A 72,089-nucleotide genomic window follows, 5' to 3' on the forward strand; every position below is an offset into this window, starting at 1 on the left:
CCCTCAGTCCCCCAGCCACCCAGGGCTGGCCTGAGGCTCAGGTAACCAGGTCTGGACGAGGCTTGCACTGCCAGAAGTGGCAGCAGCAGAGGTGTGATTGGGGTGTCACCTTCCCCTGATCACCAGGTCGCCTCCAGCCCCTGAGGGCTTCTGGACTGTGAGAGGGGGCAGGCTGGGCTGAGGAACACCCTCTCCAGTGTATGAATTTTCATGCACCAGGCCTCTAGTAAAATAAGTAAATATATTTTTGCACTCTTATTTCAAATAACTTTTCTTTAGAAGGAGAGAGGACATCAACTCCTGGGACGCTAAGATAAAAGTTGTGTTTTTGTGTTAGAACTTTCTTTCTCTTTTGCTCTTTCTTTCTTTTCCTTCTTCCTTCCTTCCTTCCTTCCTCCCTCTCTCCCTCTCTCCCTTCCTTCCTTTCTTCCTTCCTTCCTTCCTTCCTTCCTAGCTCTTTCTCTTTTCTATAAGGCAAGGTGCAGGGGCTGAGTGGGCTGTGCCCTGGAGGTGAACTGAGGACTCTGATTAGAGATGGTTTTGGAGGAAACTCATCAGCTGACTTCAACAGGAACATCTGTGAGTTCATATTGGCCAAGTCCCTCGAGAGCTTTTCACTGCTGAACACGCTACTTCCCAACTGTTCAAGATAGTGGCTCAGAGCTGTGTACATATTTTGAGATACATTCTGCTGATTGGATTATTTTTAAAGCCTATTTCTTATCTAAAGTATTTCCTTTAATTGCTTCTTTTTGGCCTGATGCTAGGTCTCAGTTAGGTTATTCAAAGTCTACAAATCACAGAATAATACTCTCAGAAATTGGGAATAGCCACCTTATCACTTTCCAGATGTGGAAACTGATGTCCCTTTGGATAAAGAATTGCTCAATTCATACAGATATCTCATACTTTCTTCCTTCCCTTCTTCTTCCCTCTCTCATCCCTTTTCTTCCTTCCTTATTTACTGAATAACTCCCAGATGCCATGCACTTTTTTTCAGTGTTAGCGATACAAAGAGACGGCACATGACACAGCCTGCTGAACTCTTAGTCTAGTGCAGCAGCAGTGATGTAAGATGATTATTACTCTAGGCATGATAAGTAATTGGGTTGAGGGGCACACAGTATTCTAAGAGAACCCAGAACAAGCCAACTAAATTAGACTCGGAGAGTCAGAGAAATTGACTTGAGTGGAGTCTCAAAAGATGTGTTGGATATGAGTAGGCTGTGAAGGGAGTGAAGTGTGAGATCAGAGATGAGGGAAATGATCTTCCAGACAGAAGGAAGAGTACAGTGTAATAGCATCAGATGTACACTTCATTTTCCCGAATTCATTTATGGAGAGAGATAAAGAGGAAGGAAGGGAAGAAGGGAGGGAAAGAGAGAATTAGGGGAAAATAAAATAAAATTTAACATGAAGGGTGACTTCTCTTACTATCCCAGTCCATGCTTCTGTGCTGTGCTTCTCTCCCAGCCCAAGGGAGTTATTAGTGAGTCTTACACTCTTGAAGAAAGAGGGACAACCTCACAGCCATGAACACCTCTCACAGGCCTGTGTTTGCATTTTACAAATCCAGAACTGGTTTGATTATAGGTGATTTTATATACTTAGTGTAGAACTGAAACTCCTATAAGATGCTCTTCCATGTATAAAGGCATTCTTTCCTTGTACTTATCCATAAGTGTTTTTTGTTAAGGAGCACTGGTTGCCTGGATTGGTTTTAAGAAATGCAATCTTTTCTGTTGATTCAAAGAAGATAAATTTTATGGCTCCCATGCACCATCTTCTCTGATCTCTTTTATTGGTAGTGTTGTTGAAAGAGCTGTGAAGTCAATAAACAAAGTTAACTAAGTGCACGACTTTTACTTTCCTAGTGCCCATGGGAGCCCAGAGCTGGTGAGATCCTGAGATACAATCTCCCCATAGGTCATGCCTAGGGGCTGCCATTATCTCTAAGCAGCACACACTCCAGAGCATCTTATTAATGATATTTAATTACATTCAAATTAATGATGTTTTTCATCTAATCCTGGACTGATTTCACAGCTGGCAGATAAGCTGGGGTGACTTTGGCTGTTTTGTCTCTCCATCTCAGCAGCAAGTGCCCCCTGTATCTCTGTTGACTCTGCTTTTTGCAGGTGCCCATTTTCTCCACCTGCACTTCCTTCTCTGACTACCACCCCCACCCCTTTTCAGTATTTATCAGCTACTTCAAGCCACAGAAATACTTCATTTCTTTTAAAAAATATATTATTAATGATTTTAGAGAGGAAGGGACAAGGAGCAAGAGATAGAAACATTAATGATGAGAGAGAATCATTGATCAGCTGCCTCCTGCACATTACCTACTGGGGATCTAGCAGCAACCCTGGCATGTGCCCTGCCCGGGAACTGAACCATGACTTTTTGGTTTACAGGTCGATGCTCTACCACTGAGCCATGCTGGCTGGGCAAAAATTAGGGTTTCTGATTATATAAACAATGCAGTTTTTTTTTTTCCTATGACACATCTTCATTTGCATATATCCTGGTCATAACTTCATTAGGTCTTAAAACACAGAGATTGTCAAATGAGTGCTATTTGGTTACTCAAACAATACAATAGTTTTGCAGACTCTAATCACATCATCGTATACTTGAATGCACTGGGTTTTGCTGATTAAAATCTTTACAGAAGTGGAATGGAGTATTCAATTCTCAGGTTCAGGAATTGTTATTATTTCTCAATGAAAACAATGGGGATTGTAGATAGAATGTACCAAACTTGAACTATATTATTAATGGTTTCTGTTTTGTTTGAGCAAAAACAGAAGTTTTAAAAAGTGAGTGTGGGGATTAAGCATTTCTGTTGTGAACTATAATACAATAGCATCGAGGATGAAATATGTTTAAAAAATGAGTATATGGCATGCTAATGAAAGTGAACTAAATTTTGAAAATTCTGACATTGTTTTAAGAATTAAAGAAAAAATTGGAAACATACTCTGTTTGGATTTTTTGTTCTTGAGAAATGGTAAAAATTAGTCTTGAAGAATGCTTCATTGTATTGATAACCCAAGTATTGATTTATTATGGCAGAAAACAAGAAGTATTACATCAAATAATTTCTCTATTTATTTTTCTACTTGTCTCAAACTCTTCCTTAAATCTCTTCTCTCCCCCTCAAAAAACACCAAATATAATATCAAAATAATAATAATAACAACTAAAATAAAATAGCTCATTGCATCCATTCAAGTAAGTTTCAGCATATTAGAGAATTGAAAATTCTCCAATTATCTCTGCATCTGATCTTAGGATACATATCCTTTTCTTCTTCTATACTTTCTTGGCTTGTTTATTCATTTAATTCATCCATTCACTTAACAAATATTTTTAGATACCTCCCAGAAACCAGATATTATGGTGGCACTGGGAAAACAATGATTGACCAAACCTAGTGTCTATTCATACAGGTACTACAACCCAGTAGAGGAGGCTGACATTAACCAATACACCATACCAATAGAAATATAAAATTAAAATCATGGCAAACATTAAGAGGGGCAGGTGAATGGTTCCAGGAGAGCCTATAGAAATGAGGTTTGATTTAACCTGAAGGACCAGGTAAAGCTTTTTTGTAGAAGCTGTTATGGAGCTGCAATATGAAGAAACAATAGTTATTTTTGGGCCAAGAGAAGATGTTGAAGGTGAGTGTTTTCCAAATGGAAGATGCTATATGAGCATTGACTCAGGTGAGAGGGGAAATAGTGAGATAACATCTCTCAGCCTCACTCTTTCAGACAAGAGTCTGGGAGTCTTTGACTATTTCTCCTTTCCTTTGTGGGTGATGATGCCATTTATAGTTCTGATTCCTGAAGGTGAAATTTCTCTCCCTGAGTGCCTGATCCTCAAAGGAGAAGAGCAGGATTTTCCTGCTGCCAACCCTCTTGTTCTCCTTGTCAGCATTTATGAAGGAGTGGCATGATAACATGGTCCTACCTGGAACTGACCCATCAGAAGGTGTGTGAGGGGTCTAGGTGTCCATTTGTAATTTTTCTGGTTGATAGGAAGATGAGTGGGCAGAGTCCTAGGATTAGACTCAAAATATTGGGCTTTGCAGGGAGAGTCATGTAACTTCTCGGGGTCCCAGTTTTCCTCATCTACTGGGTAGTTATGAGGATTAAATGAAACAGCAGTGCCAGAGAACATAGTACATTATTTAAATATGTAAGGAACCATTTTATTGTTATTACTCATTCAGAAGTTCTCAGCAAGTTTAGCACACTCTTCAAATAGAATCTCAGAAAGGCTATTTTAATCATATTTTCAAAGTATTTTTAAAAATAGTATAATGATATACTGTCTCCTCAAAAGGACAGTAGTACTAGGGTTGGCTGGGGTGCATCACACTGCTGTTTCCTAGTGAAAAGGATCGCCTGAGCAGTTCTGCTTGGTTCTATTTCAAGTCTTACTTCAACTCACTCTCCACATGTGGACACAGCCGGTGTTTGCCAACACAGCATTGGATCACTTTCTGAGATGACTCAGATCTTCAAAGAACTTCAATTGAAATACCAGATAAGTGAAGCAAAGGGTCAACTATGCTTTAAAACAGACTTTATCAGAATGTGTCTCCTCTGCATCTGACACAAACTAACATGTTTGAAGGCCTTCTGGGCCTCACTGTTTCTATTACTGAGGGGATAAAAAAAAAAGGAATGTATAAAATTCATTGTAGCCCATCCAGTGTAGCTCAGTGGTAGAGCATCAGCCCAGGAACCAAGATTTGACCAGTTCAATTTCAGGTCAGGGCACATACCCGGGTTGTGTGACCCATACACAATAGGGGTGCATGCTGATCTATGATGTTCCTCTCATGGATGTTTTTATCTCTCTATCCTTCTTTCTAAAAATCAATAAAAACATAAAAAAATAAAATTCATTCTAGCTTTAATACTCCATGCAAAATACCTATAATCACCATCAAGAAGCATTAGAATCCAACAAACCTGGATTCTTTTTTATTTTTTTAAATTTTGTTTTATTGCTTAAAATATTACAAAGAGTAGTACATATGTCTCCTTTTTTCCCCCCCAAAATCAGAAAGCCACTATAAAATACTATAAAACACAGTGAAGTCTTCAGCTGATGCTCTGAACAGGGAAAGTTCAGAGTGAGGGTTGATATTTCACATTAAGCATGTTGTTTAACAACTTTTCACAAATGGAGCCTGACTTTCAAGAAATGAAATGAAAATGGCAGAGAATATCAATCTGTAGATCCACAATCTATTAAGGAACTGCAGCTCTTTTGAGGGATGCCATCTCAATGGTGACACTGGTAAGTCCAGATTGTCCAACACACTGTAAATCAATTTTTTTTTTTTGGGGGGGTCAGGTCCCCATACGTCTCTGGGCTTAAGAGAGTCAAAGTCTATGCTTAAAGTGGAGAGGGAGAAAAGGACATAAAAATAAATTTTAGTTCTCCCACACTACAAGGTATTTGTGCCAAGATGGCTAATGTGTGTCAACGTCAAGAGATCCTTCCTTCCAGAATCCAAGAGGAAGTTTCTCAAAACTAGAAAGGAAAGGTGTTTTTCCCCCAATGTCAGTCCAGCTTTGGAGACATTCTATTAGTACTATATGTCTGTTCCCCCAAAAATAACAATGATGTGTTCTGTGTGCTAAAAACATAGCTTAAAAAAAAGTGAAACAAAATTCTGCATTCTTATAAAACTTGATAAAAATAGTATTTCAAACTGTATAGTCACCAGATATACACAGCTATAAAAAATGCACACACTTCACTTGGCATCTCCAGCACATTCAGCTTTCTGTGCCTGGTCTGTTTTGGCATCTCCATCTTCTGCAGGGTTATTCTCATCCTTGCCAGCATCAACTTTCCCCTTTTTCCCTTTCGGTACTTTCTCTCCCTTCTTCCCAGAATCCTTTTTAGTCTTGGGCTCTGGCTTTGGAGGAGCAGGTTTAGCTGATAACCTGGTGGATCTTCTCTGTGGTTCGTCCTTTACCTTGGCCTTATCTCCTTTAGCATCCCCTTTAGCCTTTCTCTTAGGCCTGATATCGATGGTGGCGGGGCTTCTGGGTAGGATGCGGGGATGCAGCAGCACGGGCTTTGCTTGGTCCTCAGTCTGGGGGTTGTTCTCGCCTCCTCACACTCCATAGAATTTTCCATCAAGCAAGGAAGGGTGAGTAGGAATTACTTCTACTGACTCATTAGTACTATTTTAAGATTTATGGGAGGTCATTGATAGCAAATTTATTTGATAAGTCTTGCTTATTATCCAGTGTTAATCAACTTAAACATTAAGGGTTTTTAAGATTCATGTAAACAACCTTTTCAAATAAAAAGTGCTTTCCTAAAACAAACAAAAAATATTTAGTAAGAGAGCAGCATTGTTTTATATTTTTAAAAAAATGCTTTGTTGAGGCATGATTAATGTACAAAAAAGTGTACATATGTAATGTATATACCTTGAGTTTGGAGATAACTATATAATCATAAAATCATCATCATGATCTAGGTCATAGATCTGTTTATTACCTACAAATGTTTATTTCACCCTCTTATTTATTATTGTTACTAATATTTTGGGATAAGAACACAATGTAAGATTTCTATTTTTTGTAATACAATACAGCATATAATACAGTATTGTTAACTGCTGTATTATAGGCCATAGAGTAGATCTCGAGGACTTATTTGCACAATGGAAACTTTGTACCCTTCAATTAATACCTTCCCATAATCTCTAACCCCAGCCTCTGCCAGTCACAATTTCACTCTAATTTTCTGCAATCACCAGACCTGAAATTTTATCGTGGTTCTGTTACTCATTGTCTGTGTGGCTTTAAGGAAGTAACCTAGACTCTCTAGTTCTAGTCCCTCTTTTGTAAACAAAGGTATTTCCATGAAGATAAATTGGCATAAATCTGAGATAGATTTACAAAAATATCTTGTGCATATCTTTGTGTACTAAATAAATGTTTGTGTCCTTCCTTTTTGATTTCTTTAGTACTTAAGTCTGTATAAGTCTATTTGGTCTCATGAGCTTTTGTGCTTCAAATAGGCCTCCTCTACCTGAGCCCTTCCTGAGCAGAATGAAGAATCTCCATATTCTGCACTGTTGAAAGCCAACAGCCCTTCATAACATAGGGAACACTTGAATGTCCTCAACACTAGGAAAGTGAAAGAAATTTCCATTACTTGCAATTATTTCACTCGTAACAATTAGGTATTAATCTTAAGACTCATGATATTGAAATATAAGGAAGAAAAATCATAAGAAGGTGAAGGGAAAATCAGTGTGAGCTATTAAAAAGTTCCCTATTCATTTCTGAAATAAATTTAGTGTGCTTGTTTTCAAAAGAATTGCCACTTCGGGGGAGAGAGGAGAGAATCTATTAAAGGGGAAAAAAGTTTCTAAAGAAGTAGAGAGGTTCTTTTTATTTTCTTAAACTAATTTTCACTGCCAAGTATTGGCTCTTGGAAAATACGGTTAGCCAGCTATAAAGTCGTAACAGCAAATAATAAAAGCAATGAAATGTACAATTAAGGATCACACACCCCAGACAGCTTCTAGTTCATTAGTCATCCTCTTATCTCACCCCAGAAGGTTTCTCAATCTGTTTTTTACTCCAAGACTCAACTCCAGTGAAAGCGACGATAAGGTTCACTCTTTTTTATAGTGCTTCCTTGCACAAAGCGATGCTCTCTTAAAGATGAAGTTTAATGCTCCCTCATGAATTGCTTGTTCTTTTTAGACTTCTTTTCTGCTTGGTCAAGTTCTCTTTTTCTCAGTTGATGTTGTAAACTAGATCAGAAGTCATAGGGATTTTTATGGGATTCATGAGTAGAGGGAGTTCAAACCAAATTGTGTAAAATTTGGGAGAAGGGATTATTCTAGAATTTTTAAGTATTCTATATATCCAGAGCTGAATTCAGAGAGCCAGGGAAGCAAGAACCACATGTAGATGTACACATTCAAATTAAGAGGAAATGTGTACTCCTCTCAAAGTGGTGGTGGGCGATATAATCAAGTCCACTATAATTCCCTGGTCTTGGAATAATTACAGGATGTGAACAAAATGTGGGAATTACTCATCTATTCAGATTGGTGATGCAGGGAATGTGGGGCAATGGGAGGAAGGTCATATTTATTGTGAATCCTAGAGTGATGAGAAGTCACCCTTCTCTTCAAAGCATTCATTGTGAGCCAGAATGGTGGGGCCATGGATTCCATATGCCCAGGAGTAAGATACTTAGCAAAAATCTCAGGGACCTTCAGGACTTCTAACCTTTTTTTGATGCTATAGGATGACCATGTGGCCTTAACCAGTCACTTAGTTTATCCAGCTATAAATTAAGTGGGATTAGTGGTTAAATACTTTAAATTTCCTTCCGTAAGGGATCCATAAAAGCTTGGTGACAAGAGATGGAAATAGAAGATAACGGACTCTGGCCTATTGACCTTCACTGGTGGAGCCCCCTTCTTCTTGCCCTTTGGTTACCTTCCCAAGTCACTGTCCAGCATTGTGATGTTCTCTAACAAGCCTCCTCAAGTCATTCTTCCTCATTGCTGATTTGAGTTGTTAAGATTGTTCTCCTTAAATGTAAATTAGGAATGGCCTACTCCAAACCAATATTCCCATTTGATTCATTCTGTTTAGGGGACTTCCCTTTGTGTTTTCAAAGACACCTGTGCTCACCTTAGTATTAAAAGAAATGTAACTGTGCATTATAATGTGTTAGTTGTCTAGCCAGCTTTTAGAAGAGAGAAGGAAGTCTTAATAATCCCTTCAGCCTGACATTCAGCAAGAGATAAGAACATAGTAAATGTTTAATAAATGTTTGCTGGATGAATGAATAAAGGAATCAATGAGTGAATGAGCTCACATTTTGCTAACAGTCTGATTGTTATAAGTCTTCAGTTGTACCCAGATTATGATATTATTGAGTGCACCAGAAAGGTTAAGCCGCAATTGTAACTATGATCTCTATTTCAACTGCAAATAAGCACTGATTTTGTAGAAAAGTTTAGTATCATAAAAATCTTCTCCTGAGATTGATTTGTTCCCCAAATATACATCTGTGTCAAAATGCTGCAAAGTTCAGCAGAAAAGGAAGCAGAAATGATTCAAGGTGGGCTCAGAGAAGGTACCAAAGCAATGTCTCTCAGGATGATGAGGATTTTTAAGATCCAATGATCTTTTCAGTTTTTGGTAAAGTTGGATGAATTGATGCTTAAATGGAAGGGTAAATTTTACTGCTTTCAGTAAGATCCTTTCTCCTTGGTAATTCTCACTGTCTTTTCTCCACTGCAAACCCTTTTTAATTTGTACTATATTTTAATACTATGGTCATATGTTCATTGACCTACAGAAAAATTTATTCTGGTTAAAACAAATAGTGTTAACATTAGGGAAAACAGTAATGGGTATATTTGAGAACCAGGCTAAGTGCTTTCAGTTTTGGTATCCCATTTAAGTTCTATATTCTCATAAAGAAGACACTATTATCATTTTTTTAAAGATTAGAAAGTTAGAGGGTAAATAACTTGCCCAAGGTTTTGTAGTTAATGTCAGAGTTAGCACTCTTATCAAGGTCCCACTAACTTCAAACTCCATTCTTTAAATTATTTCATGCTGTTTCCCATGATAATAAACTCATGACAGTTGGAATTGATTTAGTCTAATAATCAGGAAATCCATGAAATAAAAAGTTTACAATGGTGAACACATCAAAAAATCAATTACTTGTCCGGATTTTTGGCTTATGACAATCTTGTGGGGCACTATAATATGTCTTCAGATATTAGGTTTTTCCATAAAAATTAGGGATTTTAGAAATTTTGGGATTCATTTTTTCAGATAATATTTTTGAGCATCTACCATGTGCTTGCTTTTGGGAGTTTGAAGAATAGCAGGAAAAAAATAAAATATTTGCTTTCAGGAAACTGAGAACATAATTGTAGATAACACAGACAAAATCTATGTCCTCATGAAACCATCTTTCCCCATATTGTATCAATTACAATTCAAGTGGAAGCAAATTATCCCATCTTATCTGAATAGTTGCTTCTCTCCTCCATTTCACTGCTTCTGTGTACTTCACCAGCTTTCAACACCCATTGGGACCCCATGTAAACATTCCTTTGAAAAAGAATGAAATTTTCAGAATGGAAGATAAAGTGCAATGGTTTAAAATACTTTTTGGAACCCACACTTTTTCTGAGTGGACAATATTGAAGTAATACAGTTTCTGCTTTAGTAAAATGGTAATGAAACTTTATGTTCAATTATTATATGAGAATTAGAGAATTGTTAATGATAATTGTGTCTCAAAAGTTTGTGAATTATTTAGTGAACTCAATATATGTTTCATTAACTCACTCAAATTACATAGTATGAACAATGCCTCCTGGAAGTCAAATCATCATGTGCACAGCCTAAGCCCCTGTGGACATGGTAGATCAGTAACCAACCATGACAAGTCATGACCTGCTTCATTTAGAAAACATATTTTTATTTTTTGTTTGTTTGTTGTTGTTTTTTTTTCAAAGAGAATATTAGCCACTGACACATCATGCATTTATGAGCTAATAGCTTCTCCTCCTTCATATGCTTCTAGGTGTTGGTAGATGAGTTATTCCCGGAATAGTGAATTTTTAAATCTTTGAATCTAAGAATGACCCCATTTATCAAGCAGTCCCACGTGGTTTATAGGATACTTGGACAACTTTGAATAGTTATTGGCGACGAAGGCATATTTTAAGTATATAGCCCATTACCTGCAACCTTTGGGATTCATAGGGTATAAGATTTGTGGCTTGGTGTGTGGTGCGTGATGTTGAACTTGCCTGAAATGTAGAAATAGCTCATTTTTTTTTCAGGTGTGAATTCAAGTCAGCTGTCATGGAAGGTAAATGTGCAGGGAGATTGAGGTACTTATGACAGTGATTTACTTTAACTGTGCCCACAACAACAAAGGATCTTACACAAATTCAGATACTGACTCTGTAGGTCTGAAGAGAGGCCCAAGATTTGATTTTTTTTTTTCAGGTTGCTGATATGATGCTGATCCTTAGAACTCATGTTCAGTGGTAAGGAATAGCTAATAAATGAACCTGCTGGACTACCCATGAATCACAGCTTTTGGTTTTTTTTTCTTTTTTGTTGCACACACAGTAATTTTAATTAAGGTTTTAAAGAAACAACTTAAAATGTATAGTTATAATTGAATGTGTTTTGTGAAGAAAATGTATGCAATAGTGAGGTTCGCAGTTTGAGATTAAGAAACTCTCACTTGATATATAACCCTCATCAATATCAGGGGTTTATTGTATACATTTGGGGAACTTCTTTATGAATATCATCTTATTTGGACCTTGCCACCAATGTGGGTCAGACCAGCCCATTTCTAGCACATTTTTTGCAGATAATTCAAGTAAGAAACAGTAGTAAGCAACACCTATAGGATCACACAAAGCACTGTGATAAAGCAGGAGCTGAACCTATGGGTCTCTGTTCTTATTCTGGTAGCAGATCCACTTAACAAAATGGTTTTCATTTTATTCTTCTAAAATCCTGGAGATTTGTCGCTTTGCTTTACATAGCATATGTTTAAACTAAAATTATTATGGATGCTCATAATGTACTTACTTATTATTAATGTCATTATCACCCAAAACAAGCAATGCCAATACTTCTGACAAGCACTTATTATGTTTAAGGAATATTTTTGTGTATGTGTGTTTGCACTAGATATGCAAAGGAACATAGGAGTCAAGTTCTGCCACTCCACTACCATGCAAATGATTTTAATAACTACAGAAGAGATTGGAAATATCAAATTATAAATATAAAATTAAATGAGTTAAGGTTGTTTTGTTAGTGCTAAGTACCTAATAAATACTCAAATAATGTTACTATCATACAAGTGTCTTAACACATGTTATAGAATATTGAAGCATCTAGTAGTCAAGGAAAGTGTGAAAGAAGAGGCAAGATTTTTAATGGCTCTTGGGAAGGAATGAAATCACAGTGGTTAAGAGCCAAGATCTGGAGTCTGGCTGCCTGGATTTGAATTACAACCCAACCACTCATACTATATAAATTTGGGTTAAATAACTTCTGAGAATTAACGCTTAGTCTTAGTTTCCTCGCCAGTAAATTGGTGAGAAAATAATAAGCTCTACATTGGAGGGTGTTGAGAAAATTAAATAAGATACTCAAAATACTTAGTTATTGCCTGTGCATGGTAAATACTCTGTAGTCAGAGCTAACTTTATTGAGAATTTACTTCATTCTAAACACTACTTACATGTGTCAACTCATTTCATTTTCACAGCAACCCTATGTATGAAGTGGTGCATTATTACTCACATTTTAAAGCTACAGTGGATACTGCAGTTCAGTGAGATTAAATGTCTAATTTTTGGAATTGTGAGAGCTATGATTGAAACCCAGGTATCTGGCCCCAAACATGGGTTCATTACTAAACTATATCGACTGTATAGTATGTTTGCATCAGTTCTACTACTGTTGTTCCTACTATTTTTGGTTGATATTTTTTGTTCTTTTTATTATATGCCAGTAAAATTTTATCAAGGTCGACAAAAGTGAGATGAAGAGAGGTGAGTACTAGTGTGAGTAAAGAGAGAATGGCCTGATAGGAGCCTCTGGGCCAGTTTGACGGAGGTGAAGGGCTTGTGGAAACTAGGTTGGAGAGGGAGGTTGTCACCAGACCAAAGAAGATCTTTAATAGCATACTCATATGATAGGGCTTTGTTCTGAGGAAATTGGGGTGTTTTGAATGTTTCTTGGTAAGGGAATGATTAAATTGCATTACTGTTTACAATAAATTAAAGTGGGGGAGAGGGGAGAAGCAAGGAGACCAGTTGGACATATACGTGGATTTTAGTGAATTCACTCATTTATTCATTCATTGATCACCACTTATGTGCCCCACCTACTTTAAGGCACATGAGTAGTACAGCCAAAAAGGTGTGAACTATGCCCAGGACAACAGATACAATCACAGACCCACAAACACACACTTGGTACACTGAAAAACACACACATAAAATGTCGCTATAAAGTAATGAGGCTAATTGCACAAGGTTATTGTGGAATCTATCTTATTGTGTTATAGCCTTGGCTCATGTATAAGAAATATATCAGAAAATAAAAGACAGGAAATTATTCACACTCTTTAGAAGTTCTTCTATGTGACTCACTTAGTGAATATGTGATGGAAGGAAGTTTTATAGTGAGGAAATTTCTATCAGTCACAGCTTTTATAACTGCCTATTGATGATATACACAGCTCCATAATGGCAGTGCTAAAATTGGCTTTTACTTCTCTAAACCATCATTGTATTGAGCCATGTAACCAGAAAATCACAATGTGGTGATCTTTCTCTACACTAATCCTTCCATGAGCGCTTAATGACTTGTCTGTTCATCTCGGAGATAATAAACCTTGCATTGACGCAATAGCTGTATGGTGACTTTGCATAAATCATTATTTGTAAAAGTGAAAGAAAACCTATAGAGAGGAGCCCAGGACTGGGATTGCTCAACTTTCAAGAATTAGCTCTGATAATTGCCGTGAGTGCATTAAGAATGCACTGAACAAGTAGATGCAGGCCAAAAAGTAAATATTATCTCAAACTGATCAATATAACAACTTCCGCCAGAGGAAAGGTGATTATTAAATATCCTAGCAAGGTTTGAGCAAAACAACATTGTCATGAAATGCCTGCTAGGAAAGCAAAGGGGATACAAGCGAAGCATTGAGAGTGACTGTTCCATAGCTAAAAATCAAGGTGACGTGTTGTAAGAAAGTGCATGTGCAAAAGAGTTATGTTATTCATATAGTACAACTTACAATTTTCAAGCTAGTTATTTACAATAATTTAAAAATATGATTTTAATTCATATAGAGTCTCAAGGCAGGAAGCCTAATGGTTTCCCAAACAAGATTTTCACTGTCCTGTTTTCTAGCCCTTCTCCCTCTACACCCTAGTCACTGCTGAATCACTCCATTTCTTAGCATCCTACCAACTAAGCTAAGAGAACACAAATATTTTCTTGAAGCATATATAGATAGAATTTCCCCCGAACACAGATTTACAAGAAAACAAGACAGAAAATTGAAGAGTGATAGGATGTAGTACTATATTTAGGCCAGTTGCCTTATTTCTATTAGACTTATTCTAATTTATCTTAGGCTCTTGTCCCAGGGGCTGATTTTGTTTTTCAAATAGCAGACAGTCTTACAGGCAGGTAGCTCAGCTAGCAGAAAATACCCTCAGATGAATCAATACAAAGCCAGGACAGAAAATGCTAACCCCGGAAACAGAAGAGTAAGCACCGCACTGCAGAGCTAGAAGCTGATAGAGTATCATGCTGATGGACTAGCAAATGGTTCAGAGCCTGCACAGGAGGATTTTTTTTTCACCCCCCTCATTTTATTATTTCTACTCTTTACACCCTTTTCTGCTTCCTCCTTTATGCCTCCTCCCCCCAATTTCTCTTCCTCTCTCCCTTCCTTTTTTCTCTCTTTATCTTTCCTTTTAATCCTCCTACCTGGATTGTTGCAATTGTCTTCTAACTGGTTTCCCTGATTCTTTTTTTTTTTTTTTTTTCGCCCTTTGGTCTGTGCTCAGCACTGCAGCCATTTTAGGACACAGGTCAGTTCATACCACTCCTCCATAGAACACCCTGCCTCGCTCACCATTTCATCCACGTCTGCGCTAAAGCCTGCACTGAAGTTGTAAGGTCCTACACGATCAAACCCTTTGTTCAGTTGCCAAGCTCGTCTCTTCCTTCTCACTTCCACACATGGCAGCCCACTCCCACTTGGAGATTTTTAAAAAGTATATTTTTATTGACTACTGAGAGGAAGGAAGAGGGATAGAGAGATAGAGACATCAATGATGAGAGAGAATCATTGATCGGCTGCCTCCTGCACGCCTCCTACTGTGGGAGATCGAACCTGCAACCCAGGCATGTGCCCTTGACTGGATTCAAACCAGGGACCTTTCAGTCCACAGACCAAGGCTCTATCCACTGAGCCAAACCAGCTAGAGCCCCACTTAGAGATTTTTTAAAAAATACATTATTGGTTCTTCCCTTAATATCAGAATGACTGACTCGCTCACCTTCAAATCTTTGCTTAAGTCTCACCTTATCAATAACTACTGACCACCCTGTTTAAAATAAAAATCAACTCTCCTGCCCCTCCCTCAACCCTGGCATTCTTGATTTTCTTTACCCTATTCTTTTTAGCATAGTACCTAATTTACTTATTTATTATGATTATTGTTTATTGTCATTCTTCTCCCACTAGAATATAAGCTCAATTAAAATGGGATCTTTGTTTCTGCAAAGATTTATTCCCTGAGCCTAGACTAGTGCCTGAGAAAAGCATAAGTGTTTGCTGAGTAAGTGAAGGTAGCCTATTTTCAAGGAGAGAGACAAGGTGATAAAATGCAGTGCAATTGATAAATGTGATGATAGAGAGCTGTAGTTATTTTAAAAACAAAAATCAAAAATGTCCTTTTTTGTTAGCATGCACATGGAGACAAACCTGAAGAGATGTTCAGTAAATGGTAACACTAATGCGGGAGTTGGTAATTGTTTGTAAGTTCAACAAGCAGGTTAGATTATCAAGAAAATGGATACCATTCACAATAGAAAGGATAGCATATGATGTGTGAGAAAACAAGCCATATATTGTCTATATATATTACAAAGGAGACTGCAAACAATTTGCATGGGTATATTACAGGAAACCTACAGGGTACAGTCAGCATTGAGGTTGTATGGGTGGAAAGAGGTTAAATTCATCTCAAAGACAATAGGAAATCATTGAAGAGCTCTAAGTAGAGGAAGAATGATCGTATTTGAATTTTTAAATATAATATATATTATAGCATTCAGTAGATAGGAGAAAGGTACTGAGGCTAAGAAGCTATCTATAGGCAATGGAATCAGAGAGCTGAAGGGTGACATCTGAGAAACATTTGAAAGGAGACCCTAGCATAGTTGAGTGACTGATGGCATATGATATGAAATGAACAAGGATCAGTCTAAGATAATTCTGAAATTTTTAGTCTGAGTTACCTGTTGGATTGTGATGCTATTAGCTTTAAATAGAAAAGGAAGATATAAGCAGATTTGAGGAAATGTTTTTTAAAGAAATGTTGAGTTTGTGGTGCTAGAGAACTTCCAAGAGGAGTTATGAGCTAATAAAAATAAATGAATTAACTGGTGGAACTTTAGAAGTCTGGGAGGATAACAATGGAGATTTGAACAGGGTTTGTTAATGACAGTTAAATCACTATGATTAGTGTCCTGGTCCCCACAGAATCTGCAAAGTGATAAGAGAGGTTGGTGCTCTGGGGACAGTTACTGTTTAATATTCCCTGTAAATGGGATATTGAATGAATAATCAATGATTTAGGAAGATAAGATGAAAGCCAGGAAAGGAGGGAATGGCTACATGATTAGACACATGGAGAGGCCATGGGAGACAAGGAATGTTGAGCCCAAGTGTTTGCCCAACTTACTAAAAAAAATTCAGGGGAGCTATGGGGGTGGAAGCCAAACTATAGTGTATTGAGAAGTCTAAGGGATATTCAGAGATGATAATTATAGGTGGTCTTCAAGAAACAATCTGTGAAAGGAAGCATAGGAATAAAGCAGTGATTTAATTTGGACATAGGATAGAGGATAGCTGTTCCTGACCTTGCACAAAGGGGCCCATTCTGTGGGGGGAATAGTAGGAGTTAGGATACAGATAATAGGTAGAGGAATAAGTCCCCACCCCCCAAAAAAGAAGGCATGTTCTCTGAAGTTTAGAGGAAAGGATGGTGGTGTTTATAATTAAATACGTAGGAAAATTAGAGTTTTACGGAATCAATACGTAACTTTCTCCTGCCTTGTTCCCTGAGTTCAGAACCAAATGAAGAATAACACTGAGGCAGAGAGGTGAAACTCAACATGAAAGCTTTATAAATGATGCACGGATTGGAGAATGAGGTATGAGGTAGGGGCACAAGGATTTGGTAATACTCTATCTCTGAATTAGACAGCCATGCAGGGACTGGGCATCTGGATGCCTCCAAAACTCCCCACACAAAATGTGAACCTTTCTGCAGACAGATGGATCTTGAAGAGAGAAAGGGGTTGAGATGGGCATGCCCAGTCCTTCCTGCCATACTAGCCAATCAGTTAATTCAGAAAACATGAGGCCAGTGATCTAGGGAGTCTCCTTTCCACAGACAATTTTGTGAGGTTGAGGGAATTCCCATTTCTATTTATTATTTGAAGCGGAAAGTGAAGTCCTTCTGTGTCTGAGGAAGGTGAGAAAATGGCTAGGAGGGCTGGGGAAGCATAGTGATGTCCACTGTGAGAAATATGAGTGATGCAGGTATATAAGGATCTGTTGAGGGAACCTGAAGTCCAGCTGAGGACAGGGAGTATATAGTTGCAATGGCCCTTTTCCAGAAAGCCTGGCAGATATTGTGTAGGAAATAAATGTTTTAATTTATACTGAACTGAGTTCTTTCATGGGAGTTGAAGTGGTAGCAAAAGAATGCTATATAATAAAAGGATAATATGCAAATATACCAAATGGCAGAACAACCAATCAAAGCGTAATATGCTAATGATATGCTAAGTTTGCTCAACTGCTCGCTATGATGTGCACTAACCACTAGGGGGCAGATGCTCTAACCAGTAGGTTAGCTTGCTGCTGGGGTCTGGCCTGATCAAGACTGACAGAGGTGAGCTGTATATGCCCTGGAGCCCTCCCACAGTCCCTCCCTGGCCCCATCATGCACTGGTGGGGTCCCTTAGCCTGGCCTGCGCCCTCTCGCAATCCAGGACCTCTCAGGGGATGTCGGAGAGCTGGTTTCAGCCTGATACCACAGGCCACTCCCCTTGGGAGGGCACCAGATGTAGGGCTAATGGCTGGGGAGCGCTGCTGCAGCAGCATAAGCCTCTCCCGATCTGGACTGATGGGGCGCAAGCCCGCGACAGGCACAATGGGGCCGGGATGAGCAGAAGCAGCAGGTAGGAGCTGCAGGCAGCATTGGACTGTTGGTTTCGGTCAGATCCCTGCAGGCTCCCCAGAGGGACCCCAACCATGCATGAATTCGTGCACCAGGCCTCTAGTGGTTGAAATAATACATTATGATGTCTAGACTTGTCTTTCAGTTCTCAATTGCTACAAAACAAATAACCACTAAACTTAATGGCTTAAAATAATTATAATTTTCCCAGCCAGCATGGCTCAGTGGTTGAGCATTGACCTATGAACCAGGAGGTCATGGTTTTATTCCCAGTCAGGGCACATGCCTGGGTTGCAGGCTTGATCTCCAGTGTGGGGCATGCAGAATGATGATTCTCTCTCATGATTGATGTTTTTATCTCTCTCTCCTTCTCCCTTCTTCTCTGAAACCAATACAAATATATATATATATATATATATATATATATATATATATATATATATATATATATATATAAATTTATTGTTTTTCTGCCAATAATTCAGGAAGGCCCACCTGAAAAGTTCTTCTATTCAAATGGCATCATGTAGGTCACTCATTTGGCTGCATTCAGCTGGACCTAGGCAGGTCTGGAAGGTCCAAGATTAATCCATGCACATGTCTACCACCCCAACTAGTCTCTCTTTCTCTCACTGCCTCTTCTATTTCCTCCCTCCATCTCTTTCTCCCTCTCTACTTTGTGCCTCATTATTTAATAGTCTAGCTAGCTCCTCAGTAGCATGGAGGTTGGCTTCCCTGGAGAGCACTGAGGCGGGAGCTGCCAGGGCTCTTCAAAGTAAGGTCTGAAATGAGCACGTCACATCTGCACATTCCATTAATTACAAGGCCAGCCCAGATTCAAAGAGAATGATTGAAATGTATCCCCACCCCTTTCTTAGAAGATCAGCTGCATATGTAGAGAGGAGAGCAATTTATCACAGCCTCCTTAGAAGACTGTCTACCAAAATGGGAGTAGGGGAAGAAAACAAATGCAGCCAGGTTCCACAAGTACAAAGAAAAAACCTGGGATGCCACTTGTTCATAGAGGAGGTTAATCATCAGAGTTTACCTTGGCAGTGAAGTTCTTCTTTCCACAGAGGAAACTGGAGTATTTTTTCTATAAGGCAGAATATCTTTTACAGTGTCATGGATTTTCTAGCAAAAATTTGAGGGCTTAGGGAAAAAAGTAATGTGTTTGAAATTTCATTTTGATGTTCAGACTCAGCTCACTCTGAGCAGTAAAAGTAGTTTGGACATGGAAGTGTCACACTAGATTAGGCTCTACTTGGCCTTTTGGGAGATGGTGAAAGTAAGGTTTGCCATGAAAACATGTAAGAATTAGAATCTCACAGGTAAGGTTGCTCTCCCAGAAATACATGAAGTTGGTATAGTAGATGCAGAATATCCTCTTCTTTCCGGGGCTTGCAACCTTTATGGCTGCACTCAACTCCCTTTTGAACCCAGGAGTATTGATTATGGAGGGCTTGTCATGCATGCCATGCTATTGTTCTAGGAACTTTTGGCTCTCCTTTGATTTTCTGACCAGAGTGTATTATTCCACTTTGACCCTCCATGTAATTCCTCTGTCTGTCCCTTAAGGTTTTAGATTCTGCACTGGATATGAGTCTCCATCTCCACCTCCATTCTAGTTCAGAGGAACTTTTTTTTTCATATCTTTTTATTTTAGACCAATTAAATTTTCATCTTTGGGCCTATGAAAAATTGAACTACACATTCGTGGGACTTCCCTTCACCACTTACCTGAGATTATGCCAAGGTCTGGGGGTTATTACAAAGTACCAATGTACTGGTTCTGCTGAAAAGTACATGGTCCCAGCCTCCATGGTCCACTGTGCATTTAAGGAATTTTTAGTAAGATTGTGAGCCCTGATCCTTAGCATCTAGCTTTCCTGGGACACTATGTGGTCATTCACCAAATTTTCATCCCATCATCTAGTATTATAAGTAAGCAGCAGACAGGGAAGCTAGCATGCAGCTGTGTTTCCTACCAACTCTCTCCCAACTCTTTTCTAAGAAAATCTCTTCTAGTTGTTGGGTATCCCTTCTTATCCTACTATTGTTTTTAAAATATTTTTATTAATTTTTAGAAAGAGAGGAAAGGGGAGGAGAGAGAGAGAGAGAGAGAGAGAGAGAGAGAGAGAGAGAGAGACATCAATGTGAGAGTGGAACATTGATTGGCTGCGTCCTGCATGGCCCCTACTGGGGATCGAGTCCTCAGCCTGGGTATGTGTTCTGGGAACTGAACTGGCAACTTTTTGTTTCATGGGACAACACCCAACCAACTGAGCCACACTGGCCAGGGCAAGCTCTACTATTCTTAATGAGCTTAACTTTTTGACTATAAAAGCCAGGTGTCTTGTCACAACTCTTTCTTGGTTTGAGACTGTTGCCTGCTTCAATAAGGGCAAAGGATATGGAAGAGATGGAGAGAGAAATTTTAATTAATAATGCAATAGTCTTCCTGCCACATTTCCCCATCACTCCCAATTAGGGATAATTTCTCCATGTGTCTCTACCTCCCAAAAGGACCACTAGTCCATTAAACAGTCCCATGGAAGTGACTAAGATCATTCAAAAGACTGAGAGAAGACCTTTGGGCTCCTATAATCCTCATCGCTGGTATATGTGTTCATTTCAATAGTGGCCTTCTCTAGAAAATGCCTCATTCTGTTAGTCATTTAAGGAAATTACTCCAATGACATATTTTAATAAAGAAAGAATCGGAGAAAGAATAGGCAGATGAGGGTGGGCAGGGCAGGGTAGGGTTATCTGACTATTATACTTAACTATTGGATAATTCAATATGTTGTAGAATGGGGTTTGTTGATGTGCCCACTTTGGCTCAAATAACAAAAATACTAATATTTAAATATAACTTTACAATATATTAAGCACTTATCTATACACAATTTTAATGGAACAGGGATTCCAAGCTCATTGCTATTCAAAGTAATTTAGTCACCTTTTCTTCCCACTATTACAGAAATCCTATTGAAAAACATAATAGACATAAATTGTTACTTGTCCTTGAACAATACAGACAGTGGAGCTCACTACTGCATGAGGCCGAGTAATTTAAATGTAAAGCTCTAGTTATTCAGAATAATTTTAAAAATATATTTTTATTGATTTCATAGAGGAAGGGAGAGGGTGACAGAGATAGAAACATCAATGATGAGAGAGAATCATTGATTGGCTGCCCCTTGCACACATGCCCCCTACTGGGGACTAAGCCTGCAATCCCAGGCATGTGCCTGACCTAAAATCAAACTTAGGTCGATGCTCAACCACTGAGCTACACCAGCCAGGCAAGAATTTCTGTTTTTAACCGAGCCAATAACTATATCATGCTAAATTCCATTCATTGACTTCAGTGTGGTGCTTAGAAAAAGAGCCAGTCTTTGGATTTAAGCACACATTTATCAAAACTGCAACTTAGCTACTTACTGTGTGTGATTTGGGTCAAATGGCATGGACTTCTGAGTATCCACTGGCTTACCTGTAAATTGCTGATAATCTACTGACCACACAAGATTGTTTTGAGTAATAAAAGAATGGTAAACTATGAACTTTATAGGTAATAGCTCACTTAATCCTCACCCAACAGAGGGTACTTCATGATGCACATGACCAATGGCTCCATGTAATGTACCAGTTTCCCATGAAGGCTCCAAACCACTGCTTGCAATGTGTGTTCGCTTCATGCAGACTTCTCCCCTTTCATGCACTCTTCCCAACCTACTAAAACCATGCAACCAGGTGATCTCATGCTTTACAACTGAGCAACAATCAGGGGTCAATACCCACTGAGTAAGGACCTACCTAATGTTGGTGTAGAGCTCATGTATCAGTTTTGCAGACATTTCCCTGGCTTGGGGGGGTTTCTCTTTATTTCTGAGTTCTGTTAAGATCCGTGTTATTGATTTTATTGATATTTGCCTCAACAGCCTGTTTCTCTTCCTACATCTGGCATCACCATGCATGGCGCCCCATCTTCCCAGTTATTTGTGTCAGAAATAGGGGATCATCTTTGCCTTCGTCCTTAGCCTAAATGCCACATTCCATCAATCTCTAAATTCTATTAACCCACCAGCAAATCATATCTTAGATCTGTCCCCTTCTCTCCATCACCCCTGCCACCTGGTCCAGACTTGAACCAACACTTCCTGGAGTGATTCCAATAGCTTCCCAAATGAATGATGTCAAGTCAACTAAAAAACTTATACAATGAAATTATAACCCAGCCTCTATTTAAGGAAACGGAAGTCTCTGCAATTAATATTTTTACTAATATTTCTACCCCACTGCCCCCTCCTCTTTTTCTTTTTCCTTTTGATTTTAAGCGGTAAGTTTTAAGTTACCTAGGAAATTGACTTATGTAGAACCCGTATTTCCTAAGTGTGCTGAACACAAAAGGGGAAAAATGCAGTGTTTTTATTCAGATTGATGTTTGCAAAAGTTTGTTCCCATGTGTAGATTGTGACATGAGGAGCTTCTCCTTTTTGTTCCAGATGCTTTGAAAAGCCAAGCAAAAGTTCCTTCAAGCCCAGCAGATAATTGTCACAGTGATGCCTATTTGATGACTCCATATTTATTTTAAGAGGAGCTGCATCCCTTTGGGCCTGCCAGGATGAGTTAGCTATGAAATGCATTCCTAAATAGCTAAATGATTCAGTGCAGGATCCCATCTACGGAATTGACTTTGCCATGCGGCTGCGTGTTTCTCTGTTGGAAAGTCTAGCTATTTCGGTTCTGTGCTTTATTTTATAATTCAATATAATTGCGTCTGAATAGGTAATGGAGAGAAACTTTTCCTGCTTCACAAAAGCTATGATACAGCCAAGATGCCATTAAAACTTCACCCAGGTCGTTGAAAAATTCCTCTGATGAGACCTCAGTTATATGGGGTCGATGCATCCAAAAACATTCAGAATTGCACACTGTGATTTGGAAATAGCAGCTATATGCTCTTGAACCGAGAACCCCCCAAGAGGCTACTTACCTCCTTTGCATCAATAAAGTACAACAGTTTCTTATCAGAGGCTGACTTTTGCTTACAGCTAGAAATATGGCTAAACCCAGTTTCTAACCACTTAGCGACTTTGAATAATTCCCAAATTATACTCCCCCCCCTTCAAGGGGAATATGCTTTCACTTAAGTGTTTAATGTTTGGAAAATAATAATTCACACACTTGCACACCTTAGCAGTCTGTTTTCATCAGAGAGAGAGAAAGAGTGACACAGATTGTGCTTTAGCCCTGACCTCCCACTTTCATGGCAAGTGCTCAGGAAATGGGCTTCTTTTTACAGAATAAAGACTTAATCAGCACCTAACCCCATAGTGGCTCAACTGAGCACTTTGCTCAGCAAACAATTGAGGATAAACATGTTGAGAGGACTGGTGATGTAAGGTTGTTTGCTTGCAGCTAAGGACCAGAATACCAACTTAGTTGCCAGACAATTCTCTAGGTGAACTTCATTTGATTTCTACCAAAGAACCCAAAGGTTACAAGTGGACTATGTATGCTACCTATGGCTTGTGTTCTGGGGAGCACGTGATAATGCAGAGAGAAAAAATAACCCTTTCTATTGACAGAATGAGTGATTTGGGTGTGATGAGGGATGCAGCCTGCTGCCAAGGTCAGCTCTGGAGAGAATGAGATCCAGTTTCTAGGTATCCACATGTATATGACCCTGCTTTCTCTCTCATGCTTCTAAAAGTTGGCACACATCTCCTATGTTGTGTACCAACTTTGGGAGAATTGAGAAAATAGTCATTTGAATATTTTTCCCCCTGGAATACTGTGGTTTAGATAAGGTGCCCCATCCACATCATCAAAGAGTGGATTAGGTACCTTTATCCAAAAAGGCCATAAAAGTTTCTGTCCTTTTCCCCCCCGAAGTTCTCCTGCATATTAAATGAGTGTGTATGGCCTTCAGTCTCCCTTGGGAACAGTGAGACCTTTGACCTACCCCTAATTATCTTTCTCCTTAAAAGAGTCAATATCAAGGTAGAAAGGATAAAGGAATAAGGGACCATGGAGAGGGGCATGGCACCAGCAAACAAAGCTTTGCATTTAGTTTTAGTTTTTGAGTGGTGTAGCAGAAGCTTGTGGTTCAGCCAAACAAATGTCCAATGTTTTCATCCACACAACACTTTCTATCAACTGGGGACATCATCATTACTGACATCACCTATTCACTTTCAAAGAACCCTTGATTCAGCCATAGTCACTTTGCTTTCTTCTAGGCCCACAGGGTTTGTACTTGGTCGCCAACTTGGTCTTGCCTCCGCAGCATATTGATGCTTTTAAGGAGTTATTTCCACTGATTTTTCTCTTCTCTTGGGTAAATAACTTTATACATTTTTAATGATTTGTTTAAAATATTGGATTTTCTTCACGATTTTATACATTATCTTCCCAAAATGTTCTAATTTGCCTTAAATTGTGGTACTTAGAATTGGATGAGTACAGTAGGTGTGTTATGACTAGCACAGAGAAAATATCACCATCTCATTTGTTCAAGATATGTATCTATTAATGCAGTTTAAGATCCCATTAGCTCTTTTAGGGGTTGCTCCATCTCATCATAGATACTCATTAAGCCTATTGCCAACTGAAACAAGTATTTTTATCTATGTTCTGCTAAGCCAAGTTGTCCCTGGGCTCTACTGTATAGTTGTTTGTTGGAAGATCCCATAATAACTACTTTTTTCCTGTTAAATTTTAACGTACCAGATTTAATAAAATGCTGCTGTCTGTCAAAACTTTTTACATTTTGGTTTCATCACCAATGAATTTTTTATCTTCCCCCAGTTTCTTGTCACTGTCATATTTGATGAGTCTGTCTTGCTAGTTATTATCCAAGGTAGTGGATTTAAAACATACATGAACAGGAGTAAACTGTTAGGCAAAATCCTAAATTATAAAAGATGCATTTGTCAGTGTAATTTTATTTTGCAAGTTAAATAATTTGTATTTATACATTATGAAGTCCTTCATATTAGCTAAATGAGGCAATCATTGTTAAATACAAAATTTCACGTAAGTATTTACAGATGATAGCTGAAATCAGATCAATCTCATCATCTAATGTACTTGAATATTTTTGTTTACAATGCACACAATTGAAAATATTGTGAGTGAAACAGAAGTAGCTGCAATAGCTGGCTTATTTGGTTGGTTTTAAGTTCATTTTCCTTACAATCTCAAAATACCTGTTGGGTAAAACGAACCATATATTTGAAAGAAGTAGAGTAGATTTTTTTTGTTTGTTTTAAAACCAAAGCATGGATAATATTTAACAATTGTTCTCATTCATTTATTCAACAAATATTTCTTGAGACTCTACTTCATGACCAGCACTATTTTCAATGCTGAGATTACAGTAACATATAACATAAAGAAGTAATTGGCTTTTGAATTCTGTATTTTAATAAGATGAGACAGAAAAAAAACATCTGTGTCCATATTCATATAAATGAATATATTTCATTGTGTATACTAAAATTATACATCCCTGCACTTGAATAGGTCTGGAGAAAAATACTCAATGTGCTGATTCTTCTCACTTTATATTACTTTCCACTAACTTGAAGAGGATTCATTGCTGTCTGGTTTTTATACTACACTTCTTTTGCCCACTCACTCTTCTACTTTCCTAGAGGACTATTTGATACCTTATTTTCTCTTCTCAATCCCTAACACAGTTTTGCTATCCTTACTTTCAGCCAATAAGCATGTTTCCTACCCCACTGAGAAATAGAAGCTAACAGAAGAGAATATTGGTAGGTCACCTCCTGACATCTGTTTTCAGTACTACCTGTCTATTTCTATAGGTGAAGCAGCCATGCTCCCATCTAATGCCCTGGATGTCATCCTTCTTGCCTATTCAAAGGACTTACTTCAACAATTCTCCATCATTTCTCCTACGTTTGCTTTCTATGTATGGGATCAATTTCTCCCATCAATTCTCCTCCTAAGATCACTTCCCCCAACAACTACTGTTTCATTTCTTTACTCTTCCTTAAAACAGAATTCCTCAAAAGTATGGTTTATAATCATAATCTCTATTTCTTCCCCTTAAATTTTTTTCTTATTCTTATATCTTTTTTCTATCTACTTCATTTTTTTAGAGAATTTTTAGGTTTAAAATTGAGAGGTGGCCCTTGACCAAATCAGGTGGGTATCTATCTGGTTTAAAGTCTGGGTCAGCCCATTAGCTACATGGATTTTATCCAGTTAAGGGTAGATTTCACTTAAAGGCTTATAGGGTGACACAGTACTGGGAGGCACTTGTTCTTAGAGTCAGATACTTGTTTTGAGTCTTTATTTCACTTAATTGTTGTGTTATTTTTCATTCACCAAATATATATTGAGCACCTACTATGCGTCAGGTCTATTCTGTGTATTTCACATGCATTAGCTCATTGCATCTGAATCTTTAAAATTGGGGGAAATTAAGACTCAGAGATGTTAAAAACAAATAAATAAACAAACAAACAAACAAACCAAAGAAAGAAAGAAAGAAACAAACAAACAACCTTGCCCAAAATTACAAAATGTTTAAGTGGCACAGGTGAGTTTTATTCTCTGGCAGTCTGGCCAGATATAAAAATCATGACGTCTCATGCACACATTAACTCAATAACTGATTGATTCATTTAGTATTTATCAGCTAACTATTGAGTGCTTATAATGTTTCAGACATTATGTTAATAGCTGGGATATAGGAGTGAACAGAGCTGATAGACAAGCACTAACATAAGCAATGTGTATATAATTATACTTGGACTTTCTTCGTCACAGGAGAAATTTAAGCATCAAATGACCAATGAATTTGAAAATATTTTCGTAACCAGAGTTCTCTACAATCAAGAGTTTATTATAATTATTATTATTTACTTAAGGGTCATATAATTAAATAATAAATTAAAATATTTTCTTATTACAATTTGACATTTCTTCTATCATTGTTCTTTGCTCTTGTTCTTTACCTTTTATCCAAGAAGGGTAAAAAACAAATTACAAGGTGATGTACTTCAACTAAGCTCAAATTATGGGAATTTGAATTTCTAAAGTGTACTTTGAAAAGTAATTTAACCAGTAGCTCTCTTAGTTCATTTAAAATACCATTCAACATCCAAAGTATTGTATTTGCACAGCCATTTTCAAGAATGTATATATTTGCTCAAACTCTTGGGTTGCTAACACTGAAGCCATTATACAAAGAGGAAACAACAGACAAAAATCACATTCTCACACCCTCAAATGTCAGGCAGCTCTGTGATTCCTTGATTGCTACCACATTAAAAATAAAAATAAAAGAAGTTGGGGTGCAAGATATGCATCCTAGTTAGTTGTGCAATAACAAGTCTGGAGACAGATGACAAAGCTTATTCGCTATAGACCTTTGATGACTCACTGAACTTCTTTTTTAAAATATATTTTTTTTTATTAATTTCAGAGCGGAAGGAAGAGGGAGAGAGAGACAGAAACATCAACGATGAGAGAGAATCATTGATTGGCTGCCTCCTGCACGCTCCCACTGGGGATCGAGCCTGCAACCTGGGAATGTGCCCTTGACCGGAATTGAACCTGGGGCCCTTTAGTTTGCAGGTTGTTGCTCTATCTACTGAACCAAACCAGCTAGGGATCACTGAATGTCTTGATGGGTTGGTTTCCTTATCTGTAAAATGGGGATAATCATAGTAAACTATTCCTCAGGGTTCTTGTTAGAGTCAAGTGAGTCAATATAAGTAAATTGCTTATAGCTGCACCTCATACCTAGCAAGTTGTTATTTTTATTTCTGCTAAAAAAATAAACCTTAAATCTTAAAAATGAAAAGAAAAATTAGATTTTGAGAACCTGGCTGTAGTCAATTCTTCTCTGAATTTTGATTTCTGAATGTCATTTCTCTTGTTGGAAAAAAAAGAGAGGAAAATAGCATAGCTATGTGATTATCTAAAGCTGAAAAGCCACACACAAGTTAGGTATCAGCCATGAGTGCAATTCCCCATTTTGAAGAGAAGCTTAAAATGTAAGTCAGTGTCTGGACACATTTATTAAAGTGTCCTTGGCATATTTCCATGTACATCCTATTATTTCTGCAAATTCCTTCATAATATTGCACTTTTCATCATGATGAACACAACCTCTCTTATCTCAGAAGTGGAGTTTTCCAACTTTTGGACTGAGGAAGCTCATTTTTTACAAGTTTCTTATGGAAGTGGTGCTGAGACAACACTGTAGTATTTTAACCGGTTGCTCTGACAAAAAGCTTCCATTGACAGGTAGTGTAACACCCATTGTTAATTTTAATCAAAGAGAGTCTAATAGCTTAATGAAATCATTGGTGTTAGATGTTCTCAGAGGTAGTAAATTGCTGACCATGTTATAGGAGTTCATTTTTCACATGTTAGAGTAATTATCTTGTATAACTCAGCAAATATATATATATATATATATATATATATATATATATATATATATATATATAGTTTTGTGTTGGAAGGATCCTCAGTTTCTAGTTCATATGCTTTATGTGGCTACTGTGCAGGTAAGGGAAATACCATATTTTAAATTCTCCATTCATATAAATCTTTGCAAAATTCTATATTCATACTATTTCTTCCAGTCTTCTAACTGGAGGGAACAACATATATTTTTGTTTCCTGACATTTAGCTAAATCCTAAGAATTCTTGAGCAAATCACTTTTCATTTCAATTATTAGTTATATAGAATTATTGGTTATTGATTGGTCACTGTATCAACTCTCTTTCTTTTTGGAATTTTTCAAACCACCCCTAGGACAGCTTCTATAACTCTAAAATGTAAACTGTTCATCAATGAGCAGAAATCATATATTAGTCCAATTACAAGAGATTTTCAATTTCTACATAGGAACTAAAGACTATAAGATGTATTATTAATTTTTAAACATAACTGAAACTAGTTTTTATAAACATCATACATAATTTTTGGTTATAGGAAATGATAGCAGTTGATTAAATTAATAACTATTTCTTAAAATATACTATTTAACCTTCCTTAATAGACCACTATGTATAAGTCTCTCAGTTAATTAATAGTGCATTTTTAAGTGTCAACTATATGTAAGGGAATGTTCTTTTTTCATTTGGGTTATTAATTTCTTTCCAATAATGTAATTTTTTGTAACCAGGAAAATGTAATTTAGTATTTTATTTATCTTTTTATAAAAACTACATGTTTATAAAATACCTGATGATTACATGTTATTTATTCCTCTGTCACTTCTTACTTCAGACTTTAGCAAATTAAAATAGCTAAAATGTATTATCATGTCTGTAGTTCTAGAATTTAGCAATGGCTGACTGGTGGTCTTGGCTCAGGGTTTAACAAGGTTGCAGTAAAAACCATCCTGGGTTCTAGTCATCTGAAGGCTTGACTGGGATGCGAGAATTGGCTTCCAAACTGGCTCACTCACATAACTGGCAAGCTGACCCTGGCTGCTGGTGGTAGATCTGACTTCCTCTCTTTTCCTCTTCATATGAGACACTGGCAGACATCTTTAAATATCTTCTCCCAGAGGGAGAAATCCAAGAGACGAAGATAGCAGCTTTAATGCCTTTTATGACTTAGCCTTGGAAATGACACCGTCATTTCTGCTATTGGTCATAGCCAGTCCTGCTGCAATGTGGGAAGAAACTTTTAAGGGTACAAGTACCAGAAAGCAGGGATCCTTGGGAGCTCCCTTGAAGGCTTGCTACCACACTGAGTTTTCTCAAAGACTCAGATGTCAGATATCAACAATTTCACACTATGGATATACATTACCATAAAGCATTAATTCAGGGGAAACATCAGAAAAACTGATTATTATTTTTATTGTGATATACTAGTAATGGACATACAACAATGTATAAGTTTAAAGTGTAAAGAGTGTTGATTTGATACATTTATGCATTGCAATATTTTTACCACTGTAGCATTAGCTATTACCTCTATCGGGTCACATAATTATCATTTCTTTTCCATGGTGAGAACACTCTGATGGTTTCACAATACTCTGTCACTGAGTATGCTAGCTGTGAAAGGAAATTCCACACGGATAGGCTTAAACAGAGGGTGAATTGTTAGATTACATGAAGGGTGAGACTATGGTAGACTTAAACTAGATATGAAACAATGTCATCAAGGGCCTACTGTTGTTTTGGTTTTGGTTGTGCCCTCATCCTAAAATGCCCTCCTTGCATAGGCGTCGAATGGCTGTCATGTGCTCCTGACCATTTCATTTTTATCCATGTTTATTCGCTGACAACAGCTTTCTGATTGGATCCCACTATGGCAAAGAGAATGGGAATATTCTGAATGAGTAGGTCATTTAACGACAACCCTAAGATAGGAAAAATGTAGGGAAGAACAATATTGTCCTGTACAGAGAAAAATATTCATTTACTTGTTTATTATAATTAGTATCTCTGACTTTATCTAACCAGTTACAAATAATCTACCAAAATGGAAATAATTTATACTGTCCTTTCTAAAAAAACAAACCAAGTTTCTCAAATTCTGATGTCTTTCCTAAATACCTGCAGCAGTATGGCAGTATATATTGTTCTGTGTTACCACTTTATTAAAATTTAGGGATAGCTTTAAATTTGCAATGCTAATACTGCACTTTAAAAGAATGCCATCACTTAATAGGTTTTCAATTATTTGAGGTTACATATTTAGGCAGGGATGATTTTGGTCACTTCCTGATAAATACAAAAGTTAAGTTTACACATAGAGAGAGTCAAGATTTGGGTCATAATTATCATTAATTCACTTGCCTTTCTCCTTCAATAGAGTGTAAGTTCCTTGAAATCCTATGCTATGTTTCTCCTTTCTCTTTAACAGTATCTGCTGTGTGCCTGGAACACAGTAGAAGACCAGTAAACAATTGCTGAGTAGATGGGTGAAATTCATTATTGTCATTAATACTAATATAACACACAATCAATGAGTAGTACTGTAGTCAACAGACAGTGTCCATCTCCCTAGCAAATGCAACCTGCATCACTTTCCAGTGTTTTAATTTGCCAGGACTTATTTGAGTCTCTGTCAACACCTGCAAGATTGCTCTGTCCTAATTCCCATGTGTTAGAATAAAATACACCTGAGTTCAAATCTGTACTTTGCTATGTAAAAGTTGTATGACCTTCAGCAGATTTGATAACCACTCTCACTTGCTGTTTTCTCTACAACAGAATAAGTATGGTTTTTACTGCAAAGGAGTGTCAAAGGGTTAATGAGATAATGCACATAAATCCCTGAGAATGGTTCCTCATTCATGTACTCCATGACTACCAGCTATTATTGTTAGTCACATGTGGAGATTTGCCACCATCTTACAAAAAAGACAAGTGGATTTCACAGTCAAGGTTCAAAGTTGTTTGAAAATCTGGGTTGTATAAGGAAACTTCTTGACATTATCCAGTTTTCACTATGGAATATGACAACTATAGAGCAGAGGGGTGGTATTTAATATAGAATATTAATAAAGAACAAACACTTTGAAATATGTTTTTTATTTATTTCAGAGAGAGGAAGGGAGAAGGAGAGATGGAAACATCAATGATGAGAGAGAATCATTGATCGGCTGCACACTTTACAGATTAGAAAACTGAGCCATTGAGAAGCAATCTTCTCTTAACTTTGAATCTGGGGCTTATGCCACTATTTTTCCCTAACACTAATTTGGCACACCCTCAAATATATGTGCCAAACTGAATTTTAACTGGTGTCTATTGCAAGAGTGGTCCCTACATTTATTGTAACATTGAAAGAAATGAGTGTAATAGGAATTTTGAATGGGGAAAAACAATCTGGAGGCTTTCTAATTGGTAGATAAAGGAATGTTCAGAAACAAGCTTTCTATTTTGGCAAATCTAAATCATACTAGTAGGTGGAATCATTACATTGATGTCCAAGCACACCAAACCCATTTGGGTTATAAAGGAGGCTAATTAGCCTTGTTCATTAAGCATGAAAAATCTGCACTGAACTTCCTTTGCTTAAAAACTGTAAAGAACACTGTATTGATAATATAACGGAGTACTATACTAGACCATCTACACTAATAAAAGAGAAAGATGCAAATTGACTGTACCTCTGTGACGCCCACCAGCCAACCAGGAGTGAGTATGCAAATTAACCCACCAAAGATAGTGGGTTAATTTGCATACGCAAGCGCTGAGCGGCTGGGGGCAGGGCAGGACACAGGCGTTCTGCACTGCCCCAGCCACTCAGGGCCTCTGGGCAGCATGGGAAGGTGGAAAGGTGGCCCTGGACCAGAGCAAAGGCGGTGCCAGCAGCCAAGGGAAGGAGGGCTCATTCTTGCACGAATCTGTGTGCATCGGGCCTCTAGTTACATCATAATCAGTTTTTAGTATAATAAACCAAAAATGAGCAAGAAACTGGAAGAACACATAAATCATTGGGTTGGAGGCTCTAGACAACAGGAAGCACAAAATGTAATCTCCCGAAAGGGAAATTTGCAAGAGGAGCCCCATGATTTCCCTGGTTCTCTGCCTTGGACAAACCTCCAGCTGTGGTACAAGGAGCTATAATTCAAGAGAAGAATAATTGTTCCTGCTGAGCTGAAGAAGCTAAGATTTGAGTATGGGGCTCCTGAAGAAGTAGGAATCTGCAAGACAGGGTACTGGAGATAAAGAATTCTTTGGGATGTTAATTCTGTGGGACAGGCATTACCCATGAGTCCCCAACTTTCCCCTGGGTGCACAAACACAGAAAGAAATACCTAGGTTTATCAGAAAGCAGATGCTATGAGTTTAATAGAACAGGGATACAAAAGTTTGAATAATGCTTAGGGGCAGTGGAATTCTGAGGAAGCTAGAGTAGAAAAATCTCACTAACACTTTAGGAATCTAGTTAAGATACCAGAGAGCAGGGCCCTTAGGACTTACTTTCCCTCAGGAGAAAAGTCCACACCTTTGAGTTAGATCTACTCTGGATCAGCCTTACCCAAGCCAAAGTCAAACCCTGATAAGATCTTTCGAAGTGGGAGTTTGGAGGTAGAGTTTACAATATTAAAGAACCTGGAGAAATGTTTTAGATGCAGAGAGTCATTTAAAGATGACCACCCATGATTGAAATTCCCATGAAAATAAAAATAAACACCACTCAGGGGAAATGAAGAGAATCTAGAATCTACAATATTATTCATAATATCCAGTACATAATAACACACACACACACACACACACACACACACACACACACACTCCACATGAAAAGAAATAGGAAAATGCAAAACAAATTCAAGTAAATAGAAAACAAGTAAACAACTGTTAGCAATAAGTCCAAAGTGCACTACTATGAGAATTAGCAGACGAGCTGTAAAGCAACTAATAGGAGTATGAAATATGTTGAAACATTAATAAAAACATGATCTAAATGCATGAATAGATAAGAAATCTCAGCAGAGAGTAGAAACTATACCAAATAAAAATTCAAGAATGGAAAAATATAATAACTAATTGGATTTTGGTGGTGAATTGGAATATAGGGTGTTTGGAGTTGGGTAGACAACTAGGGATGGGGGTAAAAACTTGTGGTCAGATTATGATAAGGAATTTGACTTGTAAGTGGCAAAAATAAAACTGGCTTTGTCCAAAGTAAATTGTAAAAGAAACTCATCTGCAGTAATGAGATTGCTAATAATATTAGAGAACATTTTTTCAAAAGGACTTAGTTTTGGAAGCAAGACTAGGAAATACACAGTCCTCTTGTGTCCAAAGGTATCCAATTGGCCTGGCTCAATGTGCATGTCTGTGGATGTTGATAGATAATTTGCAGATCGTGTTGTCAACACAACATTAAATCTGCTCAGAGCAGCTCATAAACAACACTTTGATTAATTCTTTCAGTCCGTGTCTTCTGGACAGAATTTACAGGCTCTGCCTATTTGGATGAAAAATAGAGAGAGACAAGCTGTCAGTATATGGAAAAGAAAATGGGAAAATTTTCTTTTCCTTTTTTTTGTTGAATTTAAGAAATGTTTTTTAATCAGGATTTTAAATATTTGGTTTCACAAGGGAAGGATTTCTTTGTGGAATGCAACAGTGTCAAAGTGGACGAAGTCAGGACAGACAGAGGCAGATTGGCAGTGGAATACTGTAGAGAGGGAAGAGTCAGTCAAGCCCAAGGCAGGAGAGGACTCTGAATTAGCCAATTAGTTCCAGAAACCTGTTGGACAATTACAACTCAGAGAGCTGACCATCTGCATACCCTATGGAATACTGAAAAATTGTGTTGTGTAGAATTTTCTTCAACAAGCACATTTAAAAAAATGGATTAGAATAAAAATAGGCTTTCTGTAACATAAAATACATTGTAAGTATGCATTATTATTGAGTAATTCTGTGTGTGTGTGTGTGTGTGTGTGTGTGTGTGTGTCTGTGTACATGAGAAAGAGAGAGTGAGAGAAAGAGACTATTCTTTTCTCTTTTATTATTACTTGCCAGCTCCCCCCATCCCCCGAATCTATTTAGTTGAGTAGTTTCTATTAACTTTGGCTTTGAAATAATTTTCCATTAGAGCATGCCTTTTAATCAGCACCTCTCTACTTTTGTTGATTTATCCTAATCAAGATGGGTGAATAGAGTTCTAAAACACTGTTTATGGAATACTCATGTCACTTTGAAACATGGTGATCATCCAGCAACTTAGGCATGAAAACCTTGAAATGAGTGCCATTTGGAATAAGATCCTTTCATAGCAATTATGACACAAGATGTACAGACAGTCTGCAGCTGATAGGGAAATAAGATCCAAGAAAATACCTATCTAATAATTTCAGGACTACTAGAAATACAAATAATCCATCCATACAGTTTCTCCTTGAATTTGTCCCCTTTTATGCCTGTCTCCTCCCAAAGGGCTAGATATGATTTTTAAGAGCTGCATTTCAGAACACACACATTTTCAGTGATCATGCCAAATGTTTCTTTTGTTGTTCACATCTGCATCTTTCGATATGACGAGGAGTCAACAAGAAAGGAGATTTTGTTTTGTTCCTTTGACAAGTAAACTTCACTTTGGGACACAATTGGGAAAATGCAACCGTTACATTCATGCCAGAAAACCAAAGCTGAATTGAATTTTCCATTAGTGACAGTTTATGTTGTAATGCATATGTGAGGCCCTTGGAAATAGTAACCCAGATTCAGAAATTAGGAATGATATTGACCTTGACATCTGTCCTCATTACCTTGTTCCCAGCTCACACAATTAGCTTAGTTGAGAATGTCATTGTAACCCTGTGTTTTAGATCTATTTCCAGTAAGGAACTCCTTTAGATCATTGCACTGTGAAAACTATGATATTAAGGACACAAAGGTATACGTGCATCTAATTGCAGTAATTGTGTTGAGAAAGAATTTACATAAATCTCCCATAGGGGCTTCATTCTGTTTGATGGCCTTCGTGTACTCGCTTAAACCTGAAATGATTTCAAAGCATTGTTCTACAAAAGATTATCAGCAATTATTGGCTGTGGAAAGAGAAAGGGTGAAAGAGAATCTGAGAGGTGCGCATGGTGAAATAAACTTCAGGCTTTTTAATTTAAGGATGGCAGAGGCAGGCTAGAGCCCTGTGGTTTTGGAACTCTGTTTCCTGTGCTGCTGCTCCCACCCCCTGGACCACAATTTGTTGGGAGCCTTATTGTTGTACGAGCAATATGCTGACAGAGTCCAAATGCAACACAGTCCCCTCCTGAAAAATGAGGAACTCACATATGCATACAAAGAGGAAAATACCTAGTGATTTTCAATCTTCTGAAAATAGCAATAGTCTATTGGGTTTATTTTATGATTACAAAAGCCTAATAATCTATGATAGCTGAAAGCAAATGTGATTTATTAGCGTCTCTCCCAGACAGAAGATAAACCCATAATGTGCAGGAAAAACTTTTTTTTAAAAAGGAATGTGCTCAAAAGAAAATAGTCAACAGCTTGCTTACTCTGTAGCTCTAGAAAGTGATGATTTGAGGCTCTGAAATATCAGAGTTGATGAATGGTAGAAGCAAAATGATAACTGTTGTTCTATGGTGAGATAAACTTTCACCTCCGTGAAGGAAATATAGATTGCTGAGACTGATTGCAAGCAATCACACTGGGTATTCTTCTTCCCTAACTGAGCAATGTTTGAATTTGTGCCTTTCCGACAAATGCATTAATAACATTTAGCCATGAGGTATTTGTGGGAGAAATTGGAAATTGTTTTGAATTTGTTGGTTTGGTGAAGCAATAATATATTGAGCCATAAGGGAGGGGGCAAAAAAAATCCTGTTGGTATATGATTTCTATTGGTATATGTAAATATATTAATGCACCCTGAGCTGTGTTTTTCTTATAAACTTTCTACACAAAGAAGAGGGTTAATAGCCATAGAGATTTAAAAACCTGCATGACCATGTTGTGAAATATGGATTGAACATGTAACTCATTGGAGGCCCCAGTGAGTTATGGACCTCATTTACTGCATATTACAGACATTTTTCCCTCCATGTTCCTTTTCAACAAGGCATATGCTTTAAATTAGTTTCATCTTGGGTTTTCTGGGCTATTTCATGGACTGCTTTCTGCAACCAGGTGTAATACTCTTGTTCTTTCAATTCTACAGTCAGATGCTATTAATGCAGCCCTTTAATTACCATGTGAAGCAATGCCTCAGGACCCCAGTCTGTAAGAGCCACAGTGGAGTAAGTGTTTGGAACTAGAATTCACACTCAGTTGATGACTTCCAGAGGTTGTCACTTCCTTCTGGATGAAGGTGAATGGGTAAAGGTCAGTGTTAGTTGGGGGTGGAGGTTAGCGGCTGTTGGGGATGAAAACATTCAGACACACCTTCCCTTGAGTCAGAGAAGGAGACTCTGGTAGGTAACAATATTCTGAAGGGTTAAAAATATTAAAGAACCCATTTCCCATAACTTAGCTCATAAATCATATTTTCAGGTACTTTACATGATTTATGAGAGGCTGGCTGTCTGCATGATCTGTAAGTTGCATTAGGATGGCAATTGGTACTTCCAAAACAGAGCCTTATAAGAATCCAAACCACAGAGAAGGCAAATCTCAGCAGACAAGTCACCTGATAGCTGGGGTAAAAGGAAGCCTTTATACTTTGTTCTCTATTTATGAAATTCAAGATGTAAAATCAGAATAATAAGTGGTAAAAACACTGGGCTGAAAGTATAACACTTGGGTTTTTATTCTTTTCTCATTATTGTAACTTTAATTAAGTCATTTATTTTCTCAGTTGTTTCTCAATAAAATAAAGGATTCAGGGCCTTGCTATCCCTGAGTATATATTCTGAATCGCATATATGTAAATTACATATTCCTATTATGTATATACTAGTGGCCTGGTGCATGAAATTTGTGCACGGGGAGGCGGGTGTTCCTCAGCCCAGCCTGCAACCTTTCCAATCTGGGACCTCTCAAAGGATATCCTACTGTCGGTTTACAGGGATCAGGCCTAAACCGGCAGTCAGACATCCCTCTCGCAATCCGGGACTGCTGGCTCCTAATCACTCATCTGCCTGCCTGCCTGATTGCCCCTAACCACTCTGCCTGCTGGCCTGCTTGCCCCCAAATACCCCCCCCACCAGCCTGATAACCCCCAACTGCCCCCCTGCTGGCCTGCTCACTCCAAACTGCCCCCTGCTGTCCTGATCACCTCCAACTGACCCCCACTGATGGCCTGCTTGCCCCCAACTGGCCTCCCTGCTGATCTGCTTACCCCCAACAGCCCTGCCCCTCACCAGCCTGATCACCCACAACTGCCCTCCCCTCTTGGCCTCTAACCGCCTCTACCTCGGCCTTGCCACCATGGCTTTGTCCAGAAGAATGCCTGAAGGTCTCCTGGAAGGTCTCCCAGTCTAATTAGCATATTACCCTTTTATTAGTATAGATATGCATATCTTGTTTCTTATCTATGTACACAGCACATATTATGTAATATGTACATGTATGCATGTATATGTGTATATATACATATATATATCAACTCTAAATATACAGTGTATGTTTGTATATATGTGTGTATGTATATACATATATATCTCAAATCTAACTACCTATGATGGCATTTCCTTAAAAAATTTGAAAGGAAAAGCAGTAAATGCATGCATCCTTATATATAGAAACCTACATAAGATATATGTATATAAAATAATTTATACATATTACACATATTAAGCTGTTATTTTAAAAATAATAAATGCTGAGTTCTAAAAATGTTACATTTATAAATATTTTTATAATTTTTAATCAAACACTCTTTTCAAAATTATAATTGTGTAAAAGTGCTATGTTGTTTTCCTTAAGAAATAAAAACTTAGAAAATTGCTCTTGACATGGGTAAATGAAAGACCAAAGGAGAAGTTTATAAAGGGTGTGTTATTTTATATAAGATTAAATTCCATTTTGAGGGTGAATTAAAATTCATAGTTTTGTTATTAGACGTTTTAGCCTAATGCAACTCATCCATATTTGGGTTTTATAGTGGAGGACTGTTACATATTTTTGAAGCTTTTTTAACGGGAGTAAATTAATTATATATTTATCCCTGTAAAAGGCACTCTAACCCATGAGATTATCTGGAATTTGTGTTTTCCATTACACACCATCCATGAGTAAGATTCAACAGGTTACTGATAAGCCAATAAGTAGAATGTGTAGGAGCTCAGAATTATTTACACATGAATTGGTTGAAAATTATGAAGCCTAAACATTTTATTATTAGTAGGAATTTAAATACAAGCTGTTCCCTAATAGTTAATTGTCCTTTACATCAAGAAAGCTGATGACCTCTGGTGTCTGCTCACTAGCTAGAGCCATTGTCTCTATCTCAATCTCTTAATCAGCTATTTTAGATCAATACTTCTTCAGATTTGGTCATTTGGGCTTGCCTTAGTAAGTTCTGGCTGTTGTTACAGAAAACCATAGACTGAGTGGCTTAAACATAAATTTGTGTTCAAGGCACTGGCCAGTTAAGTTCCTGGTTTGCAGAGGGTTCTCACATAGAGGAGGGAGAGTGAGAGAGAAAGAGAGAAAGAAAGAAAAAAAAGAGGGAGGAGGAGAAGGAAGAGGAGAAGGAGGAGGTTTGACTTCTGGTAAGGGCACATGCCCAGGTTGCAGGGCTTGATCCCCTGTATGGGGCCATGTGGGCAGCAGCGGATCAATGCCTTGCTCTGGCATAGATGTTTCTGTCTCTCTCTCCGTCTCATTTCCTCTCTCACTAGAATTCAATAAAAAAAGGAGAGGAGGAGGAGGAGGAGGAGGAGAAAACTCAGCTCTCTCTTGTTTCTTCTTATAAGGGCACTAATCTCACTCATGAGGACTCTACTCTCATGGCCAATTTCCTCTCAGAGGCCCAACTCCATAGAGTCATCACCCTTACCAGAAGTTTCACTTTCTGTGGTTTCAATACCCATGGTCAACCACAGTCTAAAAATATTAAATAAAAATTCCAGAATTAAACAGTGTACTTATGCTGTATACGTTAACCACCTAGTGGTCAGTAAATAGCCATCTCAGTTATCAGATTGGTTACCAGAGAGAGACCACATTCAGGTAACTTTTATTACAGAATATTGTAATAATTGTTCTACTTTATTATTAGTTGTTAATTTCTCACTGAGGTTAATTTATAAATTAAACTTTATCATAGGTAGGTCTGTATAAGAAAAAACATAGTATTTATAGGATGCAGTAAGACCTGTAGTTTCAGACATTCACTTGGGAGTCTTACAACATATCCCCTGCAGGTTAGGGGGGAACCACTGTACCATCATATTGGAGATTAGGGTTTTAATCTCTAAATTTTGGGGAGGACACAAACATTCTGTCCATAACAGGTGGTTGCCACTTTTTCTGCAGAAATCAACTATGCTGTGACAATTAGTTTGCTATGGTTTCCCTACTGCTCTCAGTTCCAGTCCTCTTCAGTCAAGAGTTTTCAATGTGATTTTAGACTGAGTATCTTGTTGGCCAGTATATTAAAATACATATTAATCTTATTCTCGGCTTTGGCTCAAGCATGTTCGCCATCACTTTCTTCCATTAGAGTCCTGGACAGCACATTTGAGAGCCAAATTTGAGTTGTCACCTGAAACCAGGAGCTTTTATATATGCACATATATTATTGTTTTCATAAGTAGAATAGTATTTTTGGAGCTAATAAAATAGTAGAATTTAGTGAATTCATTTAATATAAGTTTTTACACTGTGCCTACTGTATTCCAAATAAGAAATATAATAAATCAAAGGCTGACGGAATACATAGGAAAAAGAGATGTTATAATCCCCCCAGGTCCTCCAGGTCTTTAGTATTTTTGAAATGCTAATCCATTGATGGGCTGCATTTGTGTGTGTGTGTATATGTGTGTGTGTGTGTAAAGTGTCTAAAAATATAACTCTCAATAGCCAATTTTATCTTTATCTGAGTAGCAGAGGAAGATGAGAAGGGTAAGAAACAGTACTATAGTTTCCCGTCTTATTTTTAAGTCCTTTATCCATTTTGGTTTATTTTTGTGTATGGTATAAGTTGGTGGTCTAGTTTCATTTTTTTTGCATATATCTCTCCAATTTTCTCAACACCACTTATTGAAGAGACTGTCTTGACTCCATTGCATGCTCTGGCTTCCTTTGTCAAATATTAATTGAGCATAATGGCTTGGGTTGATTTCTGGGTTCTCTGTTCTGTTCCATTGGTCTATATGTCTGTTCTTGTGCCAGTACCAGTCAGTTTTGAGAACAGTGGCCTTGTAATATAGCTTGATATTTGGTATCATGAGCCCTCCAACTTTGTTCTTCTTTCTCAGGATTGCTGCAGCTATTCAGGGTCTTTTTTTAATTTCAGATGAATTTTTGGAGAGTTTGTTATAGGTCTGTGAAATATGCTGCTGGTATTTTAATGGGGAGTGCATTGAATCTATAGGTTGCTTTGAGTGGTATGGACATTTTAATGATGTTGATGCTACCAATCCATGAACACAGTATAGTCTTCCATTTGTTTATGTCTTCCTCTATCTCCCTTTTCAATGTCCTGTAATTTTCTGAGTACAAGTCTTTTACCTCCTTAGTTAAATTTATTCTTAGATATCTTAATTATTTTTTTTGCAATGGTAAATGAGATTGTTTTTGTTTTGTTTCTCTTTCTGTGAGTTCACTATTGGTGCATCAAAAAAAAGCCATAATTTTGTATCCTGCTACATTGCCATATTCATTTATTAAGTTTAGTATTTTTTGGATGGAATCTTTAGGGTTTCCTATGTATAATACCATGTCATCTGCGAATATTAACAGTTTTACTTCTTTTCCAATTTGTACACCTTTTATTTCTTCTTCTTGTCTGATTGTTATGGCTAACACTTCCAGTACTATGTCAACCAGGAGTGGTGAGAGTGTGCATCCCTGTCTTGTTCCTGTTCTTAGGGGAAATGGTTTTAGTTTTTGCCCATTGAGTATGATGTTGGCTGTAGGTTTGTCATAGGCTTTTATTATGTTGAGGAACGATCCCTCTATTTCCACTTTGCTGAGGGTTTTTATCAAGAAAGGATGTTGGATTTTTGTCACATGCTTTTTCTGCATCAATTGATATGATTATGTGATTTTTATCTCTCAACATAAACTGATGAACAAAAATAGATCCAGAGATAGAGAAGCATCGAACAGGCCATCAAACCTCAGAGGGAAGGCAGGGGAGGGTGAAGCAAGGGTGGTTAAATGATCAACCAAAGGACTTGTATGCATGCATATGAGCATAAGGAATGGACACAGGCACGAGGTGGGTGAGGGCATGTTCAGGGAGGTGAGAGGGGCTGGGGATAGATCAATTGGGGGGTGAGGGGAAAGGAGACATATGTAATATTTTAAACAATAAAGAATTTAAAAAAAGAAAAAAAACAGTACTATATTTGCTTCTAAATCAGGATACTTTTATTTTAAAAAAGAATTAATTTGCATGTATAATGTTTAATTTAACAACATATATTAAGAATATAACGAAATTTCATAGGTTTTTTGATCAGATAAATGATCTGCATACATTATGATTCATTTCCTATTTCTGTTATGTGCTTATTAATTTTTAGTTAAATAGCAGTGTTCTTTATGAACCCTGTGTTTAAACAATTCTAATTTGGAAATCAATCAAAAATGTATCAACATACATAACTGAATGTTCATAGTAGTCGTAAATGTCTTGTCAGCTACCAGGGTTTAGCTGAGTGCAGTGTCTGGACATGATGCATTTATCTGATTTCCACTCTAGTCCCCATCTGCTCAAATGAAACTTACACTGTAAAGTTCCCTGAATCTGTTGTTTTCATGACAGAAGTAGAATGGGATTTGTGCTTTTTTGCCTTTAATTTTAAAAAATGGGTATAAATATGATTTTTAGCAGGTGCTTTGATGCCTTACTTGTATTCTCCTGGCCCTTGACATTTGAATTAGTTACAGTTCTCCAGAGAATCAGAAAGTATTTATGAGAGAGATCAATTGATTTGAAGAAATTGGCTCATGCAGTTATAAGACTGGCATCTGAAATCCATAGGAAAGCCTGGAAATTCAGGTAGCAATTGATAATTCATTGCTGAGGCAGAATTTCTTATTCTGTTGGAAACTTCATTTTCTGCTCTTAAGGCCATCAACTAGTTGGGTGAGGCCCAACCCACATATTCAAGAGTAATCTACTTTACTTATAGTCAACTGCTTATAGATGTTAACCACATTTACCAATCACCCTCCCAGAAACACTTAATGTTTGCTGAAATACTGGGTCCTATAGTGAAGTGGACATCTAAGACCAAGCATCCCACCATTTCAATACACAATGTCCAACTATGAGAGAGTACACGTATTTTCTAAAGGCTTCCTCTGTTGCCTGCTGACTGTGCATGTGGCTAGAGTTCTGGAGAATTAATATCCCCAAGCATCCTCCCCAACCCCTCTCAAATAAATTATTTCTACTTGAAACTCATCAGTGTCTGTTATTGGCATAAGCAAAACTAACATTATCATTTAATTGATGTGAACATCCTGGAATAGTTTCTTGAAACCTAGGGAGGTACACTACTCACTATCTAGAAAAAAACAGATCTACATTAATGATTCTTTTTTTTGCAACATGAATAACTCATTTTCATGTAACAGATATTCAGTATCTTTAAACAATACATAGGTATATATTTTGTATTATTGGGTAAGAAAATACAAATGCACATCTAGGTTTGAGAATATTTTGCAATACGTTTATTTTCTTTCCCAATAAAGAAGCTCTATTAAGTCACCAATGTTATTTTATTCACTACTTCTATATCCAGAGGCTAGAACAGGGATTGGTACATAAGAAGCATTCAATAAATATTTCTCAAATAATGAACAATGTAAATGACAAGAGGTCTTTATTTTTGTCTTAGCTCCAGTAAATTTTAAGTATGACTGCACAGACATATCTGAGAAATATTTTAAAAATAAAAAATTCTGGATACCATCCCCAAAGATAGTGAATCAGAAAATGTAGGGCAGGGCCCAAGAATCTGGCTGTACACACACATACACATGCATATGTGGGCATGTGTGTAATAGATGTTGAGATTTTGTAACAAAAATTATTTATTGTCTTGGCATTTCAAATATACTAATATTTCTGCATAACTGCTTCTTAAAAATGAATTGCTGATCAAGACGGACTGCATTTTATACATTTCAATATAAGATACTATCAAAATTTGTTCCCCAAATTCCATAATCTCAGTCATGAAAATATTTGTTCTCAACTCTCTAAACAACATTAGATATTCTCAATTAAGTTCTGTTTTTACCAGTTGATAGATGAATATATACTTTTATTGTCCTACAATTTTTTTTTTCCCTAATCTAGTGTTAGTTTACTTTCTTAGTTTTTTGATCATCTATATTTCCGGGTCTATAAAGTTTTTATTAAAATGTTTTTCTCATTTTTCTATTGGATTATTTGGCTTCACTTATTTTAAAGCCTTATTCTATTTTATTAAAATAAATACTTTGTTACATATGTTGCTCTTATTTTTTGTGCATGTTTTATTTTGAATCTTTATAATTATCTTCAATCATGCAAATATTTTAAAGAATTAAAATTTATGTCTCTCCCCTATTTTCTAGAACTTGTTTTTCATTTTAAGATTTTCCTATTACAAAATCATAAGCATATTCTCTTACATTTTTGCCTAATTTCTTTCACTTTATAATTTTTTTTAGGCTTTTATTCCTTATAGTATTTATTTATAAAAACAATGTTAAGTAGAATATAATTTATTTATTTTCTTGGAATTAACTAGCTAATGACTTCCACATTATTAAGTTGTTTATACTATGCCCACTGAACTTAAAATACATTGTTTTAATACATAGCACATTCATATATGTATATGGGTCTGTTTTCAGACAACTTATAATTTTTCCTTGATCTGTATCTCTGTCCTCACACCAATATCATAGTGTTTTAATTTCCATTGATGTGTAATATAGCTTATCGACTGATATTGCAAGGCCTCATCATTATTCTACCTTTTAAAAAATTTCCCAGCTCCTCTTGCATATTTTCTGTCCTGGAAATAGTTTGAATCACATGATCAAGTTCTAAGAAAAAAATCTTGTTAGGATTTTGATAGGTATTAAATGAAAATTCTAGTTTAATGTAGGGGAAATTAATATCTTTACAATATTATATCTTCCATTCCAGCAACTTGACATATCTGCATTTATTCATATGTTTTTTATGGTCTACCTAGTACTTGAACATGTAGTGACAATTGAATCTAATTTGGCTTTTGATTTATGAGAATAAAAAGTATTTACAGCCTCAGTCTGCTATTTGCAACTGCTGGCAAAAATCAACCTGGAGCATTTACATCCCATCAAGTAGGAATAAAAAGCATAAATTAAAAAAAATAAATGAGTTGTTTCTTTAAAATGCAGTTTTCAAGGACTCCAAATTATAAGTCACCAAAAAGTGTTTTGTTTTATGTTTTGATGGTATGTAGCATAGTTAAATTTTAATCTACTTTTTAATACCCATTAGTTCTCCAAACAGAAAACAATATATATCATTTTTGAATTTATTTGTTGACAATTCATGCTTTTTATTACATAATTAATTCAAAATAAATGAAACAGTATGCATCACTTGTTAAATGGAAAAAGTAAAAATTTGTCTTTATATAGTATGAATACTATTAAAAATTATATTAGCATCTTTCTAATATGGTATTTAATAATATATGACTCAAAAACTTCTTTTATCTTAAGTCACTTATCACAACCACAGAAAATAAAAAATACAACATAAGAGAGGAGGCTCTGGAGGGTATATAAGTGATAGGAATAGGTGTTTTTAAAGACAAGATCAGATATTTTTCTAGAAATTTGCTTCCTAGTTCCTAATTCCAGTTTAGGACCCAGTGCCCTCTATTTCTGCTTCTCTCTCTCTCTCTCTCTCTCTCTCTCTCTCTCTCTCTCTCTCTCTCTCTCTCTCTCTCTCTCTCTTAACCGTTAATGTTAAAAGTATTACATATGTCCTCCTACTCCCCCTCCCCCTCCCCCTGACCCCATTGACCTCTTCTAGCCTGCCTCCACCCATGTCTCAGGACGCCACCATCCTATTGTCTGAGTCCATGGGTTATTCATATATGCATACAAACTCATTGGTTTCTCTCTTCCTACCTACCCACCCACCCTCCCCCACATTCCCTCTGAGATTCCACAGTCTATTCCATGCTCCTATGTCTCTGGATCTATTTTGTTCATCAGTTTATTTTGTTCATTAAATTTCACATATGAGTGAAATCATGTGATACTTGTCTTTCTCTGACTGGTTTATTTATTCAAGGTTTCCACCTATGACCCAATGACCAGATTCTCAGAAACTGTAGAATGTGCTGGGAAGGAGTTAAGTAGCCTGGCAATCAAGTAAATGCTATATTTTGTTCAGAGCTTAAAGCTATCACCCTAACTTTGGCTGCTTTGCATTCCTATCTAGTGACTTAATTTGAGTAACAGTATTAATATTTTATCAGGAAATCAGCATTTTCTTTTAAATATGTACTTTTAAAGCTTTATTGTACCAGAATGTGTGTTTTATGATCCCTCAAGGCTTCTATTTTAGATTGGAATACTGTTCGCATTCTTTCACAAAAGTCAATTGGTCAATGGAAGTCAAAATACAGAACTTTCTTTCAGAGCTATCCAGTGTCACTGTCATTGTTTGGAGAGTCCCAAAATTGATCCCCAGCTATAACTTCCTGAAAAAAAAAAACACCCTTCATCACAAAACCTTCCAGATTACTTGCAGTAGATCACAAAGAAGTCTTGCCTTGAGCCCTCTCAGTTTCACACAAACATTTTAGTATGGAGCCTTAAAGCTTATAGCTTGTATTTCATAAGAATTTTAGATTTTTTTTCAAAGAAAATTCTGTAAATGCCTTCAGGATGATAGGCTGAAAATAATAATTTGATACATTATTTTCTTCTTTCTGTTCCCCACATTCATGCCCTATGCTTTAAAGCCCAAGAAGAATGTGGCAGATCAGAAAAAGTAGAAACTATAAGACTTCCTGACTCTTGCTTCCAAAAGACTAAATGCATTAAAAACAACAACAACAAAAAACAAACAAACAAAAAACAGCCCTAGCAGGTTTGGCTCAGTGACTAGAGCATCAGCCTGCAGACTGAACTGTCCCAGGTTCAATTCTGGTCAAGGGCATGTATCACAGTTGTAGGCTCAATCCCCAGACCAGATTGGGGTATGTGCAGGAGGCAACTAATAGATGTGCCTCTCTCACATTGATGTTTCTCTCTCACTCTCTCTCCCCCTCCCTTCCATTTTCTCTAAAATTCAATGGGAAAAATATTCTCAGGTGAGGATTCACAAAAAAAAAACACAACAAAAAAAAAAACACAAAAAACGCCAGCAATACAAAACAAAACAAGCAAAAACCAAAGATGGGTTAAGATGGAGTAAGGTGGGTGCTTCCTAAGAAACAAGAGAGAGAGAGTCTACTGACTTCCTTCTAGAAAATAACTTCCAGAGGCTGTGGGGAGGGAGAAGTGTGTGGGTCCCTGAGCACTACCCTGAGAACAGGGCCTACACTGTGAGGCACTCAGTTGATATTTCAGGCCTAAAGCTCCTACTCTTTCCAAATGCTGGAGGCTCAAAAGTGGCAGGGGAGTATCTTAGTGACAAACCTAAAAAGACCACATGAGCAGGGCCAATTTGCATTTCAAACAAAACCACAGTGGGCCAGATTCTTGACACTTTCATTGACCCCAGGATTTTGGCATGACACTGGGAGAGCCCTCAAGAAAAACTAGGGCTATTGGCACAAGAATAAGGGAATTAAAAGAAATGAGTTATATTTTTTTAGCATGTATACTTTTCTAAATTCTGGTGAATCCAGTAGATTCTTTCTCACTTGTGAATACTAAATCTAAAAGTTCTCAGACAAGTCTAAAATTTTGAATCTTTCTTCCCCCAAACTGACCTTTTTACTCCAACTGTTACTATAACTGCTTATGTGTTTGTATCAGAGGAGGTTAAAGATGACCTTTATCCCAGGATATCTAGTAGTGTGGTACAAGGATGTAATAATCTGTCTCTTGGGCTGCCAGTAATGGAAATCAAGTTGAACCACATTACATAATAAGAGGGTCTCTATAAAGATGAAGGGGCTATTTTGGAAAATTTGAAGGCATGAATGTAGCTGGGACTTGGAATGGATCTGGAAACAGAAATGGGGCAGGCATTAGAAACTGTCTGTTAGCTTCTTTTGCTTGTCTACCTTGCCCCTACCTTCCCCTCTACTCTCCTATTCATTCTTTCCCTCCTCTCCCCTCTCCTCTCTCTTTTTGCTTTCCCATTTCCAGAATCTTGAATTAAACTTCCTTTAGTTGACTAAAGAATTTCAAGCTCTAAATTGTTAAGAGATTTGATGGGATAGGAGGCCTTTCTGAGAGTCTAGCATTTATGAGTGCTGATGCTGTTCTTCTCATTGCAATCCTGCTTTCTTCATTCAAACAGACCCCTAACCATCCAGCTGTTGGTCTTTCCTGACAGATTTGGCTGTATGTATTTATTCTAAAGCCTTCATGTAAGGCTCCCTTTTTGAGTATTGAATATTACATAGCAATCAAACATTTGTAGCAGAGCATTTACCCATGAGAAACACATAAAAGTTCACATGAAGAAAACATATAAAGTAATCAAGTTGATAGATTATGCCCATAGAACACAATCTTCTCTTTATTTCCCTTCATCTTCTGAATTTCTTTTTATCTAGTACATAATGGCATGCTTTAACTTTATTTTTTCTTCTTTCTTCTTCAAAACTTCCCCCTCCCCCCATATATTTTCCCTGGTTGCTTTCTTAAAAATTATGATTTTGTACTTCCAATCTCACTTTACAAAATTCCTGCAATCTATTATTCCAACATGGCAAGGGAAGGATGTTTGATGTGAATTACTCTCTACCATGTAACCTTCTACCTCTGCCTCCCAGACACTTTCAATGATACATGGGAGGCTAATAGAGCCTTATTTGTTTTAAAAAGAGCTTTTAAAATCTTATTCATTTACCCCAAATTTTATCCCCTTAACAATTTTAAATGTATCTTGAGTTTTCCACTTTCAACCGATTTGCATTTTTCTTGGTTGTGTGCTGGTGAACAGCTGCTGTTTTCTCCCAGAAGGGGTTGGGGATGGTTTCCATGGAGATGGTGATGACTCTGATCAGATGTGGACACCTCCAATGTTCCCACTGCATTTGTAATTTCCAGCATCCGTTCCATGTGGAGTTCCTAAGTAGTTTCATTTCCTTTGGCAATAAACTTCTTGGAATTCTGACTCCAGAATTCTTTAATTGGCCCTGCTTTGTGGCCACCAATTTATTGCACTGACATTAAGATGTATTTATTTGTCATTGAGTCCTTACATGGGTATGTGCTGCAGAAAACAATTAAAACAACCACAGTGCCTATTATAAATAGAACACCTTGCCATAGTATGTAAGTCAAGTGGGCATAAAACAAATGACCATTGATTAATTTTTTGTCAATATAAAGAAAACTTTTAATTCCATTATGTTGCTGCCAGAATAAAAAAGAGAGTAAAGTAGAATTAGTTTGGGAATACTATTAGCAAATTCATTACTTACAATCTGTTTTAGTCATACTGTAAGACTTACAAAATGCTGATTTTAGAGATTATCTTGCCTAGCTTAATCATGAAAAATAATGCAAGGCAAGACAAGGTGGCATTATAGGAAAAGGATTACTATTGGGAGGCCATACTTGTTGAAGCGTTGGTTATTTACAGTGTGGAAATGTAGAAGTGAAGATTAAAGAAAGTTAAGAGCTATATTATAATCATTCATTTATTTATTAAACCAATATTTACTGAGGAAGTACTATGTACCAGACACTGTTAGGCACTACATATAAAATTATGAGCAAAATGTAATTTCTTCTTTAAAAATACTTTCTTCTTTGTGAAACTTAGAGTCTAATAAAGGCTTTAAAATAAACTCATAAAAACTCATAAATATATATAACAGTGAGCAGTATAATATCTCTGAAGAAAAGTGCAGGGTGAGATGCACTTTCCTTTACCAGGAAGGCAGGATCTAGACTAAAGTTTGTGTGGCACAAAGAAATCTAGAGGTGAGTGGGAGCTAACTGGACAAGGGTCAGTGTGGTGTTTTAGTAGAATTAGCATTTCAACCAGTGCTTAGTAACTGCTAATATTTGGTGTTCACTTAGGGTACTAGAAGCATGCATGTAAGAACTTTGCCATGAGCCAGGTTCTGTTATTACCTCCACATATAAACAAATGGAATGCAAAGAAGTGCAAGATAAGAGGTAAGGCCAAGATTTGAACTCAAGCAGTCAGAAACCAGAACACACATACCTGATCACTACTCTGTTCCCTCGTATGTAGTGAGCAATGATGGTAACAGAGTTTATTGTTCAAGCAATGTATTGATATTTTTTATGAACATAGATATGAGATCGGGGCCCAACCAAAAAAATCTTATATGTTATTTGCTATGTAGGTATAAAGTGACCTAAGAGTGTTTATGCTGGTAGACAATGCGTGTATCTTAGAACTTAGAAGGATGTAAGGGGCTGGCACTAGTAGGCTGTGCAAAGTGCTGCTCTCCTATCATTATTTCCAAATGGCTTAAGGGCTCTCCTTTTGCCATTCCTTAAATAATTGATATAGGTAGGATGATATATGTTAACTATGCTCCTGTATATGTAGAATATGCAAAAAGAAATATGTTTTTTTGTCACTAGGGAAATATTTTTTAAGTCATCAAAAGCCAGAAAACACTGATTTTGTTTTCCCTAGGAGTGAGGTTGGTAGAATGGGATGTTGCAATTTAAATTTGGGCTCACCCAGGCTCAGGTCAATCCAGGTTGGGAGGAGGGGAACCCTAGTTTGATAATGATTATATTTATACCACATGGATGGATGAGGCAGCAAGGGAAATGGATTTTGGTTGTAAAACTATGAAGTTACTAATAAATAATTTTAAAAAATTAATAGAAAGAAGATATTTAAATGTAATACCTTGAGCATATAATCTTATCTAAATGTAATACCTTGAGTATATAATGTTATTGCCTATGACCTATCAATTGAGCTTTTGGCTTAAAAGGCAAACACACACACACACACACACACACACACACACACACACACACACACTCCCCAGAAGCTGGGTTTATCTAGGCACATGGAAGTAGAATATTCAAGTAGGAAAACTCAAGTCCTCCCATCCTTTTCCTGTTCCCATAGTTGTTTTAGACCCTTATGTCTGAAGTGTCTGGATGTTTGCCTGCACTCTCCACTCATTTGGCTCAAGAATAGACATAGCCTAATGTCACTATTGGCCTCTTTTGGATACACTAATAGTTTAATTGTATTTTAAATTGGTTTTTAATGTCCAGGGTCTCCCCAAGTGAATTTTTAAAATCTAGAAAATAAATACAGGTCTACATTATAGCAGTGAAGGGTCCCCCTTTATAACACTGCTGTGTCACAGGGCTGTTAAGAAGTCTCACCACTTAATGGTTGTAAAGTGCTTTAAGAACATTAACTACAGGGTTCAAACTGAAAGAAGCAAATAGTGACACCTATTTTTAACACATTATCTCCTTTTGAATGTTTTAATTATTTAACTCAAAATGCTTTTATATATAAAAATATTGAAAAAATAATTAAAATTGATGTCTGATAAGCTGCTAACAGTGTACTTTATATTTTGTACAATATAGAATGTTTTTACATTATAAAGATTTTAAAATCCACTTTGAGCCTCACCATAAAGTCAAGATTCATGATATTAATTTATTGGTCATTGAGAAATCAAAGTTCAGAATAGAAGAATGAGTTTTACAAAGGTTGCAGCTACAAAGTTGAAGGTCATATCTCTTTATACTCTACCACAAAACAAAGTGATATATATGTGTGTATATATATATATATATATATATATATATATATATATATATTTGAAAATTTTGTAATGTATCAACTCTTTACAAGGATCAACCTGACTACCATCAAGAATGATCTGGAAATAAACCATCAAATATCCAGCTAATGTTCCAAGTCAGGGAGAACCAGGCCTTTTAGAAAACAATACCAAACTAACTACTTATATAATTTGGTGAAGCTGTGTTTTATGGGTTGTGAGTGACAGAAATCCAATGGAAACTAGTTTAAGCAGAACGATTAACTTGCATACCTGAAAAGTTCAAAGAATGGGATTGTCTTTGGTCTCAGTTGGATCCAGGGGTCAGAGGGTCCTATTAGACTCTCTGATCCTCTTCTCTTGGTGTGGGTGTCCCTATAGTTGGTTTTATTCTCATGCTGTTTTTGTTTGGCAGCCAAAGTAACTACTGTCAGATATAAGGCTATCATTATATTCTCAGTTTGACATCCCAGAAGAAGGTAACATTTTTTAGAGGACTTTAAAAGAGAATGTTTGAATCATGTGATTGGCTGTTAACCAATCATGGTGGTCAGAGAGCTAGAGCTCTCTAATTGGGGAAATTTGGGACATGTAACAACCCTAGGGGCAGGATATTGTGGGGTCACTCCCACATGGTCGGAATAAGATTACCAAGATTGACTCAATCAAAGTTGCTCTGTTTTATTGGTTGAAACTCTTTGGATTTTCTTTTAAAAAAAATTCCATGTCTACAAAAAGCTTGTAAACTACCAAATTCGTATAATATTGATTAAAATTAACAAAGATTTAATCCTTCTGGCTATGTGGTATAATTGAAGATATTTAGAATGTGGAGTTGGAAGACCTGGACTTGATTTCTGGCTTTTCCATTTACTAACATTTTTCTTTTGTGCAGAAGCATGAGCCTCAGATTCTTTACCTGACGAATGACCAAAAAATAAAATCTGCTAGAACCCAATTATACCATATATGTAGAAGTATTTTATAAAGGTTAGTTACTGTTGTTCCAGTTGTTATTTATTTTATTTCTTTAAACTGCATATCAACCCAAGTCCTAGAATAGGTGGAAATAGCATACCCAAAAATGAGTTACTAAAGATAATTCTGTTATTAGACTATTTATAAAGATATGTGCAGGGCTAAGGGAACCTATGAGAGTCAGAGAAACACCCTGGGACTAGTAAAAATAGGAAACCATTACCTCCCTCACACTTGAATTGGCAAATAGAAGGAAGAGTTACCAGAACACAATGAGAATTAGAGCTATATGAAGGGCTGCTAGATAAAATCTGTGGTTTTATGTAGAGAAACATAGCCATTAATAAACCACAACTCAACAAGAAGAGATAAAAGGATAAAGAGCCTAACCTCTCTCTCTGTTTCATGCCAATTCCCTGGTGGTGTTTCCTGTTGGCTAAAATCAACTGGAGTCTAGAGGGCAAGAGATCCTGGTGACACAGTCCTCAGGGATCAGAGAGGGTCTGGAGGAAGAAATGAAGAATAATTGGTGTAACTTCCCTTTCACCTTAATTGGCTTTATGTTATTTAAGAAAAAACAATTTCTATAGGATTGCATGCAATTTATTTTCTATTTCATTAGAATTTGCTCTTTGCTAAAAACATTCAAATATGGGTTAATAAAAAATATTGCTTACTTTAAAACTTGTCTTATTTCATGATCTATAGATATGAAGTTAAAGACTACCCTGACATCCTTCAATGTCATATGAAATCCCATCTTAGGTGCTTAGGCACATCTCCCCTTTTGCTTGTAAGAGCAATCAGGTGAGGGTATGTAATGTTCTTTAGGGATATTTTCAGTTGCACTTTAAATTGAGCATTTTAAATAAGACTGTAATTTAGGTTTAATGAAAGAGTTATATATTAATTATATATCAACTGATTATTATGAACATCTATTGGGGCATAACAGCATTTTTTATGAAGATGAATATCTCTTAAACAATCAAAGCTTAGTAAATATGTTACTAATAATTAGTGTTAAACTAACATTCAATAGAAAGAATACATCTAAAGGTGCTACTTTGAGTATAATGTCGCTATTACCGATTAAATATCAATAGGTTATTGAAAAAATGGTTATTGAGTTTCAACTCATAGATCTTAATAAACTGCTAGTTGCACCTACATAAACCTCCATAAGTCAGCTGGTATTTAATTAGCAGAAGTATTTATAGTATAGCATTTACATTAGCATATTTATAATCAAATAAATAATATAATAACTTTTTTATTAAATCTAAGTTAAATCCTTGTCAGAGGCTTTTAGAGAGCTGTAAAACTACATCAGCTATGTGGTCTTTAAATATTTAATTCATTACATAATTTTTAAACTTTACTAATATTTTAAAAAATACATCAATATACTATATGTATTCTAGAAATGTTATGAAACTGCACATAATCTGTCTAGGATTAAAAATATTTTAGCTAAACTGGACAAGATAATTCTCTAAGCCTTTTATTTTGGTCCATTATAACTAGGCACAGAAATGAGTGGGATATGCGTGAAATATCCCATTAATAAAAGCCTATGTGGTCATCATGCCCTCATGCCATGACACCCTACACTGCAACGAGTAACACCAGGAGGCTTCATGTGCAGTGTGTGTGCGTGGGTGAGCAGGGGCTTGACACTGTGTGCCCGGTGCAGAGGCGGGGCCTGTGGCTCCACAAGGCGAGGCCTGGTGGTCCTGTGGCTCGGCACAGCTCCGAGGCAGTACCCCCGGCTCCAGCCTACCTCTTTGGGGCAATCTATCGAGGAGCCCTGGATGGGTGGGTGGGGGCAATCAATCATGGGGCTCCCACACTGTGAGAGGGCGCAGGCCAGGCTGGGAGGTCCCCCAACCCCCTGAGTGAATGAATTTCGTGCACCGGGCCTCTAGCGTCATTATAATTGACTCTCTTGTTGCTAAAAAGATTTAACCAACATGAGTAGTTGGCAGGACTGGCATGTGGCATGTTAGATGACCACAGAAGCTTGTGTACGCAGGAGTTTGGATGGAAAGTTGCACCCACAAGAAGAGAAGCCCTGAGCAGGCCCTGCATGCCTTTAGTTATATTTTCATAAAAATAACTGCTTGTCAGTCACAGACGAATCGGCAGTTGTCTTGCACAGTTAAAAATGAAGCACAATTTCCTATCAATATTGAGAAGTAAAATCCAAACTAATTTTATTTCAATATTGAAATGTCATAATTAACTTTCTTTTTCACACAAAGCTGCCAAGAATGCGAAGAGAGCATTTGAGTCAGGCTCGTCTCTTCTGAGCCTGGTTAACTCTTCCCTTCCCTTCACTCCAGGTGGAGGGCTGCTTTCAGGGAAACTGCTAATTTCAGATTCTCTTGGAAAAATATTTGGCTCTGCACACATTTATTTCAACATCCAGACTAGGAAATAATTTGGAGAGGAAGCTAACAATGTGATATTGACTTGTGGATGCGTGTTTCTTTTGTCCAAATAAATCAAGGTAAAGCTGCTAATAAGTGGGTTCAAAGTAGGAAGAATTTCATATTTTATTTAGTGGTAGTAAAACTCTCACCTGCCCATTCTTATTTTCCTTAGGTTGTTGTAAAGTGAAGTAGATGTGGATGATGATAATAATGGTGATGATGATAATGATGACAATGATGATGAAGATGAAGAAGTTCATAGTGGTTTACATATATGGAGTGCTAGGCAGACTTTCTGTCAGGCAACATTCTAACTGTCTTATGTGGATTATCTTATTTGATAACTGGGTCTCATTTCCTAGAATATTAAGGATCTCTCTCTCTTTCCTCACTACTGCCTTCTTCCATGATCAATGTTCATTAGGTGATCCATTGCAAATCACCCCATCTTTCTCAACTTTGTGTCCAAGTCATTTTACAAGAACAGGTGCAGAGGGAAGCAGAAGAGTAGATTAGAAAAAGCCTGGTCTGAAATCTGTCTTGATTTCTACTCTTACCTCTGCAGAGAACTAGCTGTACAAGTCACCAGTTTCTCATATATGAAATCAGGGTTTAATCTCTGAAACTCAAAATTCTGGACTTTCATTCTTGTGGAAATTAGGGGTTTAGTTGACCGCACTAATTGCTAGGATTTGGCATATAAAATACCTTTTAAAATGTTAAACTAGTAATATGTTTTTATTGTTCTGATGGAAGCTGGTTCTATACAGTCTTATTTTTCTGCAACATTAAAAGTTATTCTTTATGCATGTCCTCAAAGGAGAAATAAAGATAATTATTATTGAATCAGTTCACTGCCTCTCAGAGGGATTTAATTGCTTTCCATTCCATGGATGTTGAAGGGAAAACTATTAGGATAACAAAGGCTCAGCATTTTGAAGGAGGAGGAAATATAGCAGTCATGTTATTCCACTTTTATGTATCATATTTCTCTCTAAGACCTACTGATAGAATCTTTAATAATGTAGATCCTGCAGAAATAGGGATTTTGATTCTTTGGTCCAGCATTGTAGATATTAAGTTTTCCTCTTACCTTTGTCTTTACTAATGATATGCTGAAACAGGGCTCTGTAAAAAGGTAGGTGACCAAGGGTGTTTTCCTTGGTAGTTAAACCACATGGATCAAGTTTCTCAATGTCAGGATTTCCTTCATCATGCAGAGAGGCAAGATAATTCAGTGAATAGAAAGCCATGAGATTCTTGCCACCCTAAAACTGGAAGTTTCAATTCCAGACTACATAGCTAAGGATTAGTGGGTAAAGAGCCAGTTTAGATGGGGTCTTACTGGGTAACAGAGAGAGCAGGCTAGATTCAAAGTTTCTACTTGAAATTTGGTGTTTGCATTTCTATTTCTTTCTATATCTCTGTTAGATAACTTCTTTGAGGGACTTTTTCAGTGTCACTGTGCACTGAATCATGGTTTCGTCTAGCAGTACACAAATAACACTATCAATTTAGATATCTTATTCAGAAGTTAAATTAGGGATCTATACATACATTAATTATACCAGTATTTCTCTTCAGCTGCTTCTCTTTCTAGTACTGATTAGGTATGGTTCTTAAAAATTACAAATCATGGAGGGGGCTAATTTTGCCACTTATATCACATTTTATAGCACGGTGCATTCTTTAAATTTAAGATAAATTTTGTCAGGGCCATTGAACAGCAACAACAACAACAACAAAAAACAAACACCCAGGCTATAATTTAATTTTAAAAACACATATGCTAATGTAATGTCTCTGTAGCTGCTGTTTCAGTTCCCCAAAGCATCTAAAATTAACCTTTAAAAAAATGCTCAGTTTGGGTCTGTTTGCAGCTATCATGGTTTAAATGTGTATGCAATTTTTGCATATGTTATTTTGCAGCGTGAGCATTTGTTTTGTGGACTGAATGAATCTGCTGGAATCGTCTTGGAAGTAGAACATAAAAATAGGTAGAAAAACCATCCTCTCATCTAACTCCCGAAGAAATAGGACACTGCATTTTCTTAGAGGCCAGTCAACAACTACATACTCATTTCAAGTGAAAAGCTCTGCTTGATCTAAGCAACTCATATTGCCTGTATTCCAAATATGTGCTATTAAATGGCGTGATCAAACAGCTTGCCTGGCAAAAAGCAGGTAAACCTCTGGCTAAGTGGTGGAGATGACCCTACTTTGAAACACATTCAGAAATCAACTCAAGATCAAGATTATTCCAATGTAGTTTGAGTATAGAAAACAGATAAAGAGAGACTTGAGGAAGGGAGACACGAAAGCTCTTTGTGTGATTGAGAAGAAAATTAAAATGCCCAAAGTAAAGTACAATCTTGTGTTACAAAACTTTGACTTTGTCACAAAGGACCTTTCTTAACATGATTGCATCCAGATTTCCTTAATTTTCTTAACATGCCCTTTCTAGAAGTGTGGATTTTTTTTTCTTTTACCCATAGTGTTTGTATTTCTCCTGAGGCTATCAATTATTCTATACTTTCCCCTTTTTTTTCTGGAGTGAGAACACATTTTGATTAACCTCTCTTAACCCATTCAGATCTTGTCTCTTCTGTTTGTCTTACCATGATTTAATTCTTCTTGCCTATGTCCACTTGGATTATGGATACATTCCTCCATTTGCTAAAAGCCAGCCCTTTCATTCTACATCTATGAATCATTCACACACAAAGTTGAAAAGATATTTGTAAGATCTTAATGCAATAATTCAAAAGGCATACTGCTATCAGATATCTGATTTTCAAGGAATAACAAACAAGTTCACCTCATTATAAAATAAAACAAGATAAATGTAGGTTTGGCCTTGACTTTAAACCCTTTGTCTTGTCACCTTCACAATTATCTTAAGGTTAGTTTAATGGGCACTGAAATTAAGAGAGAGCATTTGTGTGTCTTATATTTACATCAATTTTTGACTTTAATCACATAGCATTCCAAATATATAGCATTTATTTATTCTGCAAAGATAAGTGGGGATCAGCCTCCGTCTCAATTCTTCTTTGTTATTTCTTTCAATTACATTTCAGTGGGATGCCCTGAACTGGAATCCGTGGGTGGAAACAGGCAGGATATAAACTGGGTGATACCCTCTATATAGTGAGGTTTAGCATCCAGACAAACCAAGGATCAGATGACCCCTGCAGGGACCCCATTTTATCCCCATTCTTCATGCTACATCCTGCAAATGGTCATTTATGAATTCTACATTTTCTCCATACCTATTGCCACACTTGGCCTAAGTCATCATCTGCCGCTTAAGCTATTGTTGCATTATATATTTTTTTCATTTGTTTACTGTCTAATCATGTAGTCAGGTGTGTGGTTTCTAGGGACTGTTCTGTCTTTGTTTCCCACTGTATCTTTAATGTCTAGAACATGAATGTTTTATGTTAGATACATAAATATTAGGTGAATTCAACAACAATTTGTAGAGTTTCCCCTATAAAAGCTCATTTGAAACATTATGTACAGCCTCCTAACCTTTATCTTGTGCCATTTCAGACATCTAAACTGTTGTTCTGTATTTTCTAAACTTTCACTTTCTTAGATGTCCAACGAAGCTGTATCTTCCACCTGGACCACCTTCTTTGCTCGTATTTTTTTCTGCAACACTATGTTTTGATCTCTTTCCAGTTTCTGTTTATCAACTTTTATCCATCCTTCAGTTTTTAACTTAAAGCTAACTTTTCACATCCCATTACTGAGGCATGCATTTCTCTGTATTGTTATATTTAGTATATTTCCCTCTCTTACTTTATCTTACTTTATTTCTACTTTATTTTTATTATTGACACTATTACAGATGTCCCCCCTTCTCCCCTTCTTTGCCCACCTCCATCTGGCCCCCATGCCCTTCCCTCTGGCCATTACCACACTTGTCTATGGGATATGCATATATGTTCTTTAGCTAACCCCTTCACCTTCTTTCATCTGGAGAAAAGAGACCACATTTTATTCACTGGTAGGTTCCCAGTCCCTAGTAGATGCTCAGTAAATATCCATAGAAGGCTGAAAAAATTTTCTCAGGTTCATCTTCATGCCATCTTTCATGTTGGCCCAGTGCATTGAGCAAGTTTTTATCTTAATCCTTGCTTCCAGGTTTGGAGCTGTTCTACCTCTTACTGACCAGTCTTACTTGTGTGGACTAAAATTTTATTCCACACCCAGCACAGTGATTGAACTTCCCTTCCCTGAGGGTAGATCTTTAGGATAAGAAAAACAGGCCTGATTGACCTTTGCTCTCAATCCACTTAATCAGAAATCCTCATGCCTAAAGCTCTTTAGAATTGTGCAAGGAACTAATATGACTTATTTTTCCACAGCAAATATTGTGGCTGTAACTTAACCAGCACTTGCTCAAGTCTCAGGTGACAACAACAGAGCGGAAAGGAATCTTTCTCAGAGAGCTCATTAATTCTCCAACAGGGCTGTGCACTGGAGTCAACTGGGAAGCATTTGACATGTACAAATTTGAACTCTACCAAAGACCCGATGATTAGAATTAGGGCTCAGGAATCTAGAGTTTCAAAAATGTCCCTGATGAGTTTGATATACAGTCAGGCTTAGAAACCACTGTTCTTTATTTTTATTTTCTACCTGAAGAATTCCTTCTATGAATCCTGACCTAGAAAAAGTATAATTATATTTCCTCATTAGTTAAGAAATAAAAAAATTAAAATAGGGTCTAATTTTTCTTCAGAGAGAGAGATAAAATGTATATAAAAGAAAAAAAAAATCAAGCAAACCTAGGCAATGAACTAAAACTTAAACATTAAGGTACAAGGACAACTTCCGTTTTTCCTAAAGATGCTTCTCTGTTTCATCCCATGTCCATTCATTTACTAACATTTTTTTTGAGCATCTACTACTGACCAGGCACTATTCTAGGTGTTAGGAGCATAGGAATAAGCCAAACAATGTGCCTACTTGTACAGAGCTGACTTTTTAGTGAAGGTAAGGGACCAATAGATGAACAAACACAAAAAATATATAATTTTTCTTGAAATATTAAGCATCATGGAGAAGAGTAAGGCCAGGCAAAGGCATAAAGTCATGCTGTTTATCTGAGAAAATAAGGGAAGAAAGCATCACTGAGAAGGTGGCTCTTGAGCAGAGCCAGTGAATGAGGTGAAGAAGAGAGAAGAGTGTAATGATAGAGAAATCTCCAAGGAAGTTAGGAAGCAGTGTGTTTGGTACCTTCATGGAACAGTAATATTAGGTAAGGTATTTGTCATTTCTGAACTTTAATTTTCTCATTTGTCAGATGGGACTGATAATTTTGCTTTGCCAATCTTTAAGAGGAATGCTGCGTGTATTGAATTATTACTTATTTTCCGTGTGAATAAGTGCAAACCTACTTTTGCCAATCCCTGTATGAATACTCTGATGCTGATCCATGTTGCCTTTATCTAGAATAAAAAAGCACAATTTTAGATATACTAGAGATAAAAGAAACTTCAGGAACTCATACTTTCTCTAGGCTTTAATGTTAGCATGGTATTATTAAACCACTTTTTGTTATTGTTGTTGTTAATCCTCACTTAAGGATATTTTTTCATTGATTTTTAGAGAGAGCAAAGAGTGGGAAGAAGGGGGGAAGACAGAGAAAGAAAGACATAACTGTGAGAGTGACACATCTCAATTGGTTGCTTCCCACACATGCCGGCCAGGGCTGGGGATCAAGCCTGCAACTGAGGTTTGTGCCCTTGACCAGAATCAAACCCAAGACCCGTCAGTCCATGGGCCAATGCTCTATACACTGAGCCAAACTGCATAGAGCTAACTCACTTTCCAGGTCTTCTAATTTCATCTTGAAAGATTAAGTGACTTGCCCAAGGTGATACTGCTATGAGGGCTGGAAGGGGTCTGATAACTTCATTTTCTCTTTCTAAGGTAGTGCTCCTTCTACTGGATCCTTTTCTGATATCATTTTATTCAGTCATTTTGGCTTTCTAAGTATTTTTTAATGTGTTTAAATATCAAACTCTGGTGCAGAAAATGCAGTTCAATCTTTCCACAGGCACTATGCAGACCCAGAAGGGCAGAGAGCCTTCTGGCATATTGTTTGGGTCATAAATATCTCTTGCAAATTAGCACTGGGCCTGCAATCCTTGACTCAGGAGAACGGTTTCTGCAACGGGGCCTTCCATCACTATGAGGTGACATATATCATCATCCAATATGGACTGGCCAGCATAAAAAGCTCCTATGTGCACAAATATTGAGACATTTTTCTGTGAAATGGAGCTTGAGAAATTGCCCAATGTCATCCTGCCTCAGGCCCCTCCCGGAGAAATGGATATCCATGAGTTAGTCTGAGAAAGCTGCAGTTTAGGAAAACTCCACTGGCCTGGAACCAGGAGAGCCAACTGCATGATTTCAGGGGGGATTGAAGTTGGCATTGAAATCCCTGCAGAGAAAGGTCCTAGAGGGCAGGTAGCACATTGGTTTATCTTGCACAGAGCTTTGTTGAACAAATCACATAGAAAGGGTAGAATAATAATGAAATCTCTTTGTGCAAGAACTGGTCAATTTGGAAAGCTGTCTTAACTCATTCTGACCACTTTGGGACCTTTGAGTAAATTATTGCCTCACTGGGAGAAGCTGGCTCATTAGGCTGCCACATATAGTGCAATGATAGCTTTATATTTCCATTCCCAGGAATGCTTGATAGATATTAATGGACTCTATTAAAGACTGGAGGCAGGAAGGATGCCTGTTAGAAAGATAGCCTTCCCCCCACTTCCCTCTGGATGATTCTTTGCATCCCTCAACTGTGCAGAAGGAACAAACACATTTATTGAATACCTACTATGTGCTGGCCATTTTACATAGAGTTTTCTCACTAAAGTCTAATAATTCCTTTTTCTTTGTATGAAACTAGGGGTTTAAAGCTCTGATTAGGGTTCTTCAGAGAAACAGAACCAAAATTATATATTTTCTATAATATAATAAATTCTATAATATATTTATATAAAGAGATTTACTGTAAGGAATAGACTTATGCAGTTATGGAGGATAAGTCCGAAGATCTGCAGTTGGAATACTGAAGACTCCGGACAGCAGGTGGCATAGTTCTGGTTTCAGTCTGGAGATCTAAGAGCTAGGAGTGGATAGTGTAAGTTCCAATATTAAAAACAAGAGGCTTAACACCCAAGAAGAACTGATGACACCTTAGAGCCCAAAGGTCCTAAAGGAACAATGTCCCAACTCAACCATCAGGAAGGAGGAGTTCATACTCAGCCTTGTTGTTCTACCCAGGTCTGTAATTGATTGAATAGGTCCCATCTGCATTAGGGGTGTGTGTGTCAATCTTCTATATTCAAGTCTACCCACTCAAATGTTAATCTCATCCAGAAAACTCCCAATTAGTCTGAGAAAAGATATCTATTGAGAAAAGATATATCCAGAATAATGTTTGGCCAAATGACTGAACACACTGTGGCCCAGTCAAATTGGTATAAAATTAACCATCATAGGTGCAGAGGGGAAAGGAACTTCCTAAAAGTCACAGAAATGTGAGTGAACATGTAATGTATCACTTCCTAACTTGTCCCTCCGTGTGGAACAGTATATATTTTGATAACCTTATTATAGTTTTCTAATGACTTCAGGAACTACCCCTGCAACTTCATTTTTCACTATTCTTCAACATTCAAATTCTAACTCATTTAAACTCAAGTCATTATCAATTATGTATTTACATCAGTTGTATATAATGACTCATGCTACTTTAAGGTACCATGGCAAACTCTACCCTGCTTTTGGATCTGTCATCTTTCACTCATTACAAATGCCCCACATCTCATTTCTAATCCCTCTGGTTCAAGGAGAAAACTTTAGTTAGATCCTGGCAATCTCATTCTTGGGAATCTATTTTTTTCTAACAAAGTGAGTGAAACTCAGGCACTGAACTTCAGGTAAACAAAAACATTTAGCTAGAGTCTATCAATATTGTTTTGTTTTATTCATTTATATTATAATTTTTAATTTTTGGCAAATTCAACTAGTTTTCTACTTATAGTAGCAGTATATACTTTACTCTTAAAATGTATTAAATAAAAATAGAAATAAATTTACAGAAAAAAATTATAGCATGTCAGTGGTTGGTACAATGTGGATAAAGTGGTGAGTCGATGATCTAGTTTGGAAATAATTGGAAGAGGTAATCTTAAAAATATCTTGGAGTTCTAGAATTTGCTATTCTATGTCAGTATCTATTATCTTTCATGCATAGCTGTGTTCAATATTTGAGAGTGAAAATATTTTGAAATCTGAAGCACAGAAGGAAAGGGAGAACATTATTGAGAAAACAAAATCCTGCAGGCATTTTCTTATAGTTGTTCTCAGCTCCAGAACAGATCTAACAGCCAGGCATTGGCAGAGGGTCAGGTGAGAAATGCTGGATAGTGTCTCCAGGGAGCCATGGCATTGAGATCAGAGAACTACCAACCAAGGGGAACGTTGGTTCTAATAGCATCAATGGATATCCTCAAAATGTTCATGAAAAATGAAAATATAAAGCAAATAATCCTGACAAGCATATTGTCTAATTAAGATGAATGGGACATGCTCCTTATGCATTTTTAATCTGTTAAGTAAACAGCATATTAATAAGGCTTAATTATATCACCACACACTTAAAGTGACTTTCTAAAATAAAGTTTATTTTGATTTAACGTATGCTTTCTGCATCTTTTACAAGCATCACACACAAATAACATCTTGAAATAAATCTTCTGGATGTGGTCACTATCTCAGTTAAATTTTTTTTTCCTTTTAATTTTTTGGGTAATTCAGAATTTATGAAGTAATTTCTTACTTTTGAAATATGTCCTTTCAGCGATCATGCGTGAGCATTGCAGATGTGTTTTTTATGGTTCTATCATTTCCATTACACATTTAGGTGGCCAGCACATCCTACAGATACTATCTCAGACATAGCTCTTTAATCTGCCTTTATGAAAGGTGATTGCAGATTCTTTGATCCTCTTTCCCTCAAGTGGAAGGTTGGCTTGTAATGTCTTTGACCAATAAAGTGTAAGGGATGCATGACCTTCAGAGGCAGCTTCCATCTTGGTCTCCTGCAGTCCCAAGACACCAATAAGTCTGACTACTCACTGCTGGAGAAACCACATGGAGAAATTCTGAGGCTACAGAGAGAAAAAGACAAGTCCCATTGAGCTTAACTAATAGCCATTCCTGCCAAAGATCCTGGCCAGTAAATGAAACCACCTTACATGGTCCAAAGTAGCCCTGCCTAACTACCTGAGATTCATAAGCTTAACAAATGATTGTTGCTATTATTAGCCACCATTTCAGGGGATAATAGAGTATTATTTTCCCAAATGTTTATACAGCTCCCATCCCTTTAAGGTTAGCTTTTGTCCCCTGATCTGTGGTACTCCTTCCTTTGGGGGGATTATACTTCCTCACCTCATTGATATCAGACTCAGCCTCATAATTTGCTTTGGCCAGTAAAATATGCAGAGAAATGACATGCCATTGAGGAGTAGAAGTTTTGATGAGCTAACATGTTGTTCTGTCCTCTCCTATTCTCTTCTACCAAGAGAATAGGAAGTTCTCAAATGAAGGACAATTGTTTGGCCTGGCTGCCATATGAGAACATGGAACAGAGCCACAGCTGATCCACCACAAACATGTAATATAGGTGAGAAATAATCCCTTTGTTTTTGGAAGTCACTGAGATTTTATGATCCACTGTGGAGCCGCTAGAGTAATCGTTTTTTAAAAAACAAACCCTCTGATGTCATTCACCTACTAAAAGACACTATGGCCCATGAGATCTCTCACAATTTTGTTCCATCTTGACTTTTCAGACTCACAACATGGCAGGGCTTGTCTTGTGGTTTTACTTTCAGACGGTAGGCCATTCTGTTGGCATATATTTTCTCATTTATTTACCCAGAAGATCCACTTTAAGCCTATTTACTTTGTGAATTTTTTTTTCCATTTTTTCCCAGATTAACTCCTCCCAATTTAATTTTCCTATAGGCAATTGATGATGATGATGATGATGATAGGGAAGAGGATGGTGATAAAACAATCCTCTAAATGTTCCAGAAATTATTTTGAGTATTTTACAAGTTCAATTCATTTAATCCTTACAATAACCTCAGGAAGCAATCCTATGTTTCCATTTTATGAGTGGGAAAATTGAGACACAGAAAGATTATCTAAGTCACTCATGATCACATAACTATTCAATGCAGAAGCCAAAGAATTTGAACCCTGGAGGTCTAGTTCCTGGGTCGGTACAGTTTATTGCCACCATTGACATTTCTAAGATAGCATTTATATATTGCAATTAATTTATCTGTTTTCATGTTTGTTCGAATAGACTGTGAGTTTCTACAGGCCAGGGACCATGTTAATTATTTTATACCCTTGCATATAACACAAACTCAGGCACATAGAAATTCAAAAATAACTGTCAATTGCTAAAATGAGGTTTAAATTTAGATTTTAAATGTTAAGTCCGTTGTTGTTTTTTATCCATCCCATTAGTCACCTTCATTTTATGTTGCTTTTCATCTTACAATTATAAATGGATTCTGGAAATGCATCTGTTCTCTTAGTTGAAATAGTTGCTAAGACATTTATTGAAGAAGACTACTAATTCATTTCAATTATTTTCTTTAATGTTATAATAATTATGATTCAAAAAGGAATGCTAATTTTGTGAGAACTTGTTGTGCATGCTAAGATGTAGTCTAACCTCATAGCATCTCCTTCAAGGTCTCACATTTCTTTTCGGGATTGTTTCCCACTCCTTTGTCCCAACTTATTTTCTCCATTATAAATTACATGGTGAGTTTTTTGGCTCATAGTTCTTAACTAGATTGTCTTTTCACTGACAATCCCTTTTTTCACTTAGGACTTATGGATTCTTCTCTATCATTAAATTTCTCTGGAAATATAAAACTCTCCTAATACCAATCATCAACATTATCACCATTCTCCATCTTTCCTCCTTTTCCTCCTCCTCCTACTATTTCTTCTCCTACATATCATCATCATCAACATCATCACCACTGCCACCATCATCCACATATCAGCTTGGATCAGTCACCCACCCTTAATATCTGAAAAGTTTGATTTGGATCATGATTCAAAGTAAATTTAACACCTATCATGAGGTTTCTATGTTCTAAGGTTTCTCATGTTTTACTGGGTTTCTGAGATTCCACTTTTTCTAAATTATTTCAGTTTATAGAGTACCTCATTTCTGGGCTATATTATTCTTTGGGTATAATGCAGAGAGTGAGAAACAGAATTCCATTTTCCATAATTTTGACTACGAAGACTTACACCAATATTTTGTGTGTGCAGCAGGATTTTTGTATATAGTTGTAAGAATTTACATTCAAGCCAAAGTGAAAAGTACAATTCAGCCTGATGTCCCTCATGCTGCTGGGCATAGTCTGTTCTTACATATTTTTCCTTTTTCTGATTGACTATAGCCAGACACAATATTTTGGTTTAATTCTAGTCTAGCTACTAGAAATATATTCAATTCTAGTTACCTCTGTTGATGCCTTCGTTTCTCCCAACATATGCCTCACCCTCTTCCATCAAGCTACCTCTCAACGTATATTCTCTGAACAGAGATAGCTTCACTTCTACCTAAGAAACATTCTTGTGCTAGCTATAAAGATATTTTGTTTACCTTTCCTGCAATAATGAGTTTTTTTCTTATATTTAAATAATAATTTTCTAGATCTTCAAAGTGTTTTTATTTTTTAATATAATTATCATAATAGCCCTGTGAGATAAGAAAAGGATCCAGTGTTTAACAGATGATGTTTGTATTGATAAGACTTAAAGTACAGTCCATATATTTATATTGAAATGTATGTTAAACTTGAAAAGAGAATTCAGGGGGTATCCAATTTAAGGAGAACAAGATATAATAATCTCTACTTTACATAGGAAATAGTGGCTACTCCCAGAGTTTCAGCGGTTTCCTGAAATTAAGAATAAGTGGTGCAGTGTGGCTGTAGAGCATATTATCCTCTAATTCTTTGGCAGTGCTCTTCCTTATTTCTCCAGCAAATGACTCAGTTCAGTGTAAGTCTGTGCAAAGTGTGGATGAGACTATAGGGGAGCAACTGTGGATCCATATGGTATCCCGATGTAGGCCACTGTGGGGGAGGAGGCACTGGAGAATGTTTAGAGATGATTCTAAGGGGTAAAGTGTTAAGTGTAGATGCAACATAGGAAGTATCTTTAGGGATGAGGATTTGTGGACATGCATTATTAATGTCTTTATCAACTTCCTGCTTCCTCTTCTTCATTGTCAGCATCTTTGGATGATTAGTTATAACAGAAAAAGAAACTTACGCTCTCCTATGAAGATATCAGCTCTTATAGAGACAGGCAGCTACATGTTTCACACAGAGGTACAATCACCTCCACCAACCTATATTCTATACACTGATGATTATTTTTCCTTGCAGACTACTAGGTCAACAAGGTTAGTTTATCAAAGAGAATTTTATTTCCTAATTGACTTTAAACAATGAAGCCCTTGAAACATTCAGTCAATACACATCTCAGGAAAGAACAAAGGAAGCATCTGAAAGAAGGATTAGTAAATTACCTGCCTTCAAAATTCAAATAAAACTGCACAAAAGCAGTTCTCTACATTTGCTGGTAATTCAACAAAGAAAGCCAAAGAAAGCCCATAGATCCAGGTTATGTAAAAATGTGCAGCAAGCTGTGAAGGTTGCATAGAATGGATGTTCAAATAAGGATCATTTAATGAATACAATTATGAGATGGCTGATATGTGAAATAAATGACTTAAAATCTATTGGTTTATGTCTGATCTACGCATAACTACAATAACACAATTTAGGGTTTTAAACAATAACTGAACTGAAATTGTTGGCTGGATTGTACCAAAGGGAGAAAAAAACCCAAAATATCTTGAATAAATTTCCTCAGATATGTTATTATTATTTAATTTTTAGTGAACCAGAGAATACTGTAGATAAGGTCATTCTGACTCAGTGGCTAATTAGAGAGTTTCCTGCACTGTTGACATTCGCTTTTCTATATTTTATTTTTTCACTTTATTGACAGTAGATTTAACAATGGGAAAACCTAGAGATGGGAAGAAGGGACAGGAGAAGGTACAGTCAGGAGAAAAAAAAGCCAGTTATTTCCTTTATCCATTTTCTTGCCCTCCAAGGATTGTGGAGACTGTTAGAACAATGATCTTTAGGGGATGCAACTTAAACCAATTTAAGTAAAACAAAAATAAATATCTGAAGCACAGAGGCAAACATCAATTTATAAGACAAACACCTTTGTAAGAATTGTCCTAGGTTTCTGTTGAGGTAAGGGATTATTGAGGGAAAAAAAAACCTCTGAGGAGAGTGTGGAAATGGATTTGAAGCATGACTTTTATCTTGGCATGGAAACCGAATAATGGGTAACCAAGACAGGTTAACCTTTCTCTGGCTCAGTCACTATATTTTTTAAGAGACAATAATAAAATCTTTCTTTACCACCTCTCTTAGGATAAGCAGGTTTCTTGGTTACCTGATGATTCATAAATCACATATTCTTTCCTTTATTATTATCATCTCTAGGACTAGAAAGAGTAATGAATTGCATGGGTTGTCATGATCTTATTAAATATGTTAAGATATTATTCGGTTATATATAATAGAACTGAGATGACTGATAACATGGCTTTGAAATATTAGACTTTATGAAAAAAACACACACATAGAGTTGCAAATTTAATAAACAAAGGTAATCAGAAGAAGATGAGAAAGAAAAGTCAGTGTGAGGCTTGGGTTCCAGGAGAATATTGATGGGTTGTGGGCAAGTGAGCCAGCCTGATACATGCTACCCCAATCTAGGCATAGTTAGGGGTTTGAAGGTAGGAGGATGAATTGGGTCATGGGTGTAGCAATCTGGGTTTACAATGAGAGCATCATTTGGGAACGGCAAGTAGACTGGAGGAAGCAAAAACACAAAAACAAAAACAAAAAACCCAAAACTAAAAAACAACCAAACCAAACCAAACAAAAAATAGTCCAAGTACAAAGAACATGCAAAGAAGTAGTCAAGAAGCCATATCCATGTTCCCAACTCATATGGTGGCCACCTGCTTATTATCTCCAATCCTAGCAAGATAATAAAGTTGCTTACCTAGTGGACACTCAGATTCTTGCTGGATTCAACAAAAGAGCACCATGCTACATTTTTAAAAGAGATAGGATACGTTAATGGTCACTAGGAGTTGGGCTTACCCACTTTATAAAAAAGTGTGCCTCAGAGAAAATGTTCCCACTCAAGTCTTCTTTCAGTGAATTGCTCTCAAAGGCTTAGTGCAGAGCAGGAAACTATTTTATCTCCAAGAATCCCTTTCACAAGCTGAAATGTCACTTGAATTTGGACATTTCCAGCCAGAACTTTAGCTCTCATCATTTTTTATCTGTCCTGTATTGCAGTGGCCTCTGAATGGGCATCCCTGCTACATCTATTGTCGATGTTGCCACCAGGGTTAGCGTATGAAAAAGTGTATCTGATCATTTCATTCATGCCATTTTCTTGTTTAGAATCTTTCATTGGTTCCTTTTCTCCTGAGGTTACTCTTTGTTTGGCCTTAATATTTCTGTGGTCACTCTTTCTAGCTTCCAGCATGCACACACGACCTTCCGGACCCAGTGAGTGGTATACTGATGTCCAATATGCAGGACTGTGTCTTTGCAGATGTACATATTTTCCACCCCTTTGTTGAAAAACTCCTAATAATATTTCAAATTTCACATCCTAAAAGAAGCCCTTTAATATATGCTAACATCGCCTTTTGGTGTATCCAGGTGAGCTTCCTTTCTTTTGAAGACCCTACCTTATATTTATCAAATATATAAAAACACACACAAATCATACATTTAAAATAATATATTTGGACAGTGAAATTTGTGACAATTTTTATAAAGGGTTTCAAAATTATTAGGCTACACTTATCTCATTTAATTTAAAGTTGACGGCATTTTCTCAGCAGTCATTGTGCACACTCAGGAATTTTTTGTGAACAAATAAAATCTAACCTACAAATTGTTTTCAAGTGTAATGAAATGTTTATGAATGCTGAATCTCACCATGAATAAAATCAACATAATATTATATTTATAGACTTCTATTTAAACCTTTGTGAATGTTGACTTGGCAGTTTTGATTTCACATTTTTGAGGCAGCAATTCAGTTTTTAAATTTAAGACTAAAATATTTTTGTTGGGCTTTTGAAAAGCTCATTGGCCTCAGCCACTCTGTCTGTAGTGCCTAATAAGTAAAGCGTCCTAGTTCATAGAAGTAGTTGTTTGTATGGAATTCACTGTTGTTCTGTGAGATTGAGTTCCTCAATGTTTGATACTATGAACAGCATCGGTATCTGACACATAGTAGTAGTGGAATATATATATATCTACACATATGTTAACTAAATAAGATGACATAGGTAGACACAGCTATAGACTTATCAACATAGATATATGAAGTCATATGACATATGAATAGACAAGACATTTGACATAGAATTTGACATAGACTTATGGCTGAACCAGCCACTCTAGTCTTTTTGTGTCTATTGGAACTCAAGCATCCCTGATCTCCAGTCCCAAGTGTAGAGCCTGAGAAGCTCATTTTTTTTTTTTTTTGGTTTCTTTAAATCTTCATTTGCTTGCTGTGTTGTGTAGATTATTTGCACTGTATCAATTGAAATTGTTTTCATCAGCCATTTGGTGCTTAGAATGGGTTAGTAAACTCTGCATATTAGAATGGGTTATTGTCTTTTTACCCATTATTCCTTCAAGAATTGCATGCGAAGGCATGCCTTGGTGTGTTCTACTTGATGAATGATGTGTTTTCCCTGTCTTATTATCTCCATACGTTGCAAACATTTCCAGGAAATTCTTCTTCAGGTACCACATGAAACTGATACATAGCACACACATACTGATTTATGTGCCTTATTGCAAAGTGATTCTCTATTATCATGCCATAGCCTTTTAGAGACTAGGGAAGCATCAAAGCTTTTACCATTAGGTGATCAGCATACTTGGCTACGTTATATGGAGTTATATGAAAATTTGTCAGATGTCCCCTGATAATTAATAGTGAAGTATGAATGACAGACAGAGTTCATACCTTGAACATCATATTTGGTGGTGAAAAGTGATTGCAGATTGTTTGACATAGAGATGAATTGAGGTACTATTTGTTTTTCCCCCTATAATTTAAATATGATGTGTGTAGTTTTTAAATAGTTAATTTATATATCATTGTCTACTAACATAATGTGGGTGTTTCTTTGCAACTTAAATTTATTTTAATTGAGCCAGACTATAAAATTATTTGAGGTTGTATGCTAACTTAGGTTTTACCTGAAAGAATCAGGTAAAAATTTGAATGGAATAGAGCATTCAATATAAATCTTGGTGTATTTTTAAAATAGGTTGTGGGCAGCTAGGTTATATCTCCCATTAACAATGCTGAGATTTAAACATCTAGATTTCTATAATCAGTGACAAAAGGATGTTGAGACTTTCCCAGTGTATATTATTTAGGACTCAGCCAGCAGGGCCTTCTATTTCCCAGCACCTCAAGTTAGCCAATTATGGGCAGGCTTTGGCGTGTTATTGACTGCTGCATTGCATTTATCAGAACACTCATATCCATTAAGCACAAAAAGCAAAGGTTAAAGAACATCACAGTTCTGACACAATGAACAAAAGAAATCTGAGATCAAAGTCAATGACCTGTCCCTTTTTGATTTGCTGGCGTAGGCAGAGTGAGTGAATGAGAAAGTAGCTTGAACTGAAGGCAGAATTTCCACTTAGACTTGGTGTTACTGCCATGAGTTGCTGTCCTTTTCAAGGGGGAAGTTAGGGGCATAAATGCCATCCTTTCATTTTAAAGAGGATTTGGAC

General features: G+C 36.8%; 1 protein-coding gene across 1 annotated transcript; it reads right to left on the reverse strand.

Annotated features, from left to right (window-relative positions):
* Positions 1–5,785: 5,785 nt before the first annotated feature.
* Positions 5,786–19,905, reverse strand: LOC118660549 (non-histone chromosomal protein HMG-17-like). The gene is made up of 2 exons (XM_036318107.1): positions 19,823–19,905; positions 5,786–6,080 (listed from the first exon to the last, which is right to left on the reverse strand). The coding sequence occupies exons 1-2, from the start codon at positions 19,903–19,905 to the stop codon at positions 5,786–5,788; spliced, it is 378 nt and encodes a 125-aa protein (XP_036174000.1).
* Positions 19,906–72,089: the final 52,184 nt, after the last annotated feature.

This window comes from Myotis myotis, unplaced genomic scaffold (genome assembly GCF_014108235.1).
Source record: "Myotis myotis isolate mMyoMyo1 unplaced genomic scaffold, mMyoMyo1.p scaffold_m19_p_1, whole genome shotgun sequence".
In the NCBI taxonomy this organism is placed as follows: domain Eukaryota; kingdom Metazoa; phylum Chordata; class Mammalia; order Chiroptera; family Vespertilionidae; genus Myotis; species Myotis myotis.

Bases quoted from the DNA above. Each gene is read 5' to 3' on its own strand.
- LOC118660549 (XM_036318107.1), bottom strand. From the start codon at position 19,905: ATGGAGGCTGGGACCATGTACTTTTCAGCAGAACCAGTACATTGGTAC. The intron at 6,081-19,822 runs GTAAGTGGTGAA...CATCCTACCCAG, and splicing joins AGACCTTGGCATAATCTCAG to AAGCCCCGCCACCATCGATA.